Source organism: Cavia porcellus, unplaced genomic scaffold (genome assembly GCF_034190915.1).
Source record: "Cavia porcellus strain 051 isolate PalLab524CR breed Dunkin Hartley unplaced genomic scaffold, mCavPor4.1 scaffold_24, whole genome shotgun sequence".
In the NCBI taxonomy this organism is placed as follows: Eukaryota; Metazoa; Chordata; class Mammalia; order Rodentia; family Caviidae; genus Cavia; species Cavia porcellus.
The window spans coordinates 37,105,769-37,177,857 of record NW_026947507.1 but is presented as its reverse complement, the minus strand read 5'-3'; the positions used below and the strand labels follow the sequence as shown (position 1 = coordinate 37,177,857).

General features: G+C 36.7%; 1 long non-coding RNA gene across 1 annotated transcript; it reads right to left on the bottom strand.

Annotated features, from left to right (window-relative positions):
* Positions 1-16,770: 16,770 nt before the first annotated feature.
* Positions 16,771-58,692, bottom strand: LOC134472728 (uncharacterized). Its single transcript, XR_010042655.1, has 4 exons — positions 58,400-58,692; positions 27,318-27,445; positions 26,643-26,759; positions 16,771-18,735 (listed from the first exon to the last, which is right to left on the bottom strand). It is a non-coding gene; the product is annotated as an uncharacterized LOC134472728 (long non-coding RNA).
* Positions 58,693-72,089: the final 13,397 nt, after the last annotated feature.

The window sequence follows — 72,089 nt, the reverse complement described above, 5'->3', positions numbered from 1 at the left end:
GAGATTCCATCTCATTCCAGAAAGAGTGGCTGCCATCAAGAAATCAACCAAGAACGAATGTTGGGGTTGAGGAGAAAAAAGAATGCTTCTCCACTGTTGGTGGGAGTGCAGACTGGTGCAACCACTGTGGAAATCAGTGTGGAGATTCCTCACAAAACTAGGACTTCAGGTTCCATCCCCTCAGCTTTCTCTTTCTTGGTATCTTCCCAGAAGAACTGAAAACATCATGCTACAGTGATACACGTGCATCCATGTTTATAGCCACACAATTTCCTAATAGTTAAACCTCGGAAATGACTCAAATGCTCACCTAATTTTTTATTTTTTACTCATCTATAAAGAAGCATAAACCTGGAGCATTTCTTAGTTTTAGTAATTTTCCTTCATGTGCTAATTTACAATGACAACCTTCACCTTCATCTTCATCCCTGCTTCAGACTGACGGTACCAAGAAGCAAACACAACGCAGAGCCACAAATGTCCTACTGCACATTCTCCTAGCTACAGGCAGGCATACTGAAACCACTGTGATGATCTTGAAAGCACACTAGTGAACTCTTGGCCAAAGGCCATTATCCTCGGTCAGTCTAGCAAAGGGATGATAAATGTTGATTTTATCCCTATAGTTAGCTAAAGACTCTGCAAAGGAAGACACGGGCTCAGTATGACCATATCAGGTGGAGAAAGTTATTGAGCACACCTGGCTGAGGTGGGTAAATTGCTTTTTGAAAGTAAACTTTTACCACCAAGCACTACTAGAAGTCAGGTAATTGAGGTGCTAGTGTCTGCATGGGAGACACCTATTGGAGCTTCTGACTCATCAGCAAAAAGAGAATTAATTTTCTAGAAGCTACTTTACCTCTGCTTGCTCAGTGCCTCAATAATTTAGTAGTTTGGGATTCATCAGTTTGCTACTGAAGAACTTTTGGCTCAGAGAATTCATGATGCAGACAAGTCACATGGTTAGTAAAGTCTACATCCAGATACCACACCAGACATGATTCCTGAAAGAAGGTCTCAATACTATAGGAAAAGTTAATTCTTATAAACCCCACTCAAAAACACTTTAAAGTCAAGCAGAGAAAATGAAATCTGTATAAATATACAGAAGTAGTAAGTGACAAAATAAGTCAGGGAGGCATTGAAATAGGGGCAAAGAACATACAATTTGCCAATTGCCACCCGCTCTTCCCACGTCTGTTTCCCTTTTCTGCCAAAAGAATTCAGAGAATCCACTCTGCCATCACTCCAGCCTGTGACTGGGGAAGGAGCAGTCCCCTTCAGGTTACAGGAATATCCCTGGTTGGTGGAAAGCCAATCAGTAAATCCAGTCACCTTGCTGTGTGGCTTGTTTGAGGAATAGTCATAATAAACAATTTAGGACAGAGAGCAAAGGTGAATCTTATGATTTGCATAGCAGCTACCAGGAAAGAATCTCCCTCCATCCTTAAATGATGCACTTTGATGTTCTGATGTCCAGAACCACTGCAACCATTGTGCTATCATGAAATGCGGGATGAGGGCTATGCTAGAGCAACTAGGATAAGGAGGAGGGAGGACTGATGGAGCTCGGAGACCGTGTTACCCCTGCAGGAGGAGGCAAAGGGAGAAGAGCGGGTCCTCAGTAACAAGGCCAGAACGTTCGGATGAAGTCTCCACCAAAGTCACATCGACATCTGTGCTCTCAGACACCAATAGAATCACAGTAATGGGAAAGCACAGTGGTTTGATCTGGCCTGGATTTTCTCACTTTTTGTGATCCAAGAAGCTCTGACCACTCCAAGGGTATACCAGAGCCCCAGATGAAGATGAGCCCTTCATTTGTCTCGAATTAAATGGCAATTTTCCAGGGAGAGTCCCTGCCAAGAAAGCTGAAGGCACATTATAAAAAATCAAAAAGACAAAATACCACCTCTAGTTTACTAGTCTTCAGACTGTGGTGCTCAAACCTCAGTGCCCAGTTCACTCGCTGTCACTCCCTGTATTTCTGCAGAGGTGAGATTAGCGAGATAGGGAAGAAAGAGCACTTAATTTAGAGTCAAATTTAATCCAAGCATCACCTTGATTGTCTGCAAACTGGAAAATCAAAAGAGTAAAGCACATTTCATCCAAGATCACAAAGAAGTTGCAATAAATGGTACATGTGTAGAGTCTTCATGAGTGAGGGCAAAAACAAATAAGCAGGTATGAAAGAAGTTTTGAAATGGTGGTGAGAAACAAAACAAAAGACAAGGAAAGCCAAAATAGCTTTCAAGTTTCAGGATTATTTTCTTTTTTGAAGTAGCAACTGGATTCAGAAAGTTTCTTCAGTTAACTGCGTATGCTTAAAACCATCTAGAACAAAGTAAATGTTTTTGTCTTCTCCCAAATACATATATTGAGATCTGATCTCTAAAGTGAGAATATTGGGAGGAGTCAATTTTGGGGTGATTAGGTTATGAGGTTAGAACTGTTATGAATGGGATTAGCGCTTTTACAAGAAGAAGCCAGGGAACAAATTCATGTTTTTTCTGCTGATTACACAGGAGGATGTTAGCTGTCTGGACCCTGGAAGGTGACCTCATTGGTGATCTTTCCACTTACTGGGACCAAATACCATATAGCCATAACTTAGAGTAGAAAAGGTTTCTTCTGGCTTATGGTTTTGGAGGTTTCAGTCCATGGTTAGCTGGCCCCCAAAGCAGAAGTGTCCGAGCAGAAGGGCCTGCTGGAGCAGTGCTGCTTAGCTCATGGGAGGGGGAAACAGAACTCAGGGACAAGCACTAGAAGGAAACGGCTGGGAACCAGATATAGCCCCCAAGGTCACTCCTCCCTGACACACCCAGAACACACCCAGAAGTGTGCATCCAAAATCCTTTTCACATCCCTCAAGCCAGTAAGCCAAAGTAACAATCAGGACTGACTATCATCACAAGAGCCAACACCAGAACTCAGCATGCTGGCACCATGATCTTGGATTTGCAGCCTCTAGAACCAATGGGCAAAATAAATTTCTTTCGTTGACAAGCTCTCTAGTTTCTAATATTTGCCGTGACAGCTGACTAAAGTACCATCCTATGTAATCCAGTAAATATGACATAACTTCAGGAGTCACTATCACTGAGTGACTCATTCAACTGGGAATGGAAACATCCTCTAAGCTTTTCTCTACCAAGAGAGAAAATGGGATTTTTTTTGTGCTAAAAATCTCAACTTTTCTGTGAATCTAGATTTATTCTAACATTGATTTTTTTTAAAGTCCAAACTTTCTATATATATTATATTCTAACTGTTTAAAACAAGTGTCTCCCAGAGAAAATTACCACTGTTTGGAGAGTGACAATAAAATATAGACCAAAAAGCACTGAAAGCACAAAGTGAAATATATCCTTACACCAAAAGCATATGACATCCCCGAAGGAGATAAACGGAGGCAAAACTCATCTGCGCTGCAAGAGAGGTGGTCTCCTGTGCCACGCAGACGACTCTGAAGTCGGCTGTGCCTTCAGAAGTATGTTTCGCAGAAGATATTTGAATCCCAATGACATGCTGACAGTGGTATTGAAGTGGTAAAGAGGAAAAGTACAGCACTGCCTCGTTAGCATCAGCTATGAAACGCATCCTTCCTGACAAGGAGTAACCTGGCCAATAGCAGCTGGTGGGAAGCAGAAAGCTGGCTGGGATTTAAGTAACAGCCAATTTACTCTCGCTCAAGGCTGCTCTTCACTGTCCTTTCCTATGTGTTGCTGCCCCCTAGTGGCCAACGCTTTCTGTGACATTTTATCAATATAAAAATCTAAGCATTTGCAGGGGGCTTCCAAATAGTTTTTGTCATTATTGTTGTTATTAGTTCTATGTTTATGTGAACGTATTAACTGTTCAATGAGAATTTGGGGAATTAATATAGAATAACTTTAATATTCGTTATATATCTAGTTTCTTTGGGACGTGCATGAATCCTATTCCTGAAAACGCTCGCAAACCATTCATTCACAAAATTAGAATTAGCACCGTACACTATGAGTGCAACAAGGATTCCTGCGCTTTCGTTTTACCTTGGTAATTCTGTATCAATATTTATAGCGATAACTCCCACTGGCATGATGCTTTCACTGTGAAAAGTAGTGAACTTTGTGCTCTAAATAAATCATATTATAATCCTCACACCAAGGTTTCAAGAAAGATATTATTGTTTGCTTAATTATAACAAAAATGGATCATAACAAAGTTATGAAACTTGTTCAAGATAATGCATTGGCTTGACATTGCATTGTCCTGACATCGTTAATGTCAGGACAAATATTAGAAACTAGAGAGCTTGTCAACAAATTGCCAGAGGCAGAATATAAGTTCAATGTTCTGATTTCAAGCTGGGAATATTTTGCATAAGAGTGCATTAAAAAAGTGAGAATTTGTAAGAACAATACAGAGTTTCTTGGCAAATCCATGTGAATAGTACTGGCTTTAACGTAGCCGTCACAGGAAATGTTCTCCTGCTTTAATTACTGCAAATGCATTCTGCTATTGATCCAGCAATTGCCTTGGAATAGTTCAAAAATACACTACACAAGCAGCTTAGAATTTAGTAATCCCTATTTGATTTTATGTTTTAGAAACTGCTAAGCTTCACACATTTCACTTTTCTGAAAAAGTCTACAAGATAGTAAATGCTATCCCAAAATCAATGATAAGACGCCATTGACAGTGTCACTGACATCTCAGACAGTTCAGACAGTTCTCAGAAACAAAGCTGTTTTGGTTTCTTTTGAAGAGCACATAGTAAAACTTTTTTTAAAAACTGTAGTGATAAATAGAAACTACCAAGAGAACCAAGAAGTAAAAGTCTCTTATCATTGAAAGAATAAAACATTCCATTTCAAAGAGCCTGTAGCTGAATGAGGAAAACATTTCACAGCATCTCAAAATAGTGATACAAGTCTATGGGTTTCAGCTAAAATTCAGAAAAATTTGTAACATTACCAAAAAAGAAAGAAAAAGTAAGTAAATGCATACACATCCCGAAATACAAAAGGAAAACTAATCTAAACTCTGGTAAAATGTATAATTAAGTTGACAGATGAAAGCAAAAATCCTAACTACAAACAGTGTGTCTGTAACAAAATAGCCACTTACATGTAGTTAAGAAAAAAGGTAAAATGCACATTTAACTAAAGTAAAAATTGAAAAGATGTAGATAACCATAAAAAGGGGAAAAATGAAGATACATGGAAGATAAGTTCATTATTACTGAAAATAATTTAGAAAATGTTAATGAAATTAAAAAGTATTTTCAAATGAATACTACACCTAAATTTAGTCCAGGGAATGCAGAAATCAGAAACACTGCCTTTCAAAGAATATATGGAAAAAGCTATGAAAACCTTCCCTTCCCCTAAATGCCTATGCCTAGCTAACCCTTAAATTCGTTGGACAATGGATAGAGGCATGATGATTTGTGTATAAAAAATGCAATTATTTTAGTTACATAACTCAATGGCTTTGGAAAAGCATATCCATCAGTGTAATTGAAAGGGTTGCTGGCCCAGACCTGACGCTATAGCCAGAAAAAGCCTCAGCCGGAATTAGGGAGCTCCTGCCTCCCCCGCCCCTAGAGATTTACCTGTAACCCTATAACCCCACCCCTAAAAACCTGTCCCTGGCGCCAAACTAAGGCCAATGAAATACCTGTGCATCCCTAATGCCCCTTAGAGTCCACCCCGGACCGAGGTTACTTTATGTGCCTCACTCCACGTGTTCCAGAGAGAGATCGCTGGCCCCGGGGTGGAGATGCTGCGCCCCGGGGGGTCGGGGGTCCCTCCCCACATTCCCAAAATAAAGGTTACTTATATTTTATACTTCTTATCTTTTCAGCCACCACCGCCGCCCACTCCTTCCCCCTCCTCCCCTTCTCAGACCTAACAGTAATTACCAACACTGCCCTCATGGTGAGATAAAGCATGTTTTCCATTGCAGGCAAGCTTACTTATAGATACTGTGTTTTTAGTTGCTATAGATCAGTTTAACCTGATAGAGATGGCCTCAAACTGGATGCAGTCTTATTGTATCAATACCTTTATTGATAAACTTTCTTTGTTGTATTAAATAGCTTTCCAATGTATGAACACAACATAATTTGTTTATCTACTCATAAATTAAACATTTGGCATTCTATCTTCAAGCTGATTTTAGTAAAATTGTCTCATTTTTAATAATATCCTTAAATGTTTTTAATTTTTATTAGTCCATGTTTGCAGTACATGTGATTACATTCATCATGGAGAGTTGGTAAACATACATATTATATTTTGTTTTTAATTTTTTATTTTAAAGAGATTAAGACAAAAGACAGAACAAAGCAGATCAGAACAATACAATGTAAGCAAAAAGCAAATCATCACAAGACAAGATATTAACAATAGCTATCATAATGTCTCTTTCTTTGAAATAGTTAAGTATACCTTCACATACAATAGTATCAAACATAAAAAAAATAGTATAAAACCATTCAAGAGAATGAAAGTATTACAGGGCATTCAGAATCAAATAATGGAAAATGAACAATTGTTACTATATTATCTCATTTTCCATAAAAAATCTGTTTATACTATCACACATATTAAAATCCAGTAAGATACAACATGATAAACCAGTGGAAACAGAAGCACAAAATCATGGTAGGACTTCAAAACAAGATGGTATTAAATCAGCAATGGCTGTCATAATGTCTTGTTTTCTTCAAAATAGCTGTTCATACCATCACACAATAAAATCAAAACAGAATAAAACCATTCTAACTAATGAATGAATACATTATAAGGCTTCAAAGCAATGTAATGGGGAATCATGATTACCACAAACTCTTACGTACTCTTACTGCTTCTTACACTAGGGAGACTCTATGGTATTTATACATGTGAGTATGATTTATTTCGCTTACGAGTATGGTCTCAAGCTGCTCCCATTTATTTATAAATATCTCAAGGTGATGGTTCTTTATGGCTGAGTACTACTCCATTGTATAAACACAACATTTTTATCCATTCCTCAGTTGATGGACACTTAGGTTGTTTCCAAGATCTGGCTATTACAAATTGTGCTGCTATAAACACAGGTCCACATATACCACTGTGTTTTCAGTTCTTCTGCAAATATGCCTAGAAGTGGAATAGCTGGGTCAAATGGGACTTCCAGTCCCAGCCTTTTGAGAAATCTCCAGGCGGACCTCCACAAAGGCTGTACCAGTCTACACTCCCACCAACAGTGCAGGAGAGTTCCCTTTTCCCCAGAACCTCTCCAGCATTTGTTGTTGTTGGTTTTCTTGATCCTGGCCATTCTTTCTGGAGTGAGATGGAATCTCAGTGTTGTTTTAATTTACATTTCTCTAATGACTAGTGATGATGAACATTTTTTCATATATTTATTTGCCATTTCTATTTCTTCATCTGAGAAGTGTGTGTTCATCTCAGATGCCCATTTTTGAGTTGGGTATTTAAATTTTGGGGGTTTGGTATTTTTAAAGTCTTTATGTGTTTCAGAGAGAAGTCCTTTGTCTGAGGGACAGTTCACTAGGATTTTTTCCCAGTTGTGGCTTTTCTTTCCACTATCCTAGAGATTTCTTTTGACAGGTAGAAACTTTTAATAAGTCGTGATCCCGGTTATTGATTCTGGGAAGTATTTCCTGTGCAATTTGATTCCTGTTCATGAATTCTCTATGTACCCCTATGTCTTCAAGATTTTTATCTAATTTGTCTTCCAACAGATTAGTGTTTCTGTTTTAATATTCAGATCTTTGATCCATTTAATTTAGTACATGGTGATAGGCATGGGCCTAGTTTTAGTTTTCAGCATATGAAGAGCCAGTTTTTCCAGTCCCAATTATTAAAGAGACTGTCGTTCTTCCAGTGAACATGTTTGGCTCCTTTATCAAACATAAGGTAGTTGAGTGTGTTTGTAGTTGTGGCTGTATCTTCTAATCTATTCCATTGATCTTCAGATCTGTTTTTATTCCAGTACCATGTTGATTTTATTACAGTAGCTTTGTAGTATAACTTCAAGTCAGGGATTGTGATGCCTCCTGCCTTGCCTTTGCTGCTTAGAATTGCCTTTGCTATGCTAAGTCTCTTCTGGATCCAGAAGAGTTTTAGGAATGATTTCTCTAGATCTAGAAGGTATGTTGATAGTATTTTCATTTGGATTGCATTGAATCTGTATAACAGTTTTGGGAGAATGGCTGTTTTCACAATATTTATTCTTCCTATCCATATTCTTCCTATCCATCCAAGACAAGGGATGTCTTTTCATTTTCTGAGATCCTCTTCAATTTCTTTTTCAGGGTATTATAATTTTCCCTGTATAGATCTTTTACTTCCTTCGTGAGATTAACTCCTAAGTATTTCGTTTTTTTATATTAGTGTGAGGGGTGTGGCTTCTGTTATTTCTTTCTGTGGTTTTGTTGTTAGTGTATAGGAATGTTACTGATTTTTGAGTATTGACTTTGTATCCAGCTACACATTGCTGAATTTATTTATTATATCTAGGAGTCTTTCAATGGAGTTTTGGGAATCTTCTATGTAGAGTATCATGTCATCTGTGAATAATTATAATTTAACTTCCTCTTTTCGTATCTTTACTCCTTTTATTTCTCTCTCTTGTCTAATTGCTCTGGCTAGTATTTCTAGACTATATTGAATAGGAATGGTGATAAGGGACATCCTTGTCTTGTGTCTGATTTTAAGGTAAAGGCCTTCAATTTTGGGCCATTTAATATGAAGCTGGCTGTTGGTTTTTTGTAGATTGCCTTTATCATATTGAGGTAAAGATCATCTATCTATTTCAATTTTCTGTAAGGTTCTTATCATGAATGAATGTTGGTCCTCATCAAAAGCTTTTTCTGCATCTATAGAAATGATCATGTGATTCTTACTTTTGGCTTTATTGATATGGTGGATTACATTATTGAGTTATGTATGTTGAACCATCCCTGCATGCCTGGGATGAATCCCACTTAGTCATGGTATATAATCTTCTTGATGATTTGCTGCATCCTGTTGCCAATATTTTATTGATGATTTTTGTACCATGTTCATTAGGGAGATTGGCCTGTAGTTCTTTTTTTACTTGGGTCTTTCTCAGGTTTTGGTACTAGAGTAATATTTGCTTCCAGGAATGACTTAGGAAGAATTACTTCCCTTTTGATGTCATTGAAGAGTTTGAGGAGTGTCAGCATTAAGTCTTGTTTATATTTCTTGTAGAATTCTGCAGTGAATCCGTCTGGGCCTGGGCTCTTCTTTGTAGGTAAGGACTTAATTACATTTTCAATTTCATTAACAGAAATTGGGTTATTCAGCAGTTTTATATCTTCTTGACCCAGCTTTGGTGCTTCATATATTTCTAGGAATCTGTCCATTTCTTCTGTGTTATCAAACCTATGAGAGTAGAGGTTTTTGAAATAGGTGTTGATGATATTCTGTATTTCCACAGAGTCTGTAGCGATTTCATCTTTTTCATTCCAACATTCATTCAAAAGAACCTTACAGAAAATTGGAATAGACTGGTGTACATACTATATTTTGTTCAGTGAAATTAATTATATTCCCAGGTTTCAATATCACATGGTTTCTCTTATATGAGAAACTCAACGTATAAATAAATCATTAAGCAAAGTGATGTTCATTTTGAAAATGGGAAGAAGACCAGGAGATAGAGGGAGAGAGGTGAAAAGACAGAAGAAGTGAATATTAAAAGAATTGGAGATATTGTTAATAAAACTGCCGTGAACATTTGTGCACCAGATCATGTATGAACACAGTTTTAGTCAGGTGGAGTAACAGTAAAATTGGTGAATTTATAATTGTTCTTAAAAGTTTAACAAAGTGAAAATTTGCCAAAAAGTATTCCAAAGTGTGGCTGCCACTTTTTTCTCTACCGTCATTTATGAATGATGTAGTTTTTTTTCACACATTTTCCTGCTATTGTTATCATCAGTCTTTCTGGTTATATGTGTACAGAGGTGGAGTAACACATTATACTTTTGGCTTGTTGCCAAGTACCTAAGTGCATTTTATTCATTCAAAACCCTCTTAGTAAAATATACACACACATTTTATGTTCATTTTATTATTTTTATTTTATTACCAAATTGTGTTATAAAATTTTATTTATTAAAAATTCTATGTATATACAAAATTTCCTTTTGAAATAATAATGCTGTCTATGTATCTTACCTTCAGTAAACTCATTTATCTGAAAGAATTTTGCATTTACATTTTCTAGTGGTATTAAAAAATAATTTAATAGATCTGACCATAGAGGCACATGCATCTCAGTAGTCTGGAAAGCCGAGGCAGGAAGATTGCAAGTTTAAGCCCAGGTAACTTAGAGATATACTTAGATCTTGTCTCAAACTGTAAGAAAAAAAAGCTCTTTTTGTTTTTAAAGGCTAGAAATGTAGCTCAGTGCAAAGCTTTTGAGTCTAATGCTGGGTATTAAACACACACACACACACATAGTATTAAAAATATGTGAGAAAATATAAACAAATATTGTCTGAATTGTTAAATTCCTTTAATCTTTTTATTCTTTAAAAACCTAATGCTAAAGCAATAGAAATGAAATGAAAGTACATTGTTTGCAAAAGAAATGACATCAAAGGAATAGCAAAAGAAATATTTTCGGTACTTATCTTCCCCTGACAAATAGAAACACTGATTCTAACAACCACCCGTGGTGGGGTGAAACGGATACTTTTATGGGAGGCCAGGAGTCCAACAGTAAGATGCCAGCACCAAGATCAGACTACAAAATTAACAGGCAAAAACCAATAGCGGTTCTGTACACTAGTACTAAACTCACCGAGAATGTGGCTGAATCTCACTGAGCACTGAGTGTTTGGGCACTTTAATGTGCCCAAATTTAATTTGCACTCCCTAGTTTGATAGTAGCCTAGAATGTCAACAACCTCACAAATTTACAGTAGGTGCAAAGAACACCAGCCAATCAGCCAGTGGATAAGAAAAACAGGGTTCCGAATTACTCTAAAATCAGATTTCCAAGGAGTTGTCCCTATTTGACCCCTTCTTTGAACAAAACAATAAAAAATTAAAAATGCTGGCACCTTGAAGCACACCAATACACAATAATGGGGCTTGCAGAAGAAAAGGACAGAAAGAATGGGTAGGAATAATTGGGGGAAAAGTAATAGCCCAAATCTCCAAAACCTGATGAAAATCATTAATGTGAACATCAAAGACATTCGATATACTCTAAAGACATATTCAGCAAGAGCTACATCTAGAAACATCACAATTAAACTGTCAAAAGAAGAAAAACCTGAATTTTAAAGTACCAAATTGTTTTCGACTCTGGTGTACACAAAGGGTTTCTAAGAAAATACCTGCTTTGCACAGGAAATACTTCCCAGAATCAATAACTGGGACCACTTCTTATTAAAAAGTTTCTGCATGTCAAAAGAAATCTCCAGCATAGTGAAAAGAAAACCCACAAATTGGGAAAGGATTTTAGTGAACTCTCTCTCAGACAAGGGACTCTTGTCTAAAACATATAAAGAATTTAAAAAAAAAAACTCAGACCCCCAAAATTCAAAGATCCAATCCAAAAATGGGCATCTGAGATGAATACGCAATTCTCAGATGAAGAAATGCAAATGGCAAATAAATACATGAAAAAATGTTCATCATCATTGGTCATTAGAGAAATGCAAATTAAAACCACACTGAGATACCATCTCACTCCTGAAAGAATGGCCAGGATCAAGAAAACCAACAACAACAAATGCTAGAGAGGTTGTGGGGAAAAAGGAACTCTCCTGCACTGTTGGTGGGAGTGTAGACTGGTGCAGCCTTTGTGGAGGTCAGTCTGGAGATTTCTCAAAAAGCTGGGATTGGAAGTCCCATTTATTCCAGCTATTCCACTTCTAGGCATATTCCCAGAAGAATTGAAAGCATCATACCACAGTGATATATGTGCACCTATGTTTATAGCAGCACAATTTTTAATCGCCAGATCTTGGAAACAACCCAAGTGTCCATCTACTGAGGAATGGATAAAAAAGTTGTGGTATTTCTATACAATGGAGTATTATTCAGCTATAAAGAAGGATCACATTGAGACATTTATCAATAAATGGGCGCAGCTTGAGACCATACTCATAAGTGAAATAAATCAATCTCGCATGTGTGAATACCGAATAGTTTCCCTAATGTAAGTAATGATTCAAATATATAAAAATATGTGGTAATCATGATTCCATATTATGTGGCCTTGTAGCCTTATAAAGTTTTCATTTATTAACTGGAAAGGCTTTATTCTGGTCTTCTTGATATGGAAATATTTGAAGCTATAGTATATGAAGTTTTATTCAAATATTTCAAGGAAAAAGACAGACACTATGGTAACTACTATTAAGTCGGGTTATTTGGTGGTGAAGCACTAGGTTGCTGAAACAGTCATGCTTTGACCTGCATTGTTATATTGTTATATCCTGTTTTATCTCAATCTCTCCCTTATTCTTTAAAAAAATTATTTAGTTATTTCTTATGTTTGTTTTAATTAAGGGGAAAAGTTTTAAAAATTAGCAGGATATATAATAGTAACTTTTTTTGATTTCCTATTAACTTGTTTTGAAGTCCTGTAATACTCCCATGATCTTGTTCTGACTGATTAGACTCTGTTCCATTCTGTATGATAGTATCAAGTTTGAGGGTATAGGCAACTACTTTGAAGGCAATAAGATTCACTAAGATGCCCATTCTGGTTTGACTATTGTCTCCTTTGGAAATCCTGTAATGTTTACAATGCTTAAGTTCTATTGGTCTTGTTCTCTACTGTTTTGTTCAACTTTATAATACCTAATGAGATAGACAATTCTTTTTTAAGGAAACAAGAGACATTATGGTAACCATTGTGGATAACCTTGTACTCTGTTTTTACATCATGTGCTATGTCTATCCTTGGTTTTGGCTGACAGCTTTGTTTTGCCATATTTGACTTTATTCTCTCCCCCCCAAAAAAGTAATATGGACTAAGGATTAATAAAACCCCAAATGTGTAAATTTTGTTGTAAAAAATAGAGGGAAAAAAGTGCTCTAAAGGATACAACAGCAAGTGTGTTTAGGGGTGTTAAATAGCTGACCGTATTAATGTTTTTGGTTGGTTCATTGAACACAACTGTTTGCAGTCTCACTGTTTGAATGTCCACTTTGTATGCTTTGATACTGTGATTTGAGCAACTATCTCTAAGATGATAATATGTAATCTATTAACTGGTGATTTCTTACTTTTTTTTTTTTGTAGTTCTGTATTACTTGTACCCTTACGCTTTGTTTTGTTTTGTGTTTTTCTCTTTTTCCTTTTAAATAAAATAAAAAAAAAGAAAATACCTGCTTGTTTTCATCAGCAACTGGAGAGGCTAAGAAGAAAGTGGGGTGCAATATTGAAATTACTGAAAGGGACAGACATCAACCAAGAGTTTTACGTCTGACAAAACTGTCTTTAAATGTTTGAGAAATTAAGCATCCCCAAATAAACAAAAACTGAGTAATTGTTACCAGTAGAAATGTGCTCCAAGAAATACTAAAGGGGGGCCTTCAGAGAGAAAGTCAGTAAAACTACAAGAATGACTTTGAAGGGCTCAGATGAAGAAATGAACCACAGACATGATAGAACCACAAGAAAACTAGCATTAGAAGTAGAGCCTGAAGATTAGACTGAATTGCTACAATCTCATGACAAAAACAGATGAGGAATTACTTTTCATAGAAAAACAAATAGTTATGATAGAATCTGCGCTGGTGACGATGCTGGAAATGTTGCTGAAAATGACAATACAATCTAATGTTACAAAAACTTAGTTGATAAAGCAGATGCAGAATGTGAAGGAACTGATTCTGACTTTGAAAAAAGTTCTATTTTGGGTAAATGCTAACAGATAGCATTCTAGGCTGCAGAGAAATCTTCAGTGAGAAAAAAAAAGAGTCAATTAATGTAGCAAACTTCACTGCTGTCTTGCATAAGAAATTTCCATAGCCACCCTGGTCAATCAATCACCCTGACCACTGAGGCTACACCTTCTACCAACAAAAATAGTACAACTTGGTGAATGTGTAAATAACTATCAGCATTTTAATAAAGCATTTTAAAGTATGTACATTTTTATACACAGTGCTCTTATTTCTGTACAATATTGGCAGTTTGTTATGCACTGGGAAACAAAAAATTATGTGATTTGTTTTTGCAATATTTACTTGAGTGTGTTGCTCTCAAATGGAGCCCAAAACATATCCAAGGTGTGCCCGAGCTATTAAAATTAGTATTATTCTGAAGCAGTTTGTATGTTATCAGCTGTAATCCTCAAGGATATCACTGTAAAACTAACTCAGATTGCATAGCAAAAGAACAATGATCCAAAAATGAAGTTAATAAATTCCCTTAAAAGAACATAAAAATTTGACAGTAATGTGACTCCACAAACATGAAACACAGAAGGATCTTCCACTGTCAGACTGAAGAGATTTTTTCCATGAAGCAAGCAATGAATTCAAACTAGGAGCTCACCCAGTATCTCCCAAGGTTGTGAAGCCAGAGCTGAGAATCTGCGGGTACCAATTTAACCAGACTTCTTAGCTCGGAGTACTTATCCTAGAGAGAAATGAAGGATGCAAGTGTGGGGGATGTGCTCAGTCCTGATTGGATGCTTGTGGTCATAGCTCTTTGGTTAATTCTAGGGGCAAAATGGGACTTTCTGGTGGTTGCTTGTCTTGGCAGCTGGAGTAGGAACCTGCCTGGCTGGGCAGGGTCCATAGAGTCCATTTTATGATTCTTCCAGGAACACAGAGTACATTTGTGACCCCTGGTCAGCCAAGCACTACCAATTCTATTTGAATTTTAGGCCCAATTAGCCACTTGGGAGCTTTCTTGGCAAATCAGCTTTTTAAAAAATTTAGATGTACAAACAATATTAATAGATGTTAAGATACACACACTGAGGTTGTGATTTTGGTGTCCACTGTTAGTAAAAGTTTATTTCCAGGTCTGGATACTGATTATAAGAATCTGTTCAGTTTTTGAAATTTCACTGAACTATATACATATGAAACACACTGTTCTATATAGTCCTTATATTTTCATATAGTAAGTTCATGAATCATAGGTTTTCTATATATTAAAAATAGCCTGTTTTAAAGATAGACCTCCTTTGGAAAAAAATTACCTTTAACTACAATTAGTAAATGTTTCTTAGTGCGAAGAGATATAAAAAGTCAGTTATATAAGATAAATAATCATATGAACAACTGAATTGCAATTTCTGGAAGAAAATAGAGAATCATAAAATGAAATCTTTTCAGATTATCTCTTTAAGTCTACCACAATCAAAATTAGTATTCTATTTAATAATTTCAGAATGTATTAATCTTAAGAGATTTTTGGAAACAAAAAGTATAAGAAAAATGGGGAGAAGTTTTCAAGAAGGTTTGAGCTACCTGACAAAGGACTGTTCCTCCTCATGATATTTGTCATTGTTGCAGCCATGTGAAGCTACAGGAACTCTTACTGAGTTTTGGGATCCTTTAGAGACTTTTTCTCGCTTCTTGGTGTCTTAAACAAAGATTTGACAAGAGACACAAAAATGGTAGTGAAAACTGACATTTATTAAAGGTAGGAGAACTACTTGCGTGACCACACTAAGTGGTGGTCAGTCTAAGCAGAGTGACAACTTCAAGCCCAGAACTCACAGCTCGAATCCTAGACAGCCACACAGTTTGTTTGTAGTGCTGGAGGAAGAATCTAGGGTTTTCATTTTCCTTCCTTCCTATACCCCCAAACTCTTTTATGTTTTATTTTGAAACATGTTCTTGTTAAGTCACTAAGTACCCACACTGGGCTCAAATTTGCAACCATCCTGTCCCCTGCCTCCAGGAGTGCTGGGATTGTAGACCTGAACCACCAGGCTCAGCGCACAGTGAATTCTTAACAACTTTGTTAAAATAATATTGTATCACCTGAAGCCACCAGGTGGAGACAAAGAAACGAACTTAAAAAGTTTTAGAAAGATGTGTCCCTAGTAAGGCTTTTTTCTATTGTTACGTTTCTCGAAGAAAATAGAGAATCATAAAATGAGAACCATAAAATAATTTTTTCTACAGCATGTCTTGTTATGTTTTATTCATAGTTTTCATTTTTCTTCATATTGTGAGTAGTATATTCTCTCTTTTACAACAAGCTCTTAACAATAGAAAATGTATACTAATTATCAGATTATTTAGCATTTTCATATATTTAATATTATCTATATATAACTATTAGAATCACCTTATTGAATCTCTAAGTTCTAAGTGGTTGCCAAAAGTAATTTCTTGATACCTGGTAGATGTATCATTTTCTTTTCTTTTCTTTTCTGGTCTTTTTCGTTTTTATCGGTACCAGGGATCGAACTCATGACTGCCTGCTTGCAAGGAAGGCGCTTATGCCGCTGAGCTAAATCCCCAGCCCCAATATATCATTTTTGAATACCAATAATTGTCTGTCCTCCTTTTGCCCTCAAAATATTTATATATCCTTTTGTTCTCAAAATGTATTTCCAATGTATTTTAAATTCTAAGCATAGTAAAGTATTTTTTTATTTGTGAATAAACAATTGAGTTATTCTTTTCAAATACCTTTCTAGGTATTTGAATACCTTTCTAGGTATCTGAAAATAAGGAATACTTTATTTTTCTTTTTTTTATCTGTGAATAATTTTTATTCACAAATAAAAATTAAATAAATATTTTGCATTTGTGAATAAATGATTGAGTTATTCTTTTCAAAGACCTTTCTAGCTATTGTATTGTTCTTTTCAAATACCTCTAGGTATCTGACAATAGGGAATATCCTATTTTTCTTTTCTTTGGAACAGACATGGTGAACCATTTTAAGGCTATCATGTTCTTTCTATGTCTGCGCCACAACATCACATGAACCGGTCTCTTTCTCAATGGAGGAGCCGTTTCCGGAGGCGGATTTCAGGAGCGCACTGGCATCTCCACTTCCGGTCCCCCCAGTTCCTACACCGGCTGACCGGAAGTCCCGGAGGGGAAACCGTGATCCCTGCTCTTTCGCTTCACTCCTTTCCTGAGCCACAAAACACGTGAGCCTCTCAGAGCATGGAACAAAAAGAGGAACGATGGCAGTTTAAGAGTTGAATCAACTTTGTGATGCGAGTGGGTGCTCCTTCACCAAAGAACATCATTCCACTCTGTGTTCTTTGACTTCTACTAAACCCGTTCTCCTTTTCCTCTCAACATCTAAAAAATTCATCATTAGGCAAATTTGAGCACCCATATATTTTTAGTATCATCCAGTGATAGTATGACATAGTGTTTTGCCTTTCAAAGGTCTTTTATCAACTGGATTATCAGCCATCTTGTTCTGCCAAAATTTCAGCATCACGTTGAGCAGTGTGGTTAATAAATAGTATTACTTATAAATTCAAAAAGTTTCAGAAGTCTGAGGAAAGACAGAAACTGTGAAAGTTCATCTTTTCTACTTCCTTTCCCCTAGGAATAGACGGAGGATTGAAGTGGAGAAATGAAGACTGAAGTGTTTTACTACAGAGTAATAGAAAAGGTACATTTTTGGTACCCATAAGCAAATTAATAAATAACAGTCTAAAGTGTTTTAGTTGGAGGTTAAATAAACAACAGGAATAGTTAGTACAGTAAGTTTTGAACCATGTTCTGTGGAATGCTAGGATTCTCCAAAGAGGTGTCAGGGATTTGGGGGAAAATGAAAAGAAAACTAAATAGTCAAAGCTCACTCTGCCCAACATAATGTGTACCCACTGTCATGGCTTAAGTTGGTACCTTTTATGGAACATTTCTTTGACAAAAGATTCTCAGCTAGTAAAACCAATTGCTGACCTTAAAATTCACTTATTGGTTACCTGTTTTCCTTTCAGGGATTAAAAATTTCGAGTCAGGTAGAAAATACCACTTATCAGACCTCACCCTGTTAGAGAACAGTGGATTTGCGAAGAGATACAGATTCGGGATACTTTTACAAAGTGCTGGCTGTCACATACCCTCATCCATCTATAACAGAGCCTCTATTTAGAGATAAAAAGATTTGTCTTAACCACCTATTGTTGAGTGATCAGGTTATAAAGAAAAATATTTATTGTGTCTTTCACATTTAGAAGAGAAGCTAATGTTATATTTTAATAATAGTGGGAAATGCCTGGTGTTATTCCACATGGAAATAAATTTGTTTAAGAAGTATTTACCCACATGTTTTTTGTTGTGTCTAACCTAGCATGTTCTAGAGAATAAATATGTTTTGACAGAATCCTAAACTCTTTGCTTCAGGTGATTTTTACAGAGGAAACCACTTGGGGGCGCCAAAGGCGTTGCTAGCAATCTGCATCCGCTATGAGGAGGCTCTGCTTTCCAGGTCATTGTAAAAGTAGAGGAAGTGGGTGGGGGAGCCCAAGGTCTGGGAAAATGACCATAATAACAGTACCTTGTGTTTATATAGCACCTTTCTTCAATTAGCTCAGCATGTTTGGATATGATTATTCAGCTGGGAGCTTCTAGTTGTGGGAAATGAGGCGCAAGGCAAACACGTGTTCTCGGTGGGACAGAGGGTAACGCTGCTTCTTACTGGTTTCCAATGCTCATTCATTATTTTTACTCTGCAAAGCTGATGCGTGGCCTTTCCTGGCCATTTCCTTAAGAAACAATGAGCTGAGAAATCCGTCCCAAACTGAAATATAGTAAATGGAAAGAATCATGAATTCTGTGAGGAACATGAACCCCACTCTCAGAGCTAAGGGGGACCCTGAAAGAGAGTTTAAAAAAATAAATTACACAAGTCTAGTTATGTCGAATTGAATTTTCCAAAGCATGTGATGACAACAACTAGTTTAATCCTTGGTTACATTTCCTTTTTATTCCTTATGCAAATCTACTCAGTTCTGTAATGTAATTCATCTTTCATCCATAGCCTGACCCCCCAAAATGACAAAACTAGTAAAAAAAAAATTGAATTTACACTTTAAAAGTTAAACTCTAAACTCATGTAAGAAATACTATCTCAGAGTTTGTGTGTTAAGTAAGTGTGCCAACATGAATTAGCAGAGGAACATCAAGACAGGCCATTTGATTAATAGACAGATCTGTGGCTTCATCATCAGCTGAGAATAATTGCCCTCATGAATGTTTCCAATGAGAACATTTGCAGAGACTGAGTGTGACACATGATTAAGATGCCTTTTTTCACGCAAGTCATTTAGGGTCTCACCTGCTGAGTTTTTTTCTCAAAGTACTAAGCATGTGGCTTCTACTTTAGAACAGGGTATGGGCATTCACGCTTACATTATGATTGAGATTGACTGGGTCTTTACAGATTGAATCCCAACAGATTCATTCTCTAGTGTCTATTTATATCAATTACATATTTTTCTTTACATTTCAGAAGGTGCTTGAATCTGTCTTCCTCACTAGTTCAAATGATCTTATTGTAGATCCTCCCTATCAAGGCTTTGTCCAGAAGTCTTAGGGGATGTTTGTAATGAACTGATCTTCATTTTACAAACTTATACAATTCAGAGACTCCAGACATTCTCAAATACACAGCATATTTCTTTCTCTCTTACCTCTTTTTCTGTACCATATTATACTGAATTTGGGAAATGTCAGAGACTTTCTGAGTTTTAGGGGGCAAATATGTATTTTTCCCTTTTTTTTCAATACTTATTTTATCTGTTTTTCTTCGGATAATGAGGCTTGGCCCTTCTAAACTTACTGTAACAATTGTACATTCATTATCTATTTCCAAAATATTACACACATGCACACACACATAGAGTTTTAAGGATGTTAAACTCTGAACAATTTGAATACATAGAAATCTAAGAGTACAAAAAGGAAAATGCTACCCAATTCAGATTACCTTATTGCCATCTCATTATGATTTGAAATGACTGATTCCTCAAATTCTAATGCTGAGAAACCAAGCCACAGCAAGGCAAAGTAATGTGGTCAGAAACAGGTGATGTCATATTCAAATGTTTCTATTAATCTTACATATATTCCACATTGATGTTTCTTAATTTATTTAAAATGCTATTAAAAATAAATATCATACATATTAATGGGACTCTATGTGATGTTTTGACACCTATGTACCTTGTGTAATATTTCAGTTAGGTCAAACATGTCTGTCTCCCCAAAGGTCATGTCACTATGGTGAAAACAGCCAAACTCTCAAACACCCAGCACATTATTGACACCTGTAGTTTCTTTGCTGGGTACTAGCACACCAGAACTTTCTCCTGTCTCACTACAGTTTAGTATCCACTGATTACTCTCTCCCTATCCCTGTTCTCTGATCTCCCAGTCTTTTGCGAGGATGAGATACTTTTAGAGTTCCAAGTAATAACTAAAAAGCCAATCCTTCTAAGATGGCAGATTCATATTATTTCATAAATATTTTTGAGACACACTCTCCATAGTGTTCTACTAAATAGAGATGAATAGAAAGACTGTTGAACTATTTGTGGATATTTCCAAGAACTTGAGAAATTTTTTACATTTTCTAGTCAACTTAAAGAAAATACAGACAAAACTACACACTGGTATGAGCAGTTTCAAGTTTACTGTTGAGAAATGTTTCTGCATGAGGAAATGTCCACAAGCCATTTAAACAAGGAAGCACCTACCCCTGCTTAGGTACATGTGGTTTGCTTGTTTGTAACAAGAGTTGAACTCAGGACCTTGCACTTGCCCGGCTGGCACTGTGCCGCTGAGCTACAGCCCCGGCCCAAGCACATTCTCTTGGAGGTAGTTTTTCCTCCAGAACTTTTACAAATGAGCATTCATTCAGCAAAGTCTATCTGAAAGTTATTTAAAGATTTTACTCAAATTTTTGGAGGTACTGTTCTTACTTTTGACATTTTAAGTATAATTTTATAAGAGTAACTTTTAATATTGCCAGATTTCAAATTTCATAGTTATTGTGCTCACTGGGATCACAAACTTTATCACAAACACCACACACCTGTTAATTTCGTAGCTCCTTCTGGTGAAACTGCTTGGCCTTTGCCTTCCCAACTAGTTTAGGATTTCTCCAAAGGCAAAGACTTTATTTTATTCATTCTTTTGTTGCAAGTAAGGCTGAAAATGTATGGCAAAAAATAATGAAAAGTAGGTGAGCATAGGATTATTTGAAGATACCAGTGGGGTCACTCAAGGGCAGAGGATAATTAAAGTGGAAATGGACAGGGATGAAGTTTAAGGGTCAACCGCACTTAGGTCATTGCAAAAGTAAAGTTGGAGAAAAAATGATAAACAGTAAATGAACCAGAAAGATAGGCCATTGGTGTTTTGTGTCGTGGAAAACAAAGAGGACATTTTTAGAAGTTGGGCTGGCACTGATGCTAAAGGTTACAAAGGATAGGAAATGTGGTAGTCATTAAACTATTCATAAGTATCTCTGTTCTCTCCCTCCATACCTCCCTCCCTTTTTCCCTTGTGGTGCATTGAAGATTCTACTTCCCTGACTTGTACAGGTGAATGACACATGATTGGAAGTGATTTGTGCTGTTTCCCTTGAAAGCTTTGAGAGTCAGACAGAATGTCCCCTCATTCGTTTTAAACAGGCGGGGAAGAGGCCTGGGCTTACAGGATGAAACAGAGCCACTGGCAGCTGACCAGGTTCACACAGTGTGAATGAACTCTGTAGTCTTCTAAAACCACCAGTGGCGAGAATATTACTGCAGCATAAAGTAGCCTACTCTGACAGCAAAGTATGAAGTCATAACTTCACTATTAGATGGAAACTGTTTCAGATACCTGGAGGTTTTGACTTAAAAATTAAATAATGAGTTATTGATAAATTAGGAGAAAGTGTCAACTCTTCATTTAAAACACTCAATGTGAAAACAAGAAAACAATCTCCTAATTGTAACTATCAAAATTAATTTGGAAAAAATCACAAGGAATTAAAATAATGGGAAAATGAATGTATATTGATGAACAGGGAAATAATTCCATTAACAATGTAGTGAGGCATAACCCAAATAGTGAGAAGAATAATATAGGCTTGTAGTTGAGATGGAATTGACAGAATTACCAACTAATCTGCTATTCATCACATAGCAGGGAAGGAAATCTGTTGTTTGAAGCAAAAGGCACTTACTCCCTAGCAAGACAATGATAACATCTTTGAGTGTAGAAAGTGAAACACCTGAAGTGGAGAAGTCATTGAACACCATCGTGAAAGCCTGTTTTCTATGTCCCTGGTTTCTTAGGGGTAAGAGGGAATCTTCTGTTAAAGTTACTCCTTTCACTTGCTAAGTAAAAAATAAGCAAGGTAAAATATAGGCACTATACAAATGGGCAGGAGGAAGATCAGGTAGAGTTGAGGTCACTGGTTAAGGCATAGTCAGGTTGCCAAATGGCTATCTGAGAGAATCTTTTAGCATTGAAGAAAACTTGTCTACCTGGAATACAGCCTTCTCTTTCCAACCACCAGTCCTGGATAGAGAATCTGGCAACATTAAGGTCTAAGAAATCTACTTTTCCACCCCCTGTAGAGTTTAAATAATTTAAATAAAGACCTGAAAAAAATCTGAAAGAATCAAATCTTTAAAATAGAAGAATACAATCTCTAAGAACAGAGGATTAGTAAATGAAAGCATTCAGCAGATAATCATATCGTATAGAACACAACTCCTGAAAGAGTCAGAAGGAAACTTTACAAAATCTCCTGTTATGGATTATAACTAGATGTCCCCCTAAAGCCTCATGTCACTCAGAGATGGGGCTTTGGGAAAGTGACTGGATCATGGGTGTGTGGTACTAGATTAATCCTCTGATGGGTTTCTAGTTGGGTGTAACGCTGGGAGGTGAAGCCTGGTGGAAACAGTTGGCTCACTGAGGCATAAGGATATATAACTCTCTCCTCCCTCGATGGCTGCTGCTTCCTGCCGGCCATGCTACTTCGGCTTGAAGGCAGCCAACAATGGACTGAAACCTCTATAATGGGAGTCAAAACAAACCTTTCCTCTCTTAAGTTATCTCAGTGATGAGAAGCTATGACATCTGTAACTAAGCTTTAAAAAGAAACCTCAGAGCATGATGCATCCATTAAATTAGGAAAACTTACAATAGGAAATAAGATAATGATGTTATTCTTAAAAGAGAAAATCTGTCATCTCATAGTGAGCAGCGAGCAAAGTGGGAAGGAACTGGAGGAGGGCCAGGATCCCGGTATCACCTTCAATACACGCCATGATCTAATTTCCTTTTTTTAGGACCTACACCCTAAAAATTTTACCACCTCCAATAATGTCATGGCCTGTAGACAAAGCCTTAAAAGCATGGACTTTTGGGGCACATTAAAGATTCAACTATTCTCTTTATCCTGGGGACCAGGCATAGGTCAAGTTTGTGCTTAAATTTAAGCAGCAGAGTTCAGTTTCTTGGTCCTCCACAAAATTATCTAAACAACCTTTCATCATGTTACTCCTACAGAAATCAGGGATTGTTTATCCTTTTGCTACTAAAAAGCCTGCCATTCACAGTCCTTAGTATTTCATTACGGAATGTACAGCATGGGTGGGTGACATGAGATTATGAGTGGGCTTGAGTAATAAATAAATAGTCATTGACCTTTACACACGATGTTTGGTGTACACAGACTAGGTTTGATGTCCTATATTTGGCTGTCTGTATAATTCAATGGAAATCCTTACTAGGAAAAAAAATGACTAAAAGTTCAGGTGAAATAAAGGATTGATGGAACAATGCCCTAGACTGGGGACAAGATGACGAACTCTCCCGGATAAATACATTATTTTTACTAAGAGTGCTTCTTTTCATTAAACAGGAAGGAGGAAGGGTAGAATGAACAATGATTCAAAGAAGCCCTCATGGAAGATTTTGGTCTTGTTAGTAAAGTAGAAGGTGATGTCATCTGCTGAGATCCAGAAGCACCAACAAGATTAGGACATAAGAATTGGATCCGTTAGGATATCATCATGTATAAATTGCATAACTCCCAACTCCTAAAAATTTCAAGGCAATTTGTTTTGATATGGGGATCAAACTCCTGACCTTGCACTTGCTAGGCAGGTGCTTATGCCACTGAGCTAAACCCCTAGCCCTCAGGCAACTGTTCTATAGTTTGGGTTGAAGAGCTTTACAAATATCAAAGTAGAGATCTGTCATCTTTAGAAGTCTCTATTCAACTCCCTAAAAGGAGGAGAATGGCTATTTGCAAATTCAGGCATCACAATTTTATATGAGCATTTCAAACAGAGAAGAACAGAGGTGGAAAAGAAATGCTTTTCTAAAAAGCTTTGTGAATACATGTAACCCTTGCAATTCTCTTTCCAAATGAAGAACACTCTGGGTATCATAAATTAATATATTCAATATCAAAGAAAACAAGAATGCTAAGATGTTCATGGAATGGCTGATTTAGGATCTAGGATTGGAAATTTAAAGGGTAGCTGAGCTAGTCTTAGCCTAGACTGCCCTGATTTGTCTCTTCTCAAAAGCCAAGTAGGATTAGTGCTTGGATGGGAGGAAGTAATGGAGCCTTCCCTGAGTTGCATGAATTGAGAAAATAAACTGTATGGATTTGGGAACTGGAGATCAGTATCAAAAAAAAAAAACCTGAAATGAACAGGTGAGAGAAAGAAAGTGAAGAAATTTTTGCAAGTAAAGTAGAATCCATGTTCACCAACATATGGAACCATTTTACCACAAAGTGTGGGTGGATATGTCTGGGGAGTTCTAAAAGTGGGATATAAAGATAGTGGTTGAAAAGAGATTAAGGACATCAAGACATTAAGAATGTCTTCTGGTATAGAGGAGGTTTTAATTTTGAAATTTTTTTCCTATCTTGTTGGTATTCTCAGTTAGATTGCATCTTCTATCAAGGAGCATACTTTGAATTTTTTCTCTGTCCAAATTCAATAATGGGTTAAGGAAGCTGTAAGCTTTGGTGGCCATGGAAATAGCCCACTAGAGTTCTAAGATTTTTCCAGAAACTTCAAACAGTGATAATCAGCCATGTGCAGTGGCTGAGGCAGGAAAATCACAAATTCAATCCCAGGCAGAACAACTAAGTAACCTAGTGAGATTTTGACTCAAAATAAAAAATAAATAAAATAAAAAGGACTACAGATGCTACTCAGTGTGAAGGTACTATACTCAATCCCCAGTCCTTGGTGGTGGTGGGCCAGTGATCATATTGGGACAGCATGCTAGCATTTCAATATTTTTATAAAATCAGCGAATAATTTCTTATTATTACTTTGACTTGATGTGTTATATCTGGATGCATTTCTTTCTCTGGAAGCTTCCAGTTACCTTCATCATTTCAGTTCTAAAAAATGTGGTACTTGTACAAAGCAATACTATATAGCCATAAAGTTACAAAGCAGAGTGTAATTTTAAATCAGTACATTTGCACATGGATATATCTAAATATTTACTTATGAGAATATGTTTTGCAATGAATTTCAAGGTTTCACATCTTTCAAAATAAACATATATTATCTAAGTAATATTTAATTGTATAATAAATAACCATAGCAATTAACCTGGCAAATTTTGTCCTCTAAAGAAAAAGGGTGGTGGGTTTGAAGGGAATAAGAGAATGCAGACTGTGAAGTGTCACATCTCCCAGCACCAGAGTGCTTATTTCTGGACAGAGAGAAGGATCCTCCTGCATTTTTTCTGCTAGTCCGGTTTTCCATTTTTTCTCTGTCTCTCTGTGTCTCTATCACGTTTTTCTGTCTCTCTGCTCTCTGTTATCTCTCTCTGTCTCTGTCTGTCTCTGTGTCAGTCTGTCTGTGTCTCTGTCTCTGTCTCTGTCTCTGTCTCTGTCTCTGTGTCTCTCTCTCTCTCTGTTCCTAACCCGTATCTGGTCTTTTTCTCTCTTCCTGCCAGGTATGTAGGTGGTGGATTAGCTCCTGACTCACCCTCATTTCTATAGCTTCATTTCCTGTTTGAGATTGAGACCACAGTCTGATTCACCCTGGTTTTTTTATGTAAATATCACCAAGGCTCTTGCCAGCCCCCAAGGCAACTTTCCTTTGACCCTTCAGAAAGTTTGTACTTTATCATCCATTGATGTCTTCTAGGCTGCCTAATTAAAAACACTCTGCTCTTGGTCAGGAAGACTGAACTCTCTGAAGGCTGCTTGTTGAAAAAGGCCTAGCCGATCCCCCTGCTATGGGTGTCTGCTGGGGTTTTCTTGAGGAGGTCTCGGTGACAAGTGAGCCAGCAGAGATGGCTCCCTCCAAAGGGCAACTGTACCTCCTTGGCCATACTGCCCACTGTAACCTAGCCAGCAGCTGCTTTAGAATACAGTGTGAATGTGTGAAGGATCATAAAATGAACAAGCAGTGGCCCCTGAGGGTTTCACCCTGAGCTTCCCTGAGACTGCTGCTCTTATGGTTTTCCTGGACACTTTATATCCATTCTCAGGCTTCTTCTAAAGCCTTTCTTCCTTCACCTGTCAAAGATTCTCAAGCACTTTCTCCATTCTTTACTTTTCCACCTCAGGACCTCCTTTGCTTTGCTCTTGTTTGTACCACCAGTTGGGTGAATCGGAAACCAGGCTGTCTCTGGATCACTCTTCCAGGGTGCTCTCACCTGGTTCTGCAGCTCAGCTACTTGCTTTTGTCAGCTTTGTTCCTGTAGCCGTCTTTACAAGCAAGTGGTTGGGCCACTCGGGCCACTCTGTCTGGAGAAGACACCAGCCTTGAGTGCCTGGAAAGGAAGACGTTAGGCAGAACGTTGATAATGACTGACGCAGTGATGGAAAAGCTCAGCTGATTCCCTTTGAGCAGGACCAGGTTTGTAGAATCATTTATTCTCCAAATTCCCTTAGCGATGCAAGAGGCTGAGATTTATCCTTGCTTGACTTTTCTTTCCCTATTGAGCTTCTGATACAGTTAGAGGAAGAATTTTGAAAAAATTCCTTTATACATAAGTGTTCACCTTAGGTTGGAGGACCTGAACTAAGACATAGTTGGAGCTATGTGGTAACCTTCTCCTATCCACAGGGGATACCTTCGAAGACCCTCAATGAAGGCCTGAAGAAACAGAATAGCACTGAGCCCTGTATAAGCTATGCTTCTTCCTGTATGTACACACCCATGATAAAGTTTAATTTATGAATTAGACACAGTAGGAGATTAACCATAACTAATAATACAATGTAACAATTAGAGTAAGTGTGTTATAATAAGTTAAGCAAGCCTTAGGAATTGTTTGTACGACCAGGTGGGTGAATCAGAAGCCAGGGTGTCTCTCTGAATGACTCACATTCCAATCAGCTCCTCCAGGGTGCTCTCGCCTGGGTCTGGGGCTCAGCTACTTGGTTTTGTCAGCCTTGTTCCTGTAGCCATCTTTACAAGCAAGAGATATTTTCAACCACAGTTGACTGTAGGTAGCTGAAAACACAGGAGAGCAAAACCAAGGGTAAAGTAGATATCATAACTCACACATATGACTGCCTATTAAATACGGTCAGCCAGATGACCAAGAGAACCTTAACTCAGTTTGTCTACAACTGAACTGATCAGTTTGTTTACAGTCAAACTTATTCTTTTTCCTTTGCCCCTTCCAAATCCCCTGACTTACAAATTTACCTGGTTTTGCAGCAAAACCACATAGAAGTCATGCCAGATGCTTTTCTCCTCTTCAACCCACATTCACTGAATCCCAATTTCCACCCATTTCTTCTCCTCAGAATTTCTTGACTCTCTATTCTAATTTTCATCATCCCTGCCATTACATTATTCAGCCTCCTTTTTTCCCCTCATATCTCTCAGCCTTCACTGCACCCTTCATTCTACCACGGTCAGGTCCCTCGGTGCCCTTGAGGAAAGAACCCCAGAACCCCAGTTTCTTTTTCCTTCCTTCCTTCTGCCACACCTACACATCACTGTCACTCCTGCATGGTTCTCTCCTCTCTCAAACAGCTAAACGCTGCTAAAAAGAAAAAAAAAAGTCACCAAACATTTTACATCATCACGCAAGTATAATCTCCAAGCTCAACTTTAATTGCAGAATCTGATATATCTGGGTTTTAGTCCATGACCAAATCTAATCCCAGCCTAACTCTATTCATATACATAAGCAAATACCATGGACGCTACACTACACAAAACCTGCAAAGCTGAAGTGTTTTTCCTGGACTCTACATCATACTTTAGCTACCACCCAATATTACTCACTATGAATCATCTAATAATTTTATAAAGCAACAGGCGTTGGCTTCATTAGAAAGTCACTGTCACCCTGTGACACTTTCAAAGTTGTAGCATGGTTTCTTTTTTGCATTTACACATTTGATGCAGGAGAATTTATTTTAGTATAAAGCTATACTAGCTGAATCAGTTATGCAGTCAATCCAATTTTTCTTCATTCAAAATTCTGCCTCCATTTTTCTCCATAAAATGAGGGTAGTAATAAGCATCTGCCATGTAGTTGATTGAAAGAGTAAATGAGAGTACCTATAGAAAACCTAGATGCCTCTCTAACACATAGTTGGTACACAATATATTTAGCAATGATTACATACAACATGATTTGTAGTTTGTTCCTGAACTCCTGTGAGAAGTTACTATGTTGATTTGAGAATTATACCTTGTTAGTAATGCTCTTTTTTCAGAGAGTTCTTGGCTATTCCTGAAAGCTTATGTTCCTGTGAAAAGCATCTTTAATTAACAAAAGCCAAATCAAACAAAATGGGGGGTTATTTCTGACCTATGGATACCTTACAAAGATCTGAATTTTTATAGTTTTGAGTTTTCTGTCAAAAGAAATTTAAAATAATTAGGTAATTATCTTAGAATCACATCATTTATGAACATCTTTTTAAATGTTGCTGGTTTGGGGTGCATTTTTTCCCCACTGACCTGTCTATGCCTTGCCAAAATCCTGTCATTTATTGTATTTCCTTGCCTCATTTTATGATATCTCATAAGGAAATGTCCCTTACATACCTTTTCCAAAGAAATAACCCAGACATTTTTAAGCATTTTCTCTTCTAAATAATAAGTACCCTCAATTTATCAAGATGCATTTAAAAATCCCTTTTAAATTATGTTAGCAATTTATTGTATGTATAAACCTGGCATCCTTATAACTTTCAATGTTCTTACCATTAAAATATCTTCACATTAATTCTATTTACTTATTAATGTATTATTCTATTGTTCAATTAAGTATGCTGACAGCAGTAGTTTTATATATGTCCTGTTAGGACATACAGATATTTATTTATTGGTTACCATTGAAAATTGGATGTTTCTTTTGTTATATTTTTTGGATTTTTGCCTTTATATTAAATAAGGTATAAATTAGCAGTTAATCTTATGTTTCTTTATAGCCAGTTAAAGTCTTACTAACCACTTTTATCAGTTGATTATAAGTGCTTGAAAAGAATGCTTACTCTTGAAATGATAGATTTCTTTTTCTAGCTATTAGACTGAGCCTTACAAAATTAATTGCCCATTTTAATTTTGTCAAGAATATTTACATAGTGGTGATTTAATTTGCATAGATATACACAAGTAAATATTTTCCTTTTCTTGATCAATTACTTAGTGACAGTTTAATTCTGGCATGGCATTAATGTATTTTCTTATTATTTCTGTATAATATTTTGTCTTATCAATTTGAATATTTATTATTAGTTGCAAACCAATTTCTATATTTTTAGTAAGTTATTCTTTCTGTGATCATGTTATGATTTTTTCGGTTGTGATTTTACATGTATGTTTCTATCTTAAAAATATTTTTCCTAATGGTTCTGTAATTTCACTAGTTTTCCTTTGGTAACTTGCCTAGTGTAACTCTTTTATATTTATCCTTTTACTTTCTCAGCTTCTGTTTAGTTGTGCTTTTGCACTTTCTTTTCTTTTTATTAAATTTGAAAATATTTTAACTGATAAACTCAGTTTTTATATTGACATGTTTAACTGTGAACTTATCACAGTTTGCTGCTTCTATTTATCATCACCTCTTAAGGCAGAGTGAGCTGCCCTTCCTCTGTACGTGCAATCCATCTAGTCTAACTACTGACACTCCCTGTGTCTGAGAACTTACTGCCTGGAACTAAACTTTATTAATTCTTGAGTGTAACAGAGAGTCTAATATATAACACAGACTTAGTAGTATTTATGAAATAAATGAATATACCTAACAAGAATATACCTAACAAGAAACTAAATAAACTATACCTCCGATGGAGAATTAGAAAAAGCGTAGGAGGAACAATTGGATAAAAAGGCATACTGTTCTCTTAAGTTCCCCTTATTTCTCACCAAATATGCACAAGTGTATGTCTTTAAATGTGGTTATAATAAAAAACATGGAGACTATGGCTGTCAAGAGGAGTGGAGGCAAGCACGTGTGCGTGCGTGCGTGAGTGTTTCTCGGAGGACTCAAATGACAGATCACAAACATAAACATTTGTAATTTGAAAATAACGTATCTGTTGTAGAGTGTGATAAAAATTATCCTAGAAAGATGAATAATTTTCAAGAAATAAGGAATGCTCTCATCCAACATGAACTAACCTAAGAAGTATGGATTAGATATCACTAATTTTAGCACAATGTAATTGCTATCTTGAGCAATATTCTTAAAATTTTGCAATATTGCAATGACTCAGCTGTTAAGAAACGAAAAAGGCCAAATGAGTACACGAGCGTACTCTTCCTTACTCAGAACATCCTCACTCAGTCCGCAGGGGAGGCTGCCCTTCCTCGGATGATTAAGGTCGTGGCCATCTTAGGTATTTGCAGTGTCATACATGGCCCTTCATACACGCTGTGATTATGTATAGACAGCCAGCAGTTTATTGGAAGTCTTTCTGCACCATTTACCAGGATTGAAGGCCCAGATAATGGGGAGAATTCTGAAACTCTGTTTCCCTCTTAGAAAACAGACCTTCAAGATACAGCAAGAGAAAGGGCAATACTTAATGCACAATCCCGGGCCTGAACTTTTTCTCTTTAGGCCATCAGGTCTTGCTGCATCTTTGCTGATAGCAAATACAAGAAACAGGGAAGAAGAGGGTCCTCCACATCATGCCAGTGGTTGGCTTTCTTACACTGTGGACAAAATGAACTTCTCAGTTTTAGCTTGAGAAACTCTTCAAAATTAAGACACCATTTTAAATAGGATCCTTATCATAAGAGGCAGAAATACAATTAAAACAGACATAAAGGACAAAATAATGGAGAAGATAGAGATTTTATTTGGTTTTATTTTAAGATTACTGGGGCCATCTACACTCAAACAGAGAAAATATAGTTAAACTTGGGAAACAGAATTCCAACCCACTGTAGTCCCCAGGTAATGTAAAGCCTAGACCACACATTGTCAACATCTCCTTCTCTCTTTTCCCACATCTCTGCTTCTGTTGGCCTATTAGTTTCATTCTTCCTATGATAATCTAGTATATCTACACAGTGACAATAATGGATTCACAGCCTCATAGTTTCAGACGAGGGAAAATGGGGATTTTTCCCATAGTTCTAACTCCCTGCAGCCTAAGTCACCTGCCAACCATTTGGCTAAATCATTATGAGCAGCAGAAACTACTGTAGCTGCCCCAACCAGAACAACATTACTCCTGTAAGTAGTCACTGAACCTGGACTGAGCAGTTGAGCCTAGGGGCTTGGTGACAGTCTATGGGAGCCATAGGGTGGAAGGCAGACGGGCCTCTCTCTGTAACAGAAAAGGGAGGGGTTCAGACAGCAGAAAAAGTCATCAACCTTAGTAACCATGAGCACCACACTGATCTTACAGGATATTATGTTCTGAGTTCCAACTGTTCTCTTGGTAAATGAACTCTGTGAACTTACAAATTGGGGACCTCCTATATCTGAATAGTTACGCAAGGGGAAAAAAAGACAATGGTTATGGTAAAAAAAAAATCCATCATGTCATTCATCATCTGTTTTTCCCTTGAAGAACAGGCGTGGCCTTCCTTTGGGTTTCTGATTGTCCGTACTGAAGCTGCTTCCTTAGTTGATAGGTCAGAGCCACTGCCCTTGAGGTTAAAGCCCAAAATCAGCATATTTGTCAGCAGTAACATGGGTATTGGTAGCACAACCTCTTTTTTCCTCTGAGGTCTGAGTGCAGATAATCTTTAGTTTAATAGAGTGTAAAACACAGGATAGTATTCTGATCACAGCTCAGAGTTTACTGCACATTTTATCAAAGTTTAAATTAACACTACATATATATATATATATATATATATATATATATATATATGTTATATACTTTTCTATTGTATTCTAAAATACTTACTCTTAGATTCACATTAAAATACTCTCCATGACGAGATTTTTGGATAATTATGCTTAAACTCTTCCAGACATAGTTCTGTTAGATGATTACTCTATAGAAACAAGGTAGCGTATGTTTATTTAACACAAATGCCTCACTAATATGACTGCATTACCTCAAGCCACAGTATGCCTTCCGTGGACACATAACCCTGCCATGGAGCCACTGGGTAACTGCAGAAAGATAGGCAGGAAAACAACAGTGGGAAAAATCCCTTGGAGATTTTTGGCAGAGAATTCTGGAAAGATTTTTAAAAGCTATATTATGCAATTGTTTTACAAAGGTTAACAGGGAAAATAAGGAATCAGAACAAGGATTCTTCCTCAAAATGCAAACCCAAAGGTGTAACTGAAATATAGTTTGTTAACAGCAGCAAATTCACAATTCCATAAGGAGAAGCTTAAAGGGAATAAAAGATAATTTTTTTGTTTATTTGCAAAATAGAAATGACCTTCCTATTTGTTTTATTCCCCCCTCACTGTGGAAGAATGTAAGATTTCATAATAACAATCAGTTTGTGACTGAGTCACTTTATGCAAATATTTTACTATGCAGGAAAAAGATACTTGGGAAAGAAAATTATTCTTTCTAACCTGGAACTTGTTACACTCACTAGAGCATCTGAGGTGACAACACAGTCACTAAGACTGTCACGTTCTGTGATTTGCACACAACCATGCCTTTCCAAAGCCAGTGAACAAAAGTTTTGCTTTGGAACACTTTTTGTACCCAGTGTGAACCAGGTCATATTTCTTAAAGTAACTTTTGCCTTTTACTGGAACTGATCTCAGACTTGCAGCTTAGAGGAAACAGGTTGTAAACTTTGCCCTATCTTCAACCTTTTAAGATACTCCTGTGAGACACAGATGTTTTGTTATTTTCTTAGCTGATGGTGAGAAACCCACTGAGATTTGCATCTGCTTTGTTGCAAAGCTAAATTTAGCTTCATTTCGACAGTTTACTTTGGCATTAATTCATTTCTGTAGACAGATACCTTGAACTGCACAACACACCCAGTTGGCATGGATGGGTAGTAAATAGAATTTTAAAATATTCTTAATTTCATATGACCATCATTTTGGTCCAAAAGAGACTTTGACCTCTGGGAATGGAAAGTAGATTTAGTGTGTGAAGGAGTTAGTGGCAATTCTTATGATCTGAAGATTGTCTAATGCTTAAGTATAACACCCTCAAGCTTCTAACCATACCTTTTGAAACCTGTAATTTCAGAAACTATATTGGAAAGAGCAGTAACAGTAACCCAAGTCATGAGACTCTTATAATTCAATGAGTGTGATTTTTGAATGCAGAAGAGCAGCATTTGAGAGGTATTTCTATGTATGGAACAGCCCTGTGTTCATTTTCATGTTACATGTTTCTTTTCTCATAATTAGTTAAGACTGAATAGTGAAGGAAGTACAGTGAATATCAAAGGACACCAAAATAGGAGTCAGAAATTTCTAATTCTAATGCAGGCTCAAATTCCCATGCCACTTAGAATAAATTATTTCAGCTCTCTAAGATTTTGTTCTCTATCTGAATGTTATTTAATGATAATGGCTATAACAACTATAAAATCTTAAGTATGATCAAATACATTTCCTGATTACATAGAGTCCACCGAACATTTTCTTTACCAGATGACTTGGGCTGCTGCTGAGGTACAATCTAATGAGAAATAATTCAGAGTCGGGTCTCCTTCCATAGTGTGCCTCTGTCGTACAGGAGTCATATGGCTCTGGTTTCACACACAGATAGAGGGAGCACATGGATGTGCTTATAGGATAGTTTAGGAGCTAGATCTGGAAATGATTACTCAATTTTATGTCGTATAGACTAGAACTCTGTCATAACTACTGAGTCGATAAGCTCCATTTACTCTGAAACTTCATGAGTAAAAATTTAGCTCTTCTAGATGCAACATAAATTTCCCAAATTTCTCTATGCAACCTTAGAACACTTAATAATTTCTGTTAGTGATGAGACCAGAACCTATAGACTTTAAAGTTTGGATAAAGCTCATCAGAGAAGTATTTAGATTAGAAACTATGGAACACAAACCTTTTCTTTAACTTCACATTCGATTTTAGATAGTGTTGGTGTGGACAAGAATCCAATGTAGAAACAATCAGATCAGAAGAGACTCCTCCTACCCTTCCATTTATGACACCTCCATTTCTCTTGAAGGACCTAGGTCATGTACTCATCAATGCAGTTGTATTTACCATAGCACTAAGACATTTTCTAGGGAGAAAGGACAGATACTCAAAACTCTTCAAAATTTTTACTTTGGAATTTTGCACTAGATTTTTGTTGGTGGTGGTGATTTTTTTTTAATTTGTTTTGTTTTTAAAATGAAAAACAAACTCTTGTGGATCAAAGAGTTTTGTTATGGGGAATTTTCCAGAATCCATAAACTATCCATGAAGATAATTCTTCAAACACACAATAATTTCTACAAAATAAGACAAAGCTGTTGGACATTTGCCTTGCGTTTTTAGACACAAAGGCGTGGTTCTCAATTAGAAAACCCTTTGCGATAGCCTGGCCTCATGACTTGAAATAGTCTGGTGACTTCTATCAGCTCTTATGCCAAACTGAGCTCAGTCTCTGCACTCGAACGAAGCAGTGAGACATCTTAAAAACATGATAATCTCGTACCAAAACAGAAACAGATCAACCTTTGTAAAACTCAGTATTCACCAACATTTAGTATTTACTTTGTACCAACCATTATTTTCATGTTTGTATGCGTTAACACAATTTACCTTCCTTTTGAGAAAAAAACTCTTATCATGACCTTATCTTACACATGAAGCGACTGAAGAAGAACAAGGTGAAATATCCCAAGCACAACTGGAAAGTGCAGCCAGAATTCAGACTCCCATATTTTGAATTGAGAGTTAAGTTCTTGACTGCAGCCCCACATTTCCTATAATGATATGAAATACCACTACCAGTCACCTCCAAACAAGAAAAATAAATAAAGAAAAATAAAATATGAATGATAAGGAATGTTTTCAAAAGGAATGATGCACCCATCTTGGAAAATGCAGAATACAGTATCACAACGTAAGAGTCTGCTCTTTAAAATAAAATATTTCTTCCACCATCTTTGACGCAAAGCCTGGAAGTCATCTCCTATCTTTACAACAAGAGAAAGTTGAACTAAAAATCAACAACTTTTTTGGAAACCATCAGAAAACTGAGAGTTATGGCTTGGATCAGTGTCCCTGTAAAGGTCTGTGTGTTAACATCTTGGCTTCACATGGCACAAATGGCATGCAGAGGGGCCTAGGGGGAGGGAGGTACCCAGGTCCCTGAACTGAAGTTGGCCTTGAAGAAGACTGTGAGATCCTGATCTCCTTCTCTTCCCCTCTGGCTTTGTTTCCCAATTCATGAAGTCACTGGTTTGCTCCACTGTGCTCTCCCAACTCGTGGTATCACACTAGAAGCCCCAATCAGTGGGGCCACTCAGTCACAGGCTGGAACCTGTGAAACTTGAGCCAAAACAGACCTTTTCTCTTTATATATTAGTTGCCTAATTACAGTAATAGAAAGCAGAATCATACACTGAGTTTGTAGGGAAAATTACCAACCATAAATCTAGTCAGACAAGTGACTCCAGATAGTCATAGCTTGACACATTAAAATCTGCTTACCTCAAAGCATAAGTCACTGTGCTTAAAATCTAGTAATACTTAGATGGAAACTGGGAGACATTGCCGGAGACTGATATGCAGACTGATTTGTGAGGAACTTCAAGTGGCAGTCATTTTGTGTCTGCCCTCCTATGTACCTGGACTTTACCTCCAGAAAACCGAACTGATTCTGAGAGTAATCATAAAAGATCCACTCCTGGCTCTGGTAAAGAAAGGAAATGATGAGCAATTATTAAATGTAACTAAAGCACTCACCATACAAGAGGACTATTCTCCAGGGAAACAATCTGTACCAGAGCCTTATCCCACATGGGAGAAAAGTTTTCTCACTGCTTCAACTGTCTAGCCTTCATCACAACTAAGGGGCAAGGACAACTAAGAAATACCTGTGGAGGTCACAGCCCTGGAAGAGAAGTCTCCTACAAGTTTGATTTAATCACATGATATGGAAAGGATTCACTTCCCCTTCCCATATTACAACAGCATGGCTCCTACTGTAATAGCAATGGGTTAGAGCTCATCTTCAAGACATGAGCTCTCTCTCTCTCTGAAGAGTAATACTTAGGAAAGTCCTCATTCAACAAGGAAGACAAAAAGGTAGACACTAGAGAAATTTAAAGACTCCAGCATAGAAGACTGAAAAACAAAACAAAACAAAAAAAATAAGTTACACAAAATCCAAATTTTACACAGATTAATGTGGATTCACATTCAAATTTTCCAATGTGTAACATCACACTTTTAAAAAATGATGACACATACTGTATCAGCTATTTTCCTTGTCATTGGCACAACATATCCCACACCTGCACCTTAAAAGAGGAGCGGTTTATTCTGGCTCATATTCCAGGCCATGGTTGGCTGGTTCCAAAAAAGAAATTGCATGGCAGAGATGCAAGGCTGAGTAAAATCTGCTCACATCATGGTGGCCAGGAAGCAGGGAGGGAGGGGCTGAGTTGCACAGGGGAATACACCTTCCCAGATCGTGTTCCTGTCCCCTACCTCTTCCTGTCAGGTGCCAAGCACTAACGTCACATTCAGCTATGGTGCTCCCATGATTTGTTCACCTTACAAAAGCCTTGCCTATGAGTGCATGAGGCTTTAGGGAACATTTAGGCATAAATCATAACACATACTTGTCCTGCAATGTGAAGGCAATGGGAAATGCAATCTGAAGAGATAAAGCAAATATGAGAATTAGACTCGAATGTGGCAAAAGTTTGAAACAATCAGACTAGTACTTAAAATAGCAATGATTAATATGCTAAAGGTTATAATGGAACAAAGATGGATAGCATGTAAGAACAAATGAGTAATGTAATCAGAGAGATGGAAACTATTTTTAAAAACAAGAAAAAATGTTAGAAACCTAAAATACTGTAACAGACATGAAGAATGTCTTTGATGGGTTCACCAGTGCATGGGAAGTGGATGATGAAGAAACTGGTAAGTTTAAAAATAAGCCAATAAAAAACTTCCCAAACCAAAATACACTGAAAATAAGGGAGTAAAAACCAGAATACCCAAGATATGTGAAACAGTTTGGAAAGGTAGACTTCTGAGATGATATCATAGAAAAACTCAGTGAACCTATTTCCTGCCCCCAAAAAGAGTCAATCTAGAGAAAATATTGTAAAACAAATAATTTTTAAATCTCTGGAAACTGTTTAAAGGACTTACACCGAATGAAGAAGAATTTGTTAAAGAGAATACACCTGAATTTCATAGGAACAGTGGGAATCTGTGTCATTTGAGTCCTAGTGTGTTCCCTCTCATCCTCCTAAGGTCAGCTTAATGGATCTGCCACTCCAGATATCATGGTCCTTCTACACTTCCTGGTCAAGATTTACTGTATCCTATCAGGGCAGGCATATTATCAACAATCATTCTTTCCACCTCTGAGTTGAGCAGGATATGTTTTTGGTAAATTTAATCAGCCATTTTACAGCTTCTTTCATCTATTTCCACCTGCTCACAAAGCAAAGGATTTATCTCAGGCAATGGAGATGGAGATGAGACCCTTTTTATCCTCTCTACGGCTCATCCGTGGGGCAGAGGTTTAATTACAGGAGAAGCAAGTCAAGAAGGCCAAACTCTAATACAAACAGCACTTCAGGAAAACTGCTCAAAGGGTGCATAGGTAAAAAGACACTTGAAATTTAATCCCAAAAGTCATATATTAACAGGGTTTGCAGATGGAGCCTTTAGGTCATCAGGATTTGGTGAAGTTATGATTCAATGAGTTCTAAGTAGGATACATGTAGAAATACACACCTAGATCCATGAGACATGATCAAAAGTACAGTGAATGTTTAAATTTTAAAAATTATAACAATAAAAGACACACTATCATTAATCCCCCTAAAATAGCCCTTCTCACTTTGACCATACTCATCTTGTCATTCTTGCTCCTTTCTGAAGCATTTCTGGAAGTGTTTTTATCAGTGCCTTTAGTCAGCTGATGGCTGCCTTGATGTCCTAGATTCAAAATGTTTACCTTTCATGGTTATTTTAACTCTGGCAAGAGCCAGATGTCACATAGCAATGGAATTATGAATAAGGTGGGTGAGGGCACACCATAATGTTTTATTTGGCAGAAATTTTCATGAATATTTTTTAATTGAGTCAGGACAGCAAGAGAGCTACAAAAAGACATACAAAAGAAGACTTCCAGAGCTGCTTCAAAAAAAGCAGATTTTGAGGTGGATTAATTGCAATGTGTACTTCACTGTAATACATGTATTTTATTTAAAACATACACCATATTTTTGATCAGACATTACATCATACCAGTAGTGAAGATGCTGAAAGAAGAAGAGAAAATATTGCAAGTAGCAGGTGAGGAAATATTCTTCACATAAAAGTGAGACAATAAAGACTGTCCATTGACTTCTCAGTGATACAGTGGAGGTCAGAAAGCAGTAAATTAAAATTACTAAAAAAAAAATTGTCAACTACAAATCTTTTGTCCAGCAAAACTAGCACTCTACAAGACATGCTAAGGATACACACATAAATCAGTAAAACATAAATGAGTTTCAAAAGTAAGCCCTCACATTTAAGGTCAACTGTTTTTGGGCAAGTGTGCCAGGACTATTAAGTTAGGAATAATGTTTTCCTAATGCTGGTACAAATCCATATCCACATTAAGAAGAATGACCCTTACTTTGTACTGTATATAAAAATTAACTCCAAGTGGAACCAAGACCTCTGAATAAGAACTAAAACTATACGAATCTTGGAAGAAAACACAGATGGAAATTATTCGTCATTTCTCTCAGGCTGTGGGTAGAGGTCTTCTGGGCATCTTAACTAAGAACTCCTTACAGAGGGAGGATATGGAAGAGGAAATCTTGAAGGTGATTCTCCCCCTCTGACTCCATACCCAGTTTTTTTATGCTTCTAATGTCTCCTGCCCACTCTCAGTCCCCCCGTGTGGTTTATAAGACTGACAGAAACTTTATTTTGCAGCTCCCTCAGCAGAGAGACCACCTGTACATCTGCTCTGATTCATCTGACCATCAACTTTTGCGTCACTCCGTAAGGAAAATGAAACACAGGATGTTGGTGACTTCTCAAGTTTTAGCCTCTTTATCGTACATCTGAGGAAGTAGCTAAGGGCTCAGCTATTTCATTTTGGACCTGTTTTCATGGGCCACTGCAGCATTTTGGAAGCTCAGTCCCATCATCTCAGCTGGGCTCTTCACATGTAAGATGGAATTCATTTTAAGTTTACAACCCAATAATAAAATGAAAAATAATCCAATAAAAATATACAAAGGATTTAAATAGATATTTTTTCTAAAGAAGATATAGAAATAGCAAATATTCAAGATAAACAAATTGCCAAGAAGCAGATGAAAAGATGCCCAATATCAGTAACACAGGGGAAATGCTAAGCAAAACCACAGTGAGTACCACCACTTCTGTACAGCTGTAGAGACAACTATCCAGTAGTACCTCGTGATACCTCGCTTCACAAACTTTTTTCCTTCTATGATTCTGGCCACAAACTGAGTTGGATGAAAGCCAAAACAAATTCTGTGGTTAAGTTTAGTGTTCACCTTATGGGGAAATTTGATTTGGTTTTTGTCCAATTTAGTTTGCAACCAGAATCATGGAGAGAATTGAATCCTCGAACTGAGGTACCACTATAGAAAAAAAGATGGATACCAAGATACGGAGAAATCAGAAAGCTCATATGCTGATGATGTAAATGCAACATGGTGTACTGATACTGGAAAACACTCTGACAAGAAGTAGTCACAGTGCAGAGACAGGTCTGAGTAGGGGAAGAGGATCTGAAGCCCTGGGGAGACGCTGGGTTTTACAAAAAGCTTGACTGCAATCCATTATTTGTTAAGTGGAGTCACACAACTTGAGTTATGGTTATAAGAAGATTTCAGTGGGGCTTTCAGTAAGGGAAAAGATGCATTAAACAAAGTTGACCCTTTTTTCCCTGCTAATTATACTATAAAACCTTGTACAATAATACAAAAGAGACTATTTGAAGACTCCAAAAAGTATTAAAAACAAGCTATTAGAGACCTCATAAGTTGTCCTCAGGGACAACTTGGCTTTATGGTCCTTTATGATTCCCAGTGGCTATCTTTGTGGCTATCTTTATTTCAGAAATAAGTTAATGAGCCCACGGAAGTCACCACTAAACAGAGGTGGGGAATTGGAATCTGATATGCATCCTTTTTCTTTTCTGGTACTTTGGATTGAACATTCAGAGTGCTAAGTTACATCCCAGGCTCTTTATTTTTTACTTTAATTTGAGATTGACAGAGTCTGATTATGTTGCCCAGGCTGTCCTCCAACTTGTGATCCTCCCACTTGAAATCTTCCTGCCTCAACCTCCTTCGTGGCTGGGATTATGGATGTGTACACCATATCCACTGGCAGGCGCTCTTAATTGAATGAGCTCCCTCCGTCTACCAACTGATGGAACATATGCACTGAAGTATAAGATGCTATGACAAGCAAGAAGTGAAACGAATGGGTCATTGTGTCTGTGCATCCTCTCCTACATGCAAATCACCATTCAGTTACACTGACCTGTGACTTTTCCCTACTTGTTATTCCCCCAAAGATGTGCTCCACTGAGTGATGTCAGTGTCACTGAGACACTTCATATAGATAAGCCTGTGCTGATCCTTGTTTATTCCATGGAACCGATCTTAGCTTAGACCTTTAAGGACCATGATGTGCATTTGTAAATATATTTAAGGATGGGACCATTAATCCTATCTGTCAACATGACTGGTAAGAAGTGCCTGGAAGATTAGTAAAACACACTCCTGGTTATGCCTGTGGAGTGCTTCCAAAGATGATTGGCATTTAGGTCACGAAACAAAGGGGAGAAGACCCACCAATAGAATTGGCACTTGGATAGGATAAATCAGGAAGTCAACTTGTGGTTAAAAAATCCCAGTTGACTGAGTAAGGTGTGTGTCTTCAGACTCCAGTTTCTTTAGCCTTTCCACAGGGACTCATCCTAATGCCTTTCCAGGGAGCTTCCAGGCCTTCTGTTTCAGACTTGCACTGCATCCTTGGTCCCCCTTATTCAGCTCTCTTAGACTGACCAGCTATGAATCCTGTGGTTCTCTAGCATGCAGATGGCCAGTGTGGACTCTCCTTGCTGAAAATTACCCTGCCTGATTTTTTAAGCCTATGTGGTAACCTTCCCTACATATTTTTTTCTTGATTCTGTTCCACTAGAGAATCCTAAGCAATCCAAATGGAAGGTGTTGGGTTTTGCTCTAGATTTTTCTTCTGAGCACTATCTATTTACCAAGTCCCTTTAGATCACCAGGCAATCCCCCCTTCTAGGATTTGTTATTGATTTTCACCACATCTACCTTGGGCCCTTGAAGTACAACTATCAGGTTCAGCAGAGCACTGACCCACAATGGGGTTTTGCCAATAGCCTCCCCTCTGTCCATTTTGGTCAAGTGGAATAAGGTTGGACATGTACAGTATGATTAGATTGTCTGTTCCACTGAGTACAGAAGTATAAACAGATAATTTCAGGCAAAGAGGGGGAAAAAACCAACTCATCATTCCCTTAGGGAATTACACACTTGTTAGCAATATTTACAATTGCAGTATGGTGTCATGTTTAGCAGCTGATTCTTTTTCTAGAACTTTTGCATGCAAACCAAGTCCTGGCACTGTAGGAGGGCTAGAGATGGAGAAAAAACCTCTAGAGGAGAAAATATTTATGGGAGTCCCTGTCTCCTTTCTTATCTTCCCCACAACATCTCAAAAATCTACTGAAAACCCTTTATTTCCTTTAAATTTTAGCATACATCTATTCAATTATGAAAGCCATCTCTTCTGTCTGTTCACAATTCATTCTAATTTTCAGGAAGTCCACTGGTTTGTAGGTAGCAAATCTCCTGGTGTATGATGCTTTTTAACCCATGTCAACATGCATCTCTTATAAAACTGATTATTTAATGAGATTGTATACAAGCAAGAAGCCCAAATTGGGATAAAGTTTTTCCTCCAGGCCTCCATTGGGTTAGAAGAATCCATTTCAGCTATCAGATGTGCAAATCCAAATCCAGATGAATTTGAAGCCCACCAAATACCCATTGGTATCCACCCCAGAGTCACAACTCTACCTTCCAGGTTGGCTCAGATCACCTTAACATGGCCTATGACCATACTAATTCTCCTAGATTTCTAGTGAAACCAGCAGTTTTTAGTCACAGTGCAAGCCTGAGGGAGATAACTGGATACATCTTTTTCTTTTCCTAAACTATATTGCTCAGCTGCTTCTATGGGCTCATTACTCCTGCTGTGTACCCGACTTGTACAGAGGTGAGGACTCTGATTTCTAAGTCTGTATCCCTTTGGAAAACAGAAGAAGAATCCTTTTAACAGGCATCAGCATTTCCCACTTTAATGTCCATTTCAAGTCTATAAAATTTGTCATAATAGAGAGCCCAAGGGACATTGTCCAACGCACATTGCTGCTCTTTCCCATCCTACATCCCAGCTGTTGCCGCTGGGTGGCAGTAATAGACTTCTAGCAGAAGCACTAGTCACTAACTCCGGGTGGCAGAAATTTATAAAATCGTCACCGCTTTACTCAGTCCACTTAACGCCTACAGTCAGCCTCAGGAGTAGCATCTTTGCTGGTGGGTATCGTCTAGGCCTTTGGAATCTGCAGTTGCTAATTTTACTGAGTATTAGATATATAATGAAGACCGATACTTTTGTACGCTTTCCAGAATACCCTATTTTGTTTTAAATTAGCCACTTGAGTGGGCTCGGGAAATTCTAAAAGTTTCTTCTTCAATATGCTAAATTAAAACAGGAGAAGACTTGGCAGAATCCCTTTCCCAATGACTTAGATAAAGAAGAGCTTTCACTGGGAGTCTCATGCATTGCAGGGATACATTTTCAGGAAAGCAAGGGACAACCAACCACACTGACAATTGTATTCACAGATCCCCACTTGGAAACACACTTTCATTTGCATCACCATATCCTTCTAGTTTAATTACATTGTCCATTAACATGTCATTAGCAGGCCTAGGTAAGAGTGACCTTAATAAAATTTCTTCAAAACCCACAGGCCATTTGACCCATATTAATGTAAATGGCCTTAATTCCTGGCTGGGGAGTGTGGAAACAAGATGTCAAGAGACTTAGCCCCTCTTCCCCTGGGAATCACAACCTCATCTTTGCTCTTGAACCTTTTCGAGAAGAATCCAAAATCCACTTATTTATCACAAAGTTCCAGCACCACAATGAAACTTGAATACCAAAGTTTTAGTTTAGAAAAAATAATTCACACAATTAGCATCTTTTGTCTTAAAAGAAACACAACATGACACCACTGATACAGGCTCTGAAGAGCTTTTTAGTCTTCTTTTGTGTCATATTCAAATCTGCAATCCATCAAATGTACCATAACTGAATGAATCCATCTTGACCCTTTCATATTCTTGAGAAATTGGTGTTGGAGTTTTTATAATCCTTTCCAGCTACTCATTAACATTTTAGTATCCACTCTGTCTCCTCTTTCATACCATTCTTCATCAGCCATGGAAAATTTTTTGCCCAGTTCAATTGTTATGAGGTTTATCTCCTAACTTAAATGCCTATTCTTTCACTTATTTTGCAAATCCTACTCTTTCTCCTACCTACCACTATATCTCATTTCAGGAAGGTGAGCAGGGAGATGTGTGTCAGTGTCCCTCATGTCATGCTGTCTTCTTCATAACGTCAGTGCCCAAGTGGCTGCTTCTTCCTTAATCACAAACACAAATGTCATCTAAGTCGTAGCACGAGGCAGCATCGTTATATAACTGTGTCAAGTTGCCAACATCCTAATAAAATTAACATTTTGTTAATTCTAGAATGTTTAATTTAATGTCTAAGAAAGGAGTCAAGCAAGTCCAAACCTTTGAGGAGCACACACCACAGTCTTTCATTTATACAAGTTAACCCGGGGCTAGTTTGTCTCTCCAACCACAGTGATGTGAAATCGTCAGCCAACCCAGGAATCTGAGTAAGACCAATGTGAAATCATCCTTCCCACCCCCTCCAAAAAAACTCAATTTTCATTTCATAAACAATTGCAAAGAGAGTCACAAAGTGGTTTAGGAACTCAGAAGTGGTTTAACTGATAGATTCCAATCCAAAGCAAGTGCCTATCCAGGTCCCTGTGGGCACTCCATTCCTCCCTTTCTGGATAAACACAAGCCCTAGCAACATGGTTAGCACCCTCCCTCTGCCTCTGTGCTCCTCACTTTAGTTAGAGCAGAAAGGAGCAAGCAGGGCTCCTATTGGCTAACATTTAAACTCAATTTAAATCTCTTTTGTTACTCAGTTTGTTACCTCTGCTGGTGAGGCTCTACAATACCTTTCTGCCCATCAGTGACATCAGCCTGGGACTGAGCGGTCAAAAGCTGGTTGAAAACAATGTTTTCATCCTCCCACCACACCCCTTACCTCATCTTTTTTCTAAACAATACTGTGGCTGTTACATCTAATTATACAAAGAGAAGGGTCATTTTAAATCTCCCATCTGGGTCACTGACTATATGGCATTCCCTAGTTTGAGTATTCAGAAATGTACTCCCTGGCCTCCACAGGTGGTCTTCGTGTGAAGTTTTACTTAAAGGCAAATGATGCAGGATAGGAGGAGAAATAAAACACCAACAAGCACTGGAGGTTGGACGTCTGCACAGCACAAGCTCCTGGGGCCTTATCTCTGTGTACCAGGAACTGAGGAAGCCTCTGGTTTGAACCAGATCTGTGCAAGAAATCTGGGTAAATGCACCCCCTGCCAAAGCCCTCAGTGGCTCTATCAAACTGGTTAAGCCAGTTGCAAACCATCAGTAAAGAAGCTGACCCTGGAGGTCACCAGTGGGGGTTGGATCTTAAGCAGCACGTCATAAATACCACTGCCATTATCGGGGCTGAAAGTAAAACCAGGCATGCAGGGGTTCCCAGAGATAAAGATCAAGTATTTTCAGTCCAGCTGTAAATCAGCTTTTGCTCTGTACTGCCTCACCAGAAAACTCCAAGCGTTTATTACCTATCCCATTACTTCATTACTACATCATTGTGTAAAAACAAACAAAATGGAAAGCTGTGCGAGAAAAAGCTCTGTCATGAGCTTTTTCGATGAGTCCATTTATTAATTGGTAAATGTTCATTCAATAAAAGAATAAAAATGTTATAGTCAATAAATAAAAAGTACTGAGACTGAAGTAAATTAGGCACGGGTCACTACTAATCCAGAGTACTAACAGGATTCTGTAATTTCCATACCAACAAGACCATCGGCCAGTGCCAATCTCAGAATTTCTACTTAGGTTTCATGCCCCTTAAATATGGGCCCAGGAAATCTAAATTACTAGTCGGCATAATAAGTTAGTTTCTATGCATCTCAAGAAAGCTGGAAACATGACAAATAATATGAATGGAAGATAAAAATTTTTATCATGAACAACTCAATTTCCAGGAGAATCACATATGAAGAAGTTCTGAGATGTAATATTTTCACTTTTTAAAAACATGTGGGTAGTGGTTAGCCACATATTTATTTTAGGTATTCAGTATACTGAATATTTATTCTCTATTTACTTTCTGAATGTGTGTTACATTTCACAAATTTGAAAAATCATTGTTTAAAAATCTCTGAGAATTGAACAACTGTTAGAAATAAGATATTTTAAAATTAATATGCTACAATCAATATAAAGGACCAACAAATCAGAAACCACATTTAAAGGTGATAAACTGAATCTTCATTTATAAGAAAGTAACCCAGGGATTGGGGGGAAAAGGTTAGAGAGGTCTGGAATGGATGAGTCCCTACCAGGCAAAGTATTAAACTGGAGACTTACATGCCCTATTATTTGGATAAAAGCAAACAAATTTTGATTATATGCCCTATGGGCTTAGTAGAAGCAACAAATATTGATCTGATAGTGAAAAAAATCTAACATGTTTGAACTGTGAACATGAGAAATTATCTGAAACATTTTCCCCCCTGAAATGCCTCCTTTCCCACTACTGAGGTTAGATTTCCTCTGTACAATATTGCTGACTGCTCTAGGAAAATCACTTTTCCTCGCATTATCTAATGTTACTACCTAAAATGGTGCATGCTCATCAAAAATGGCACCAAGAATCAGATTTGTTCTAATTTCTCATCTCTTCCCAGATCTCTGATTAGCTTCCCTGAGTGACACATGCAATACACGCGTCCTGTCTTTCATTTTCTAGTTTTATTCTTTTCCATGAAATATCAAGTCTTGACTAAGCTATCTAACTTGGACTTCAATTAAATATGCCAGCTCAGTTTCAGTAAATGATGTGATAAAAATTAAAAGTCATATGCAAATGTCCTTTATGAGAAAGAAATAAAGAGATTGTCATAACTGGGGTTTTCCATAAATATAGACGTTTTCTTCCTGTTGTAAATTATAAACATTTGTACATCTAGTCTTCCTTTTAGTGCTAGCATTGATTGATTCACTTACTTAAAATAAATATCTACTGTATGAATTAACTGTAATAGGAAAATGGGGGTTCTGTTTTTCCCTCCATATCTTCCAAATGGTCAAATGATTAATGAACAAAATACGTTAGGTTAGTATCATTTCAGGAAGCTGAAGCAAGACTTGATCTCCTTCAGACTTTTGGATTTACTTCCCAAATCACCACAGTAAAGTAAAAAAATCAATAGTATCATTATCCTATTGAACAGAGCCAAGACACCAGTTCAAATAGAACACAGCCAGTAATCATGACACCATCACATATTCTTGTAGTGTTTGGGGGTTTAGGAGATCTTCTAGATTTAACCTCAAGCAGTCCTTCAAGGCAGGTAGTCACAGGAAATATGACCCTCATTTCATGAATGAGAAAGTTTTTGCTAATGCTATATTATTTGTGCAAGTTACTTGCCTGAAGCAGTGAATCCAGGACCAGGTAGTTCTCCACTTTCCATTACTGACACATTTTGCACTCTGACATACACAGATTGAGAAAAGCAAAAGATAGAACTCACCAAGAAATAAATATTTTGCTTCAAAATGTAAAGGGTCTAACTTGATTTAAATAAAAAAGGAAGCAAGGTGTTATCATATACATGTACAAGTTTCCTATGATGACTTATCAATAATAACATATATATGAAATGTACCAATAAAAAATCAAAATAAAAAGCTATAAATCAAAACCAAATCATAGTTTAAAAGAAAAAACAATAAAGTGGAAATTTAAGTAATATACTTTTGTCAATACAGTTTTTTTATTTTTTCCTTTCATGCAGCTTATTCACAGCTAACCTAATTAAAGAGATGTCTGGATTTAGTATTTTAGCACTCTCTGCTAATTCAAAATGTAACAAGTCTAAATATCTGTACTACCATTTGTTGAATACTGGGTACTATTCTAAGTGTTCTATGATTTCCTTTAATATTCATAATGAATTATGCTAGGGATATATTTTATTGCCTATTTCTGATTTAAAAATCTGAACACTAAAGAAGTTTAAAACTTGCCTAAAGACATATGAACCTGAGTTAACCTCAATTACAAACCCTGGGCTTCCAACCATTGTGTTAATTTGGGCCCCCAAGGAGGAGCAACAGGAAGGAGTTGCAGAGCATGTGATTCTAATTCTGGTATCAGTCAGGATTCAATCACAGAAGCACCACCATTAGGGTACCTATGGATTTATGAGAGGGGCTTGATTTGGTACAACCTGGATCAGGTTTTGTCCTCTGTTAAATTGCAGTTTTCATGTCTGATACTGGAGCTGGAAGTTCAGGACATAGGTCAGGGAAGGGAGCATGGGTGAGAATGAGATCAGCTGGAAATCTACAATCATAAGCTGAGGGGGTATGAAGCCCACATCAGTTTTTCTCGCCTCTGAACTTAGTGATGGATATCCCACAGAAGCTGGGCCCTTTGCCACAGAGCTAAGCACATGCACCTGACTTAGGACTTGGAGAGGTGAGAAGATCTGGCAAGGTGGAGGGGTTGCCAGGGTCCATCTCTGGCTCCCACTAGCAAGGTGAGTTGCTGATCAGTGAGGCTCTGTACAATCTGTAGCAGGGCTCCCCTTGCTTCTGTCCTCCTAACCCCTCACAGGAATCTCTCTGCTCATCAATGCTGCCCAGAAATATACAGGAAAGGAAATGACAGGAAACATAAGGCAAGATACACTGCAGTTCTATTGTTTTACGGAGGTAAAAGCAAGATTCCCGATATGTTGTGTGATATGTCTAAAATCTCTCAGAGTTGAGAGTAAACAAACTCTATTAACTTTTTGTGTGTTTTCTTTTCCCCATTAGCAAGATGACATATAGGTTTCATTTGCTTATCTAATGCATCTGGGTTGAGAGTGGATTCTTCAAACACTTGGTTATGAAGGGTTCTGAGGCTAAAGATTCCTTTATTGATTAGTAATGTCTGCTGTGGCTCTAGAGGAGGAAGCTGTGATAAGTGTGTTACTAATATGCTGCCCTATCTGGTACAGTTTGAAGGGATATCATAAATAAGTGTAGATCTGTATATGTTTCCTGAAAGGATTTAAAGTTGATCGCAAAAAACTCTCTACTTTTATGGAGTAGATAACAGGGGGTAATCACATGTTCTCACTAAACATCCCTATTGGAAATAAAAGACAGGGCTAAACAGTCATTTCTATTATTTCCTGGAAACAGTGCTGAATGGACCTTTTTCATATTTGCTTCCTTATTAACAATCTGTAAACGCATATCAATTCATACTTAAAACATTCTTGACAAAGAAATTATAAACACAAAGTAACAGATATTTTGTAATGAACTGTTCATATTGGATATTGGCTATATTTTGACTGGTGCTGATCCGAGAATTGAGTTTTCAATTGTAGGTGCATAAAGCATTGGGAAATTAGAGCATTCTTTCACTTGGACCTGATATGTTCTAACAATCTCTCATGGAACTTACTGATTTGTAGTCAACAAACATCTTTTTATGCATATGCATTGTTTTACATACTCCTCTTGAGAACATTGTGAAGCAAATACAATTCCTCTTTCCACAGATAATGAAATTCAGACTCACACATGTGAAATTGCTGACGGCCACATTGCTGGTGACAGTGTAATAATTACAACGTTAGCTTATTGACTGCAAATGCTGTTGATTCTTTCCTCATAGCTATTTCAAATATTAATTTTCATCGTAGCCAGGAGGACATGTTCTCACTGCAGGGCAGACTCAGGAAGCAAGCACGGGAGTTTCACTTTTCTGTCTCAGGCCTCCATTCATTGACTTTTCCCATTCATTCTCCTGCACACCTGCTGGAAAGAAGTACTCCGCTTCATGTTTCCTTTACTTGATAGTGAAATGCTATATTTATCTTTGTCTTCCAGTTCTTTCTCTCTCTCTGAACAGTAGGGATAACAGTGGAATATTTATATGCTTCTAACAGAATTCAACCCTCAGGTATATATTTCTATTTTTATATTTACCCTGGCTTTGCTAAAATAAGTTCCCTTTGAAACAAAAGATAAATGTAAGAGAAAGGGGGATTTTCTACCTAGAATGCATAGCTTCCTGCCAAATATGGGTGGTTAGGACAGGTGGGAAATTGAGATTTGTTCTTTACAGATAAGAGGAAGGGAGGAGAATCACAAGCATTTACAAGGAGAAGTCGTATTTTTAGTTAGAACTTGGCACTCTGAATCTTATTTAATATTTGCAACCCTGCTGTAAGATTGGCCTTATGTTTCTGATTTTATAAGTAGGGAAGCCGAGGTTCAGAAAAGTGAAAGACGCTGCTCCAAAGCCACTGAGAACTAAGTAGTTTTATTCTCAGGAAATTCTTCTTTATAGCGAACTAAAAACTTCCTTTTTCTCCCACCTTTTGGGGCCACATCAGAAGTCTAAAATTTTATGCAACAAATAAATCCTTAAAGATGAGTAAATGAGTCTAATTAAAAGATAGAAAACATGCTGTAGGATGATTAAATATAATCAAGCAATGGACATCCATTGGGGATTTGCGTAGACTTGTCTAAACAACAGGCCTATTTTCCCAAGGCAATCTCATTTGCTTCTTCATTGGTGACAACTGTATTAAAAGAAACTGCCCTGGACTACAAATGGATTAGTGTTTCACCACAGCCAAAAAATGATATGTATTTTCCTGTATAATTGTCTATCTAAGAAATACAATATCTAAGAAAATTTTCTAAAGTCATTCAGCAAGTGAACAGTGGAGCTGGGATCTGAATACAGTCTGTCTGAGGCTTTTGCAGCACTGTAGAGGACTAGTTAATATAGCTTACCAGTAAAAAAAAAAAGTTTAGTCTGAAAAACTCAATGGTCTTCCTCTCTGCAACACACATACCCCATATGTTCAGCAGCTGGTAATAAGAAGCAATTAACCTGAAAACCTGTTTTGCAAAAGTGTTTTGAGAATTCACTCTACCATTTTGTAAAAGACTAATTTTTAGAGCCGTTTTAGATTTAAAGTCTCAACCAAATTGAGCAGAAAGTACAAAGAGCTGTCATCTTGACCACAACATTCTGTGTGACGGTGGTATGCTTGTCACATTGCTAAACTTACACTGGAGAATGTTATCACCCAAAGCCTGCAGTTTATGTTAGAGTTCACTGTTGGTGTTGTCCATTCTATGGGTTCTGATAAACACAGTGTTTTAAACTGAATTTACCATTGCAGTATTCTACAAGGTAATGTGACTTTCCTAAGAGTCTCCTGTGACCTACATATCCAACTCTCTACCCCCACCCCCCAGGAGCTATTGGGTTTTTTTTTTTATCATCTTCATAATTTCATCTTTTCTAAAATAAATATTGTTGGAATCGCACAAATTTTCAGGTAGGCTTCTTCCACTTAGTAATACACATTTAAGCTTCTTCTATGTCATTTTATGGCTTGATACTGAGTAATCTTAACAATGAATAATATTTCATCTTGAGCATGTACCACAGAATATATACTTATTAAAGAGTACCTTAATTATATCCAACTTTTGGCAATTATGAACAGTAAATTATGAGTTACTAATGTATGCACAAGTCTTTGTTTAACCTTACTGTTCCTTTTTTTTTTTTTTTTTTTTTTTTTGGTAAATATAAAGGAGAAAAATTACCGAATTACGTGGTAACAATATGTCTAGGTTTTTAAGAAATTGCCCTAAAGTCTTCCAAAGTGACTGACCACTTTGCATCTCGCCAGCTATAAACGAGTTCCTTTTCTCCACATTCTTGTTAGCAGTTGTTGTCAGTGTTTTGGATTTTGGTGATTTTAATATATGTCTAGTGGTATTTCATTGTGTTCACTTGGCTGATAATTTTTTAATGGCATAATGTTGAACTTCTTTTTATAAGTTTCTTTGCCATCTGTATATTCTTGTCCATCTTTAAATTAGGTTTCTCATTTATTTCTTGCTGAAATTTAAGTGTTCTATATATACATCACAAAGAAGCCCATTATTGGAAGTGTTCTTTTCAAGTGTCTTGCCTTTCAAACTGCTATAGGGCACAATTTTTTAATTTAACAAAGCTCAATTTATCACTTTTTTTCTTCCAGGAATTGTAAATTTTGTGTTGCATTTTTAAAAAGTCATTGAACTATTCAAAGTCATTGAGTTTTTTTTTCAATGTTGTCTTCTAAGAGTTTTATAGCTGTGCATTTTACATTTACATCCATGACTCATTTCGAGATCATTTGTGAAAGGTCTGTTCTGATTTCTTATTTTCCTTTACAGCGGGGGTGGGAGTACCAGGAATTGAATTTGGGACCTCGTGCTGGCCAGGCAGGTGCTGCGTGTATTCATTGTTGTGTGCAAATGGATGTCCAGTTAATGCAATATCACTTGTTGAAAGACTCCATTGGTCTCAAATTGCTTTGGATACTTTGTCAGAGATCATCTGCTCACATTTCTGAGTCTCTCTCTAAGTCTTCTCCTATTATCCATTCATCTATTTGTCTGTTCTTTTACAAATACTACACTGTTTTGATTCTGTCAATTAATAGTAAATTAATGTATGTAGCAGAGCTACATTAGCAGAGCATTCTTTGCCAACTTTGTTCTCTCAGTATTGAGTTGGTTATTCCGAGTCTTCTTCGTACCCATATAAACTTTAGAATCAGTTGCTTGATATCCACAAAGAACTGTCTGGGATTTTGATTAACCGTGTATTGGCTGTGTAAATCAAATTGTGAAGTCCTGACACTTTTGACACTATTAAGTCCTGCTGTCAGTAACATGAAATAGCTTTCCGTTTATTTAGTTCTTCAGAATTCTGTGATTTTACTCATAAAAAATCTTTTATATACACTGTTAGATTTATACCTAAGTATTTTGGATGCTAATATAAGTGATAATGTATACTTAATTTCAAACTTTGGTTGTTTATTGATAATACACTGGAAAGTTATTAACTTTAATAAATTAACCTTGAATCTTGCAATTTTGCTATGTACACGTACTTTACTTGAAATGTCATTGTTTATTCTGGTAATAAGGTAATTGTGGTCCTATAGAATAAGACAGTAAGTATTCCTTCTGCTCCCGTGTTCTGGAAAAAATATAAAAGGACTGACATAGTGTCTACCTTAAATGTTTGGTAGATTTTATTGATGAAACCCACATAGGCCTCGAAATATAAATTTTGAAAAGTTATTCACTATTAATTCAGTTTCTTTAATAGATATAATATTTTATATTTTTTCTTGTGTGAGTTTTGGAATTTTTTTCAAAACTTTGGCCTATTTTGTGTGGTTATCAAATATACAGGCATAGAGTCATTTATGGTGTTGCTTGTTTTTTTTTTTTTAATATCTGTGAGGTCTGAAGTGATGTTCCCTGTTTCATCTCCCCCATTATTAATTAGTGTCCTCTCTTTTTTCTTGATTTACTGGCTGGAGAGCAGTCTTAATGACATTTTCAGACAGATAGAATTTGGTTTTATTGATATTCTCTATTGATTTCTTATTGTCACTTTCACAGATTTCTGCACTAAGATTTTATCATTTATTTATTTCTGCTTTCTTTGGGCTTAATTTGTTCTTCTTTACTTTTCTAAAATGAAAGCTTAGATTAATGGTTTTAGGTATTCTTTCCTACAAATTCCCCCCTAAGAATTGTTTCTACTAAATCCCACAAATTTTCTTAAGTTATGTTTTCATTTAGTTCAAAATATTGTTAAGGTTTTCTTGAGATTTCTTTACTAATCCATGTGTTATTCACTAGGGCATTTAATCTCCAGGTATTTTGGAATTTTCTAGCTATCTATTTTGTTACTCATTTCTAGTTTAATTCCCTTATAGTTTGAGCATACATTGCATAATTTCTGTCTTTTGAAATTTCTTAAGGTGATGGCCCAATGTGGTCTATGCTGGTAAATGTTCCATGTGATCTCGAGAAGAATTATATTCTGCTGTTGTTGCTGGCTGAAGTAGTTTATTCATGTCAATTATATCCAGTTGATTGATGGTATTGTTGAGTTCAACTATATATTTACTATTTTCTGCCTGCTGGATCTATTCATCATTCGAGAATGTGGAAGAATTGGAGTATAGCAGTAGATTCATCCATTCTTCCTTTTGATCACATCAGCTCTTGCCTGGTGTATTTTAATATTTTGCTGGTATGTACATTTGCATTAAGGATTGATACAAATGAGAAAAGCAGCTACTTGTCACTGTGCAATGAACTTCTTTATCCTTAATAACTTTCTTTTTTCTAGAAATCTGTTGTTATGTCTATCCTTTGTATAGGTATGTGCATTTTCTTTTAACTAACATGGTATAAAGCTATTGTTTTATTTTTAAACTACATATGCTTTATTTAAAGTTGATATCTTGTAGACAATATGTGATTGGGTCTCTTTTTCACTTCAACACTTCTGTCTATAAATGGGTACATTTAGACCACTGACATTCACAGTAATTATCAACATAATGTAGTTAATACTTACCTATATATTCTTACTGTTGTTATTGTTTCTTTTTTCCTATTTTTGTCTTCTACCTTTTGTGGTTTTAACTGGTCATTTTATATGTTTCCACTTTTAACATGTCAATTAAAGTACTTTCTTCATTGTTACTTAGTTTAGTAAATTATTTTTATTTAAAGCAACAATTGTTTTGAGTTAAAACAATTTTAATTTAAAACAAGGTAGCATTATTTTCCAAATATTTTGAAGACAGAAAATTTTGAAGACAATAAGGGTATCCCAACTTTTTTTAAATTATCAGATTTAACAGTGAATATTATAGGAATGTTTTAGAAAGATTTTTCTGATAATTCTGATTCTAGAAAATGAAAAATTACCTAAGCAGGTCATCCACAGGACTGATATAACTACCCAACAATTTTCAACCTTTAAAAGTTTGATATCTCAAAAGACTGGTAATGATTTCTATTATGTCTCTGTTTTGCTTCCTGATGAGTGATTTTTGGATCCCCCTTAACCAACCACAATGAATTTCATTGAAAAAAGGTTATTTATAAAATGGAAAATATTTTTAACCACTGTCATGCACTTGACATTGAGTGACATGAAAGTGGTATAAACATCAAATAATTAAGAAATCACAAGCACACATTCCTTTGCTACTTGCCATTAGTGTTGAGAAAAGCAGTAACATGCTATATACACGTCTGCAATCCCAGCACTGAGAAAGGTGAAGGCAGGAAGATTCCAAATTATACTGCATCCTGGAAAACTTAGCAAGATCTTGTCTCAAAAAACAAAGAGGGCTGGGAATATAGTTCCATGAGATAGCACACTTGGGTTCTGGTTTTGGTACTGAAAATAAACAAACATAATAAACAATATCACAGAAAAATACCTAGTGCCTGAACAGGAGTATACTGATAGTATTTGCAATTTTTTTCAGACAAAATCGAACTATAAGACATATGGGAGATATGGGGACTGCCTTATTGTTTATTTATGTAAGATAATCAAATAAAATGAAGTTATAACCACAGATTTAAAAGGCATCTTGGGTAAATTAAAGCTTTGACAATCTTGTTGCAGATAACTGTAACCACCTAGGGGGAATTACAACAACAGGTTCTTATGGAGATGTCACTGAGCCTTATGGACATTACTGAAGAAGTAACTGAAGAGAAGTGTCTTGAAACTTTATGAATTTTTACATTCTGTCTTGATTGCAAAGTTCCTCCTTTTATTCAGCTCAAGTAAAATCTAAAATTAATATTCATTAAATGAAAGCCAAGATGCCGATAGTAAATTAAAGACAATTTTGTTAACCTGAAAACCAATTACACTGCTTTCATTTCTGCCTTCCTGGATCTATAGTTTAAGGGCATGTTCCCCTTCAGTAATGATGGGAAACAGCAAGCGAATGCAGAGACTATTAAAAATAAACTGTGTGCACGAGGGCAGGATCTCAAGATAGTTTCAGCGTGAAATATGTAAATGCTCAGAAACATTTTCTAAAATTACTGTACAATTTTTAGATAGTTCTAAATACAAATACAAATCAAGTTCAGAGGTTAAATCAGGAGACAGAAGAAGCAAAACTTAATAACTAGATGGCTGCTCCAGCTCCAGCTAGACATTCTGACAGGGAAAAGGAGTAAAACTGTGGTCATTCACCAGTTCCTGTTGGAACCAAGCATTCATTTAGCTCCAGAAATGTTCAGCAGAGCAACAGAAATGATCAAATGCACTATGATACTCAGAAATTATCACTCTTGCACTCCATGCCAAACATAGAAAATCTGATTTGATTTTAATCATAGACTTATAATAATGGTAAATGCATTGATAAAATGGCAGATTCTCACATTATAAAGTTCCTTCTCTGAAAGTAACACTTGCCTTTATTAAATATTGATTGTGAGTCCTGACTCATTAGTCCACAACACACTCAGAACGCTTACCCCGTGTCAGGCTTCTTAGGCACAGGAAATAAAACCAAGACCTTTCCATGTGTACACTCTCATGCAAGATAAGGAAGAAATAAAGACATGCTGTCTGCATAAAGTGGTATGAAAACAAATGAAGTAGGCTGGTACAGGGCAGGAGGAGGGTTACTGAACACAGGATGCTGGGGAAGGACACAGAAATGCCTAGGAAAGAGAACAGCATTGCTAAGGCCTTAAGACAAGAATATGACTGATGTACTAAGAAAAGCAAGAAGGAATGTAATAGCAGTAGTAAGGGCAAAGGAGAAAAATGATAGAAGACAACGTGGGAGGAAAAAATGGTAAAGGCTTTGAAGCTCTTATAACATGTGACAAGAAACCTTTGAAGCAATTTAGCAGCAACATGAAATTATTTCCTAAGCAATGTCAGCCTGTCATGTGGAAAATAGATGTGAAGCAAGAGGAACATCTGAGATGCAGCAAGATCGCAAAGGAGAATACTGAGGCATCCCATGAACAGGTCATGGTGCTTACATCCAGCAAAGCAGCACAGGGAAAGGTTAGAGCAGGGAACCCAGAGTGTACGTTGATCACCATCCAGCACTGAACTGAAGCCCAATCCACGGTAAGTAATTAAAAGCAACTTCATTCTATCTCTTGCCACCATGTAAGATGGGTAAAACTTGGCATTCTCAAGTTCCCCATAATCTTATTTTCTTGTGGTCTTTATCATCTTAGGGTGTTAGGAGAGGACAGTTGGGTAAGGAGGAGGAAGAGTGGGAAGTTCTATCTGCTTCCCCAGAACTTTTTCCTTGCAGTGAGTTTGGGGATTTGGGAGGTAATCAAGGAAGATGATATGATCCAAATATGGCAACTCCTCCTCTAACTTTCCCTCAGGAAGCCCTTCAGCGGGCTTTCCTAATGAGGGGAATTCTCTCAGAGCGTGAGACCTCCCAGAGACAGTGCAGAGGGGAAGTGACACCTACTAGGCAACACTTGGGAGAAAGGGGAATTGGTGAGTATCCTGTTCAGCCAAACATTTTAGCAAGTACACAGGCTGTGGTTTCTTTTTTTTTTTTTCAGTTTTTATTTTTTTCAACTTTTTATCGGTACCGGGGATCGAACTCATGACCACCTGCTTGCAAGGCAGGCGCTTATGCCGCTGAGCTAAATCCCCAGCCCCTAGGCTGTGGTTTCTTTAGCCAATCAAAGAACAAGATTCTGTCATGAGTTCCAGTACTTGGGACATTTCTTTATTGTTTGTGGATAATTCCTGGAACAACGCTATATGAGCATCTTTTAATCCAGGGCATGCGTTGCTCATGGATAGTTTTAAGATTCACCATCATTGTCAGTAAAAAGAACTTATATATTTCATGAGCTTCATTCCCTCACCCCTGAGAAACAACTGGATGGACTCAGGACTCTTTTCTACGTTCTCCAGACTTTCCAAGTCATCGCACTACACACCATCTGCTGTTGCCTGATAAGCCCACTCCAACATCCCCAACTGATGGAGAAGATCTTTGGCTTCAGCTAAAATTTTCCGTTGACAATCTGCCCAGGCTGTTCTGAGGCCTAATGTAGGAGGAATGGTTTCCCAAGCCATAAAAATCCACATCGGCAAGGTATACATGGACCAGTGCCCAAAGCTTTCGGCAATAATGTTGAGGCATGAGCTCCGCTGGTGGGAACGTCACTTTTACATCTGGCAGCCATTTGTTTAAATTTGGCCCCTATAAGGTGGAGCTCATGCCTCACCAGGTATATTCTACACACTTGAGCTACGCCTTTCCCAGTTGTCCCCAAGGCTAGCTCCCTAAAGAAAGAGACGGGCTCTGAATGCCAGAGAGGCTGTTTTCTTTCTCTGTGTGGTACCCTTCCCTGCTGGCACTCCTCTTTTGTCTTTTCTGCCTTCATTATTTTGTGAGTTCATATTGGCAAGCAAGAGTAAATTATTCCAACCTTTATCCTGGTGACACGAGGCTGCCTTTCCATCTAGAGAGCACCGGTCCTCCTCCTCAAGGGCCTCTCCCTGTGTCACCATCCCCAGGGCTCTGTGCCCCTACTCTGAGGGGCCTTCTGGTAAGAAGCTGCCACAAATGAGGCCTGGCACATGACTTGCGGTTTGGAGCATCTGTTCAGGAGGACAGCTGTTTCCTGAGTCCTGGAAGAGACAAGGATTTAAATTGCTTTAAATTTATTCATTTTAAGTAACATTTTGGCTAGCTCAACCCAAAGGTTGGAGTCTTGATATCTTTCCAAGAACAGGCTATACTGACAGCATCTTAACGGCATAACTGAGTATGAGGCGTGCTAGCCATTTGCAGAGCATACTCTTCCAACTGGGTTTAGAGGCTGACCTCCATCTGCCACCTCTGCATTCATGAGTCACGTAGCTGCCAAAACTCAGGAACAGAGACAGATACTTTTCTCAGAATGTTCCATATCACCATGCCATGCATGTGTGTATGCCATGGGGTAACCATCATAGAATGAGATTTTCTGGAGACAATAGCACAAAGCCAAAATTCAGGAAGCACTTCACACCACGGCCTGTTGAGAGGTGGTTCATCTTTGTTCCAGCGAGGTACAATCCTTTTTCTTTTTCTGCTCAGGATGAACAACCATCATCTCCCTAGTAGAGGACTCAGGCAGACATGGTCATCATTTTCACTGGCATCTCAGTGTCTCTGTCCCCAAAAGTCAATTGTGACACTATAATACTAGATTGTGTACGTTAATGAGGCATAGCTGAAGATTATGAAAAATAGATGATACAATATAACCTAGCAATACCATGCTAATCTAAAATGTAAGTATTCTAAATTCTGAGTCCCAACTATTTAAAGATATCCAGCATTAATTGATTATTTTACTAATGCAGCAGATGTCCATATGAGTGCCTTCATCATCACTCAAAATCACCTTGCCCTCATTGCCATCTGTAGTGTGTTTAAGAATTACAAACGTGGCCAGCAGAGGTAATACAAGCCTCCCAAATGCAAAGACCCTCTCCAAAAATGGGCATCTGAGATGAACACACAGTTCTCAGATAAAGATATACATTGGGAAATAAATACATGAAGAAATGTTCACTATCACTGATCATTTGAGAAATGCAAATTAAAACAGCATTGAGATTTCATCTCACTCTGGAAAGAATGGCTGCCATCAAGAAATCAACTGGTGACAAATGTTGGCGAGGCTGCGGGGGAAAAAGGAACACTGCTCCACTGTTGGTGAGAGTGGAGACTGGTACAATCACTATGGAGAATTCCCAGAAGACTAGGATTGGAAGTTCCATTCAAACCAGCTATTCCTCTCCTAGGTATTTTCCCAGAAAAACTAAAAAGGTCTTGTCACAGTGATATATGTGCACCCATGTTCATAGCATCACAATTTGTCATAGCTAAATCTTGGAAGCAACCAAGATGCCCATCAACCGCAGAGTGGATGAAAAAGATGTAGTATTTTTAATACAATGGAATACTACTCAGCAATAAAAAGGATGACCTGGAGGCCTTCATAGGTAAATGGAGACAATTTGAAACTATCTTCATAAGTGAAATAAATAAGAATCCTGTTTATAAATATCACATTGTGTCTCTAGTGTAAAACGTAGTAGGAACTGTAGGAGTAACAAAACCCAAAAATGTGTAATTGCTATTGTAAAAAAAAGAGAAAAGAAAGTACTCTAAAAGATAGAACTGCATGTATGTTTAAGTGTGTAAGGTTGATAACTATATTAATAAGCTTTTATTGGATAATTGAACAGAACTGTTTGCAGTCTCACTCTTTGAGTGTCTACTTTGTATGCTTTAATATTGTAACTTGAACAACTATTTCTAAGAGAACAATATGTAATTTATCAACTAGTGATTTCTTAGTTTATTTTTTGAAATTATGTATTATTTCTATCCTTTTCTGTTTTTTCTCTTGAAATAAAATTTTTTAAAAAAGAATTACAAACATGATAAAGAAAAACATGATTGCAAGGTACATTGGTCAGCTCTCCCATTGCTGGTGAAAAATCACCTGACCTACACAATTTAAAGGAGAAAACGGCTTATTTTGGCTCATGGTTTTAGAGGTTTGAGTCCATGGTCAGTTGATCAAAGGCAAGAACATTATGGTGGAAAGGTGCGGAGAAAAGCTGCCTACTTCATGAAGGCCAGGACGCAGAACAAGGGAAAGAGCACGAGAGAAAGGAGCCATCAGCCAGATACAGTATAACAAGACCCAGGCAGACATACCAAAACTGTGGTTTAATAATCTCCCAGGTTTTTGTCAGGTCACATAAATTGGCAATCAAGATTCACTGCCACAGAAAGTTATCACAAATAACAAGCTTTTAGAGGTACTTTAACAGGTTTGCATGTGTGTATAGTGTGGGATATCCATCATAGAATGAGATTTTCCAGAGACAACAGCACAAAGCCATCATCCAGATGGAAAAGAAGGCAAGACCAAGAGACTAAAAATTGGTGAGGTCTTGGGATCTACACGATACCACAGTTAGGGTCTTTATAACTTCAGTTTGTGCAGTGTTGTGGAATTTGCAAAACAAATAGGTTCTAAATCATTAAAACAGTCTTATTTGGATTACATTTTCAGTCATTTGATTATAGGAAACTTTAAATTAGGCTATAAAGTAATGGCACCAGTAATGGTGCTCTGAAAAAATAAGCAAACATACAACCAATATGAGGAGCATATCTTTCAATTATCAACACAGTACTTCATCAGAATCTAACCCATGGCTGCTGGAAGAAGGCAGCAAATATCTTTACTGAGGCCATAGGCAAAGAATGAGTGATTCTAGGGTATGGATAGATGAAAAAAGAATCTGTCTCTTTCTTGGGAAGAAATATAAAAACTTCCAAACCATAGGACACATTAGTATTTTGGAAAAAAAAAACCCTGCTGCTTGGAAAAAGATGTAAGAAAAATCTTCCACTTATAGAATAATAGTAGGATCTTATTCCTGTGTTAGAATCCTACACCCATGTGAAGCAGAAGTCAATTATCAATCAGGAAAGGACAAGGAATTCTTTCTCTCCCCCAACCTGACAATAAATACACTCTTTTATGGAGAGGACGGAAGAAAAGCGTTACACAAGCACGAAATTTCAGAGTTGGAACCATAAAGAGTGAGATTGGATCTGAGACTCGCTTAGACCAACAAAAGATCCCCTAACATTAACCTCATACTGAGTAACGAACAACCAAGCATGGATTACTTACAGAACAAAGGAGAAGCCTGGGAAGAATCATCTCCATGGCTCAGACACGCAGGGATCTTTAAAAGCTAAAACAGGGTGAAGAAGAAATACCTATAAAGCTCTCCAGTGTGCCAGGCCCTGCTTTAGTTATGAGACAACAACAAAGTGCTTTGATAATCTCAAGGCAGTGATAGCAACCACAACATGTAATGAGTGCACAACTCCTGATTAGAATAAGTCAATTATTCACACCAATCTTTGTGTGAAAAGAGGTGTGACCATTTGCAGCGATAGGTACAGCTGACTTCAGACTCTACTACATCATTTACAGTGTTTGGTTAAAAAATTATAAGACAATGAAATGAAACAAAAACAACTCATCATCAAGAGATAAAACAGAGACTATAACTAGATTCAGGCATGAATCAAATGCTGGGATTATCTGGGATGGGATTTAAAATAACTGTGAATAGTCTACCAGAGGCCTTACCAGAAAATATGAATAAATACTTGAGAAATTTCAGCAGAAAAATGAGAAAGAAATAAGTGGAAGTGGTATAAAAACATACACATATAACACCAGAGTTGAATATTTTTCATGGATTCATCAGTAGATTTACCACAAACAAAAAAAAACCAAATGAACTAGAAATAAGTTAATTTTTAAACAATTAAGCTGAAATCCAAAGAGAATACTACTCATGAAACAAAAAGACCCATTCAAGAGCTCTTGGATGATATTTGGTTATTCAGTATATCTGTAAGTGAAATCCTAAGAGAAAGCAAAGAGTGGATAGAAGAAATATTTGAAGAAACAATGGATAAAAGTGTTCCTAAAATAATGAAAGATATCAAAATATAATTTCAAGGAACCCAAAGAAGCCAACACATAATAAACATCAAACAAATCCATGGTAAAGCAGTTAGACACCAAATATAAATACAAAATCCATAAACATAAAAAGGGGAAATTAATGCAGAGGAACAAAGACAAGTAAAGCAGTAGAAAATTATGCAATTCAGAAAACAATGGAGTAATATTTTTAACAGTAAGAAAAAAGGCAATCTAGAATTTTGTATCTAACAGAAATATACTTCAAAGTGATGATAAAATGCACAACCCTTTCAGGCCAACACAATCTCAGAGAACTCTGTGGCCAAGTGTCTGATCCACAAAAAATGGTAAAGAAACTTCTTTAGAAAAGGAAGTATGCCATACAGAAATAAGGATTTAAGCACTGAATTTTAGAAATGTTTCATATTGGACATAAGGAACAGTCAGATGATCCAGAACAGACATTTGGAAAGAGACAACCTGTGAGGGAGAAGGAAAACATGAAAGAGTTTTATGTCCAATGCCAAGTGAAGACAGAATATCAAGATAGCAGAATTCATTTTCTGCCTGAAAGGTTGCTGAATGTTAGTGAGGAAGAATGGAGTCTTAACCACTGAATTTGGCAGGAAGTGTGGGGGTGGCTGATAATATAAGCAAGCATAGCTTACTCTGCACGAGCTGAAAGAAATAGCAGATTGGAATGAGGGCAGGGAACATGGAGGGAGGGAAATGGAGATCATCACCAATGCATAGTTTAGTTCTCGCTTTTAAAATCAGGCAAAATAAAAACAGAAATAGGGCTAGTACATAGTTATGTAGTTTAATAGATCATAAATAAGTGCTACCAACTTAAATCCTGCGCTACATAGATAGCCATTAGAAATGCCAATAGCAAGAATTTAAAAAATATAATTTATTTCATATAATTCATTGCAATGTTAAAGGAAGCCAGGCATGATGGAACCTACCTGTAACCCTAGAACTCAGAAACTGAGGCATAAGGATTGCTGTGAGTTCGAGGCCATATCAGGTTACAAAGTGAATTCAAGTCCAGCCTAAATTTATAGTGAAATCCTGTGTCAAAAAGGAAAAAAAAAAAGGACATTGTCAATGTCAAAGGACACAAAAATTTAACATTATAAGTGCCCCCAAAAGAAATAACATATAAAAGAAAGATTATTTTGTTCATTATCTACTTTTAAATATACTACTTGACTTAATTCTCTAAAATATACTACCTGAATGCATATGAATGGGATTATAATCATACCTGATATATGGAGTTGTAGAATTTCAGTGGAATTATTCACACAAAATGCTTAGCATAAAGTTCATAGCAATTATCAATTAATTATGTTAATTACAACTTAAAAAGAATGAGCTCCATTCCTAATTTTTTAAAAAGATTTTTACATAGCAAAACTGTCTAAAAGTAAATAAATCAGAACTTTAAGATAAAGCAATTTTCACAGTTATTTACAACTATCTCGAAAGTAAATGCTAAGTAAAAATAAGTAATCTGCTTTGGAAATGGAAAGAATACCATCACTTCTCTACAAATGATATGATTATCTTGAAGTCCAAAGAGAATGAGGCAATCCTTACACCAGGCAATGTACTAATATAGCTAGCAGAAAAGAATTATGTGGCAGCTTGTGGTCTTGGTAGTGACTAGCCCCTCTCTGATACAATACATGAGAGCAACAACAGCATATGGGTAACTCAAATTTTGAAATATTAAATATCTAACAGCTATAGCCATTGTTACCTCTGCATTGTCTAACTAGACAAAAAGAATGTGTCTGTCTATCCATTTTTAGTGAAACAAAGCAAAATCTTAATTTTTATATCACATGCCCAGATGGCAAAAAGCCATAAACATAACAATCCCCATCAAATTGATATACATATAGGGATATATTTAAATGTAAGGGGTTAAATTCCTCTAAAATAGTTTTAATCTTTTTCTGTTAAGAAATTCAAAATAGAATGAGAATCCAATAAAATATTAAAGCACAAGAGTTAGAAAAGAAATATTTTAAAAGTTCTCATAAAGTAAAATATTCTACAAATCCACAGTGATAAACACTGTATTCCTACTGGCATAGATCAAATCAGTTTATGTATGAATATTTCAAGTATATGCGGAAATGGTAACTTTTAAACTAATGAAGCTGGAAAAATTAGTCAACAATTTGCACATAAATTAAATAAGAATCATATTTTTCCATGAACCCAAATATACACCAGATGAACTTTAGATAAATGTAAAAATAATGCCACCATTAAATTTAAGATAAATGTAGTCGTGATCGTTCTATATTCTAGGACTTACACAGTCTTATTGTAATAAAGTTAATTTTATAAATTTCAAAAGTGGACCCGTGAGCTATTTTTTTTTTTTTTCCAAATGAGTGGGATTTTATACCCAAAAAAAGATTCACCAGAAAGGAAACAAAGTGAGTTTTAACTTCTCCGGAGCTCCTGGGTTTTTGCCTTGGGTGTTGAAATGGCAAAGAATGGTAGCGAAAGATAGGAGGGAGGAATAGATTTTTACAGCTCCAAGTTGAATTAGTGCACAGTGATGAAGAGGCTGGACTTTATCCTGCTGTCTGTCTCCAAGGAAACTGAGTCTTTTCTTCTCAGGCAGGGAACTGGATTTGCACTTACAAGACTTAGCAACTAAACAACTTTGGGTTGGTGAAGTGCTTGTTTCATAGAACTATTACACAGAGTTTGCCAGCTGGAAGTCTCTATCATAACAACAACTGAATGCAATCCTAAATATCTTATCAGTGATCGACACGGAGATACAAATTGCTCTCTGTCTCTCTGTGTTGCTCTCTCTCCATGTCTCTCTTTATCTCTCTCATCCATCCATACCCACATTCACCTACACCATACTTAAAGTATGTTACAAAGTAGTTTTATTTTTAAAAAATTAAATTATAAATTTAAGAATTTACGTTATTAATTCCATCTGTTAACTTTACATTAAGTTCCTATAATACACACACGTTTCAAATCCTGTAATTTAGGAAACAAGCTGGTGATAAAAGTCTTATTATAAAAGAATATTAAACCATGATTTCTGTCCCTCAAAATATTTATAGTACCTTTGACTATTGAAAAATTAAAACATATATACAAGTAAAAAAAAAAAACAATGGATGGAATAACATTTGCAGCCTTGCAGCATTTAAGGTGTAAATAAATGTTCAAGATAGAAGAAAATATATATGAATATATTTAATCTCATCTATTTATACATGGTTATTACTTCCAAAAAACTGAGAACAATTCAAAATGATATTTTTGCTCCTATACAAAAATCTAAAATATCTGAATGCTAAAAATGTTGCTAAAATTAAAGATGATTAAAGGTGTGAAACAAATCTTATTATGTATTGCTTAAAATGATTAATATCTTTAGGATTAGAGTTCTGGTGAGTTTATAAGGAAAGAAGAAAACCAACCAGAAACTGAGCAAGCCATCTGATGAAAGAGTAATTTCAAATCAAAAGATATATACAGATGACCAAAAAATACATTTAAGTGTAGTCAGGCTATAATTAGTAACCATCGTTATTCGGGTCAGTAAAGTTTCAGCTGTGTTCCCTGTGATTTGAAAGTATTCTAACCAATACATGTTTGTGGTTCGTGGTGTAATTGTGTGTGTTTATGTGGTAGCAAGAACAGAGTAGGGTGACAATATGTTCTGTGACAACTCTTCTCTCCATTTCCAGTGTTATCCCTCTATCCCAAATCCCCATCTCCCTTTTATAGACAAATGTGGTCACTTTCTATCTGGCCCCCATGATTCTGCTCTTAGTCCTTGGACCCGAAATTCTCCTCTTCACACAAAATTTCAAACATATTGTTCTTGTCAGAATTACCCAGAAATTTTGTTTTGTACTTCCAAATAAAATGCAAGCTGTCATATTGCCCAGCCTTGCTTCCTTGGTAAGACATACTCAAGACTAAAAAACACTTAGGAGGAGAGAACTACTTACTTGTCTATTGTAAGTATCAATGTATGACACACTTTGGTATGCAAGATACGTTTCGTGCAGGCTGGGTTCTTATTTGTTTGCTCCTGGCTGTCTGGTGTGCATCTAGAAAACCGCCTGAAAGACTAACGGCTCCTAAGGAGCTGTTATCATTTCATTGAATCGTTGACACGATAGTGCAAAGAGGAAAAAAAATTATAGGTGTGTCTCAAGAAGGGCGGGTCTTTTACTTCACTAGAAATCGATACTTTAGTTAGCGTTCCTGTGTATTATGACTCATAAAATACAGTCAAGTTCCGTACAAGGTTTGAGTTAGCTTTAAAATCAGATGTCAAAGTTGATCATATTTGATTTCATCCAAAACTTTTCTTTATCATTAGTTAAATTTAGTAAGACAAGGTCAATATAGTGAATGTGAGTTTTATAAGAACTGTTCATTAAGTAATAACGTAACACTGGGCATTTAAAGGAATATCACACTTATGTGTCAGACCCAGAATTTATTTTAAAATGTAAGCATATATTTCAGAGTGATTATCTCAGAAGTTGTCTCTTCTCTAGTTTATAATATATAAAATTTCTATTTAGAAATGAGATGTCTCCAAGAGATATTTATGTACCATTGTTCATGGCATCATAAAGCACGATAACCAAAAAATGAAAACAACCTAAGTGTCCCATGAAAAACAAATGGGTAAGCAAGTGGAGTATGCACACACTGCACAGTATTATGCAGGCTTTGAAAAGAAAGAAATTCTGCTACATGCTAGAACTTAAATGAACAATAAAGACATTATGTATGCTAAGTGAAATTAGCCAATCACAAAAAGCACATCCTGGATGATCCCATTTATGTGTGTTACCAAGAATAGACAAATTTATTGCAACAGAAAATGGAATGGCAATTGCTAGGGGCTGGAGGGAGAGAGAATGTGAAGTCATTGTCACAGGGGTTTAGATTTCAGTTTCCAAGGTAAAAGCCATTCTGGAGATTGGTTGCACAAAGTGAATGTGTTGAACATTATTGAACTCTATGCGCTTAAAATGATTAAGGAGGTTTATTTTATGTTGTGCATAGTTTACTAAAGGTAAAATTTTTCTAAATGAGAGGAGATATACTTTTAATTAAGCTATGTGAAATGTTTCCAAAATAGATGATAAAAGGAAACGAATCATTGGAAATCAGGTTTCACTCTTAGATCCTTCCACAATTCTCAAAGTATGAACATTCCCAACATTTTTTGTACACTGAACTGCAATCAGGGATTGCTATTGCGATCCATTCAGAAATTTGGTAAGTTTTAAAATTCAGAGATTAAGTTAATTCGTGACTCTTGGGGGAAAAAGCCTTCCAGGAACATCAGGTATCTTAAACTTCCTCAAAGTCGTTCATCAATTTTATATTTTGAGTATCTCAGGGTCTACCCACTTGACATAGCTGTCTAACAAAATTTAGGTCATCCATATGAATTTATTATATTTGAGTTTTTTCTTTGAATCAGTACAAAACTGTTTTAAAAAGCATTAAACTTAACAAAACAGGCAAGTAGCTTGTTTGAGTTTTGATCCACATTCATTCATTTATTTTGACTGTTTTTGCTGTTGCCTTTGGTTTTGGATTTTTGTTGCATGACCATCATTGTCAAACTCAACAGTGATAGATCAAATTAAACATTTCTGCATTTTATAAACAATAAATTATGGATGCATCAGTTTATAAAGTATCAAAATATAATACTCGGAAATAACATCACATTAAAATTAGGGGAATTAGGATTCAAGTATACCTTCAGATCATAGGAGTTTTTCTACTCAAATGCAATGATTACTTGTTACCAACTCATTTGTTTTAAAAGTTGCATGTTCACCACGTACTGTTTTTCAAAATATGTCTCAAGTATTTTTAACTTGAAATTTCAAATGAATTATTGGTTTGATTATTTAGTGTGTCAGTGTAGTCTAGGGTATTTTATATTTATTGGCCATGTTGGGAAAAGGAAAATAAAGCACATCATAGATCCACTTAATGGTTCATTCAAATAATTTCAGACTGTATAATCAATGAGTTACCTGGATACATGCAGTCATCCCATAGAATCTGCAGCAAGTTGATTCCAGGATCTCCACACCACCCTATTTCACAGATTCTAAAATCTATCGGTGTTCAGTCTCCTTCATAAAATGGCATAGTAAGCTGGGCTTGGTGGTGTACACCAGTAATCTCAGCACTTGGGAGGCTGAGGCAAGAGGATATTTGTGAGTTCGAGACCAGCCTGGGCTACAAAGTGAGTTCAAGTCCAGCCTGAACTGCAGAGCAAGAGCCTGTCTCAAAAAGATAAAAATAATAATAATTTTTGCAAAAAACCTATCCTCACTCTTCTATTATGCTTTAAATTGTCCCTAGAGTACTTAAATACATAGTGGAATGTAAGTTCTATCTAGAGAGTTGTTCTATTGTCCAGGAAACAATAACAATGAAAAAATCTATATATGTTTACACAGATAGTTTTTTTCTGGATATTTTTGATCCTTATTTAGTTGAATACATAGAAGCACAGCTCACAGATATGGACAGCTAAATGTTCTAACTCACAACCTCATTTTAAATAAAAATGTTTCCTTTTCTTAATTAAAAATGTCCTATGTGTTCTCTCCTTACTTTCTAAAAACTTTTGCTTTCCTTCTAGCAAAATACTGACTAAAAATAGTCCTGCCCACCTGTTTTAGGTTAAGACCATTAAAAGCTACATTGTGGAGAATTACTGTAAGTGCTCCATTTGTACCAGTAAATTACCATGGGCAGAATTTGAAATATTACAGTTAAATGAAATAGTGCATTGCTTTGGAATGTAAAACCAAGAATAGCAACTTCTAAAAATATAGGATGCAGCAAATTAAGGAAATAACGTGGGTAATTTATGAGTAAACTTTCAAATAACCAAGGCTTCAAGGACCAGATGATTCCATGTCCCATTCACAGTTCCCAAAGCATATATGGATCCAGCCAGAATAGTTTTAAAAGTTCGTGTGTTTCCTGAGTCATGGCATTTCACAAGTGAGAATACACAATACAAGTGCTTCCAGCCCCAGTGGCAAAGAATGTCCAACAGGGATTAATCACATCCATAAAAGCCTCTCTTAAAACAAAATGTATTGCTTCTGAATGACGTCTGTTGCTGTCTGATGTTTGTTTCAGGTGGTGACTTTGTAGATGAAAAATGACTAATGCATAACACTGAAAATAAACTGTATCTCTCTATCCCTATTTCCCACAAGCTCCTTCCCACACACACTTATTTTAAATGAATGGACATAAAACCAAAACAGTCTAGGTTGCCAAACTCTATTGTGTATATAGTAGACATGTTCACTAATGCCCCTGTCTTTTTAGTTACAGAAAACATTCTTGTTGGACTGCTGTCCCAAAGAACTCCAAAGGACTTTTACTTAATCTTTCATTTCCAATACTTTTTAGCTGGGGATTATTAACTAGAGACTATTGAAAAATAGCACTATACCAAAGAATAGTTCCGTGTACTAATCCCCTTCAAGCAGAAAGATTAAATAAATTAATACAATGTTCACCAAACCTGCAAAAAGGCATGGATAATCCCTTACCTCATCACACCTAAGAACTCACCCCAGCTGACTTCACAATTTCTACTCTTCCATCTACAGGGCTGCTGATCTAGCACAGACTCAAGATGATACAAAGTGTCCAAAACCACTCAGTTAACTGATCCCCAACCAAATACTCTAGATAGTAATAATTAAGTATTGGCTAACTAGAGTTTTTTTTTTTTTTTTCAGGAATCAGATACGCAAACATGTTTCAGGTTTCTCTCTTGTCACTTCTTTTTCTTTCCAGGAGATAATAATGAAAATAAAAAATTATAAGAGGACAAGGAATGAAAGGAAAATAAAAGATTCAGATGATTTTTTAAAAAGTTAGACACTGCTTATGTTTATTAATTCCAGGATATCTAAACTTGGTCACTCAGTCTGCCAGTCACTTTACAATGCCAAATAATTTTTTTTACTGAATCATAATAAGTAAATTAAAGAATAACATATAATCAGTCTAAGATCCATGGTGTACCTATTATAAGAGGCCTTCCTGCCAAATGGAGAAAATTCTATTTTGTGAATCTTACAATGTGTGTTTTCCTTCTTGCTTTAATAATTAAGGATCTCAGAATGAATTACGACCTCTCTGTAGCAATAATATGGTGCCTATTACATACGTTTGCACACTAATCTCAAGTGATCAACTTATTTTTCTTTTCACTTTCTCTTATTTGCAATTCCAAATCCTTTTGGAATGAAATGTAACATAAATTAACACATAATCCATAAGCCATATGTTTTACAATTCTTCTTGAGTAAAGATAAAATGTCTCTAGACACATGAAAAAGAAAAACTCAAGAGCAAAAATATTCCAGTTTTGCTAACAATTTCATTTACAAAGCTGAACAAGAACATTGTTCTCCTTTATTCCTTGGGCATAGGTGACACCATTATGACTTTAAATAAGTTATAAAATAATATGCAGAAACAATAGCACAACCCTGCAGTGATCAGAATTTGGCTAGCATTTGACCATTTTTTTTTTCATGTCTATGTCTTCTAATCTGAACAACTACTTTGAAGATAGTAGTATGCCATATATTAATCATTGTTAACTTACTATTATTTTGTTTTGAAATTCTGTATCATCATTTTTATTTTATTTTATTGGCTCCCATAGTGTATCCCATTATTCTTGAAACAGCTGCCCATGCCATCAGACACAATAAAACAAAGCAAAATAAAACCCAACTCAACAATGAAAATGATACAGGACTTCAAAACAAGATGACAGGAAATTAACAATGTACCTTCAGAAGGAGATCGCCATAGATGCTACATTGTATATGGTTATCCTCTGAATAGATGATCAGACTACCAGCTTTATACCTGCAAAATCTGTAACCCTAAACACTGCAAGCATTAAATTGTATTTTCTCTCCACAGCTATCATCACAGCCTGTGTTTCTCTGGATGAGCTGGTTGCTTATAAGGGAGTATGGGGTAGGTGTTGGCTCTTCTTATTTCCCAGCCCACACGCTGGAAGGGTCTGGGGTCTGGCTGTCCCCCAGGTGGCCTGTGCATGGCGCAGATTCTCAGGGAGGGCTTCCTTCTTGGTAACTTCTTGTTCCCTTACCCTTGCAGTCTGCAAATGCTGCTGACACACAGGAAAAGGCTGGCGTCTGGCTGTGCCCCCAGTGTGTCAATTTGCAGGGAGGGCTTGCGTCTAAGTGACTTCCTTTTTTTTTATTTAAAGAAAAAAAAAAGAAAAAAATATGGTCCCTCCTATAAATATAAAGTTTATTTTCAAGTGGTAATTCAGTAATGTGATTATGAAATACAGACTTTGAGGCCAGCATCATGTGCTGGGAAATGCTGCAGAGTTTATGGTACAAGGGTTTTGAGGCAAGAGTGTGTGTGTATGTGTATGTGTGTGTACATATGCATGTGCAAATGTATTCATCCACCCATAGGTAAAAGTAGAATCAAATTCTTCTAGTCTAGCAATTAGATTCCA